We start from the raw sequence: 72,089 nt of genomic DNA on the forward strand, positions 1-72,089 counted from the left end.
AGGATAAGAAGGAAGAGTAGAAATAAGTTTACCTAATCTGTTTCTGAGACTAGATTTCTGTCCAGAATTCATGTCTCAAAATAATCCCATAGTACAAACTAGGAAATGTATTCCAATAGCTCCAAGTAGGGACCATGAAGTTTATATCTACCTTAAGTCTTTGGAATTGAAAATAGCAGAACCAAGACAAACTGAAACAATAGTCTACCTTACTACTTAGTATCTGATGTTTGAAAAGCTCCAAGTAAGAATATGTCCAAAAAAATTGCTATGGGATTAATGACATCATTTTTTTTCTCCCAGGAGCCAGGTAAAACCACTTGAACAAGGCCAAAGTAGCTATAATTTAAGAGAACACAAACATTGGAAAACCAAACATGATGACAAATAATAAAGTTTGCACTAAATTAAAAACAAAACAAAATGAAAATCTTGTTTCCCAAGGAAATTGAAGAATAAAGCAGAATGACATACATTTTATAAATAAAAACTATAGTATTTATATCATGAGAGGAATTAATTTAGAAGGTAACACACATGTACAGGAAAGCAATGTGAGTCAACTCCCTGTATAGCTATCCTTATCTCAACTAGCAAAAACCCTTGGAACTTCCTCATATTGCTTATACTCTCTCTTCAACAAGATTAGAGATAAGGGCAAAATAGTTTATGCCTGGTAGAGTAGGTAGGGGGTAGAGGGAGGGGGCAGGGTAGGTAAGGGAGGGGGCAGGGGGGTTGGGGGAGAAACGACCCAAACATTGCATGCACATATGAATAAAAAAAAGAACATAGAAAAAATTCTGGACATGGGTTGAGAAACCCATCAGGTTTTGAAAGCCCCTGGTGCTATGAGTGTTCATTTGATTACATTTGCTGATTTTCACAACTGGCTTTTAAAAGTTAATGAGTACATTGTGAAATAATATCCATAACTAGAATAATACATATATTAATGAAAATAAACTAGCTAAGAAGGCTTCTTAATTAAGCATCCACACACAATGAAAGGACTTTACAACTGTCTTTATGTGTCAGGTGTCATGTATTTATGTTTTCTGTCCCTGTATTTTTTATCATTTATTAAAGATAAAAAAATTTTAAAACATAAAATATATGATATAAGATAAAATAAAATTAAAATTAAAATGATAGTATTTATATCATGTCAAATACATCATTAACAGAAAAACTAATATCATAATATAAAATGATTAGTATAAAAGATACAAAAGTCCAAGGACTTTAGTCAATATCCAGTGAATTTTAAGCAGTAAGGTACCAAGATAATTAATGTGAAAAGGGCTAATACTTTAAGAAAATGTAAAAACAATATTTAGAATGTTTTGCCATAATACAAGAATTATTGATAGCTGAGAAAAAATGATAACATATTCTAAATTCAATTTAGGAGAAAAGAGGAAATGATAATTTAATTACCAAGTAGGGTGTTAAAATTTTATAAAGATCTAATGAAATATTTTTAAAATATACACAGCAGTAGTGAAAGAAAGATTGGAATTTTAAGGTGATCCTACTTTTCCTGGTTTTCATGTGTTTCTGTGATCCATTCTCTGAAGGAGGATTTTTCAAATGCAATGTCTTACCTTCTAATTAATAGAAGATAAAAATGGTGGAGGAACATTATATGTGTGTGATTTCATGATTATTGTTAACATGATTTTACAAATTATTTGTGCCTACCTCTTACTGATTGTGGGAAACAAGCCACAATGTTGGGTGACTTCATATGACAAGGGATCATGAGTTGCTTCCCAGAGCTGAGACAAAGTAGCTGAGAGTGACCTCTTTACAACACTTTTCAGTAGGCTTCAATTCCCAGGTAGGTCTATACCCAGAGGAACTTAAATTAACCAGTAAGCACTTGAGTGAAGAGGTAATCTTACCTCACTCAAGCTTTTAAATGAGAACTGAAGCCTGACAAAACCTTGACCACTTCTGTGTAAGGCCAAGATGGGCAGAACCTGAACTCTCACTCACAGAAACTTTCCAGCAATAAACATATATTGTTTTCAGACACTAAATGTATGAAAAATTTTACCCAGAAACTGAAATATATTGCTTCTAACAACAAAAAAGTTTCCATTAAGATACAGAATTCAATTGAACCAAATGCTGAAAAACCTAAGTGAGAGCCAAACATTTTTCCTCCTGCTTCTGAGTTATTGCCCAAAGAATGGGGTTATAAGCTGGGGAGTTGATTGGTTATACTAACAAGAGGATATTTAATTGATAAAGGAGTCTATATAGAATGTGAAAAATCCTTAAGTGTGCCTCTTATTACTCCCACGGTGTATGTTTGAGGTCAATGAAAAACTACAAAAATCTTATTTGGGCAGGAATGCTAATGGCTCATTAATCAGGCAATAAACTGGAGCAGATATGTATTTATTCAGAAAAAAGACAGTATGTAAAGAAAGTAGTTATAAATGCTATCTTTCCAAAAGTTTATCAGACAGAAGCTGAGAGTAGCATGTTGATTAATATAGGCTGGGAGAGAAAGGTGGGAAAATCTGATCTATAGAAGCATCACTAGGAGACATAGGTTCTAGTGTACCATGTGCAATATGAAGATTAACATGACATAGTGTGCTGCATTTCTCAAAAAAGAAATTGCTGGGGCGGTGGAGCACACCACTAATTCCAGCACTGGGGAGGCTGATGTGAGAGGATCTAGATTGCAGGCCAGCTTAGGCTTCACAATGAGAACCTGCACAAAAAAAGAAAATATAAAAGAAAATAAAAGCTACAGGAAAGGATTTTGAGTGTTTTCATTACAAAGAATTGAAAGAATTAATAAAAGGAGAGATAAATATGTGTATTCAGATTTGAATGCTACAAAATATATACACATAACCAATTTCACAAAGTACCCCATAAATATGTAAATTTTATGCACCAATTAAAATAAATGAAAAAGTACAAGAAATAAACATATAATTGTGAATAGATTATAATAGTTATGAACACTATCTTTGTTATGTTCAAAATCCAAAAGGGTGCACAATTTACATATGAAACAAATTGGAAAACAGAAAAGAAAATATAAAAATTAGGTAAATGAAAATTCATCATTTTATTAAAAAGCGCTAAGTTTCCCAGGTGTGATAGTTCACACCTGTAATCACAGCATTCAAGATGCTGAGGCAGGATGATTCTAAATTTGAAACCACTATCAACTACCCAGTAAGAACTTCTCTCCACCTTTCTTTTTTGGGCAGTGCTAGGATTTGAACTCAGGACTTCATGCTTACTAGGCAGGCATTCTACAGGAACTTTTCTCAGCAGCCAAAGAAAACTGGAAATTCTGCTCATAAAAGTAAGGAATCTGCTTACACCTGTAAGTAATGGAGTAACAACACTATAATTCAAATGCAGACATTCCTCCAAAAGTCTCTTTTATACATAAGTTAAATGAGCAACAGCCAATAATACACAAACTCATAGATTTTTAAAAGTCCATCTTTCTTATAAATACTTTCAAAATTTGAAGTGCTCAGAAATATTTGTCATTTTTTCCTAAAGTTGAAATAGTCTTGCTATCAAAAAAGGAGATCTGTAGAATACTAGAAAGAAAAAAGTTCAATCCAATCATATTTGTGAGGATCAACACAAAATAAAATATCAGCAAGTCAAACCCAACCACGTATTTTGAGAAAGAAGATAGCGTTATGTATCACCAAATAAAATGTATATCAGGGAATGCAAGAATAGATGCTAGTTTTTGACACACAGTGTATTTAAAGAAAAGTTGTTTGACACAACAAGGGGATTGGACTATGAGCACATGATAAAAGCGAGAGCACACAAGGAAGGGGTGAGGATAGACACCTAAAAAACTAGCTAGCATTTGTTGCCCTTAACACAGAGAAACTAAAGCAGATACCTTAAAGCAACTGAGGCCAATAGGAAAAGGGGAACAGGTACTAGAGAAAAGGTTAGATCAAAAAGAATTAACCTAGAAGGTAACACCCACGCACAGGAAATCAATCTGAGTCAATGCCCTGTATAGCTATCCTTATCTCAACCAGCAAAAACCCTTGTTCCTTCCTATTATTGCTTATACTCTCTCTACAACAAAATTAGAAATAAGGGCAAAATAGTTTCTGCTGGGTATTGAGGGGGGGAGAGGAAGGGGGGAGTGGGTGGTAAGGGAGGGGGTGGGGGCAGGGGGGAGAAATGAACCAAGCCTTGTATGCACATATGAATAATAAAAGAAAAATTAAAAAAAAATAAATAAGGAAAGAAAAGTTGTTTGATAATATAATAGACTTGGGAAAGTTATCTGGACTCTTTCTACATTTTTCTCAATAAAATTCTTGGTAAAATGGGAATACTAGGATAGTGACTTAATGTGATAAATGGTATGTACCAAAATACAGAAATAAAGTTTTTATTGAAGTGTGAAATTTTCCAGTGCAGGCGAAGGATTACTAGTATTCTTTTCTGCATTAAATTAGGAGCTCAAAGTGCTGTATTAAGTAAAAAATTCAGAGACCGATATTATAAAACAAAAATATAAAGCTATGTGGATGGAGGAATAACAAACCAGAGTTATGTTTCTTATGAAGATATAGATGGTACAACGTATAAAGATGATATATGGAAAGGGTAAATAACAGCAGTATAGCGTTCATTGTTGAGGTCAGGGACTGTGGAAACTAGAATCCATAATAATGTCAAAGACATTTTCAATGATAACTATAATACTTTAATTCTTAAACAACTAGAGATAATATAAATATTTGTTCAATATGACAAGCAAGTAAATATGTACTACATTTTTACAAATCAAACAATTGAGTGTGTACAGGTTTTTTGTATGTATTTTACATATACATATAAAAGAAAGAGACACAAAGACAGTTTGTGTTAGGTTGAGAAAACTGAGTTCACAATTTGCTCAGGATTTGACTGATAAAAGACACGCTTCACTCAATATATGAAATTTCACTTTGTATATAAAATTTCAACTCAGTAAAATAGAAATTATTATATAATCTAATTTATTTGACATGGACATGAATATAATGTCCTTCCTGGTGATTATTGGCCTTTGTTTTCTACAGATGACATGTACAGCAAAATTTAATAGCTTGATTTCAAAAGTTGGTCTACTTTCTTTCACTTGGTGAAAGTCTGGGGAACTATTCTAAATCGATGTGTATACAAAACATACATACCACCATGGAAATGGTAGGAAGGGATAAAATTCACAGATTTTTATTTGATGTGTCAATGAAACAGAAGAGGGAGTCTGGGAAAATTTTCTTCACTATTACTGCACAGAGTAACCAAGACATGATTGTTTTCAGATGGTTAGGGCATAATTATTTCATTCATCCTAAACAAATTATTATAGATTGATTTGCATCATAAAAACCCAACAAAAATAAAAGGAAATTATGAATGTAGAAACTGAACACACTTTTGTTACTGCAATCTATCCTTTTGTATATACTTTATGGCTGAAAATCCATATCCCTACATCTTAAAATCAATATAATGAAAATTGATGTGCATCAAACAGCTGTTTAGGGAATGAAGCAAGAAATTTAAATCCGATTTTATCATGCCATTTCAAAGCTGAACAGATTTGGTTTATTTTAATTGGCTATCAGCTTGCTTAATTAGAGCAGATCTCATTTTCTGAAAATTTCTTCTGTAAGAGCCATTTCTAACTTTCACATACCACGTATCCCAAGTAGATAGTCTCTTTTGTAATTTTAAGTTATTGGCAATATTCTCTTAAAAATTAGGTTACCTATACAATATTGTGTAAACAATTTGCTTCTTTACCATACTTCAACATCTTTCTATCCTTATTTCCATTTCATTGTTAAATTCTATATACTTATTTTTTATGCTGGTTTTAGACTCTAAAATTCTAAGGTTACATTTTCTAACATGTTTCAGAATTCATAACTTAGAGTTACTGTTCTTGATTTTCACACAGAATATTTTCTGTCAACTTCATTATCTAATAATGACCTATTTACCTCTAAAAAGTTTTACTTTAAAAAGTACCACAAATATTTTCAACCTTGGATAATACTTATTGTTACATATGATCAATAAAAGTTCACCTGTCACGTTGCTTTTCTTCACCCTAAATAAAACTCCATAATTTCATCAATGAATTTTTTGAATTATACAAACCAAAAAAAAACACGTAAGTCTTCACAAATAACATCTCAGCTACAAAAATATTCTTATATATCAAGTACTCTCTTATATTCTAATATATCTGTATATCATATATAGAGACAGATCTCTGTAGCTATAAAATATTCCAAATATTATAAGTGTCATTCTGTCTTGGTTGAAATTTTAATTGTTTCTAAGTTGGACTATTCTGAATAAAGCTTTTATAAATATTTTTGATCTAGTCATTTTATAGACATTAACACGCATGTATGTTATAGGAGCTTAGATTTCTGTGTCCATATGGAAAGTAAACCCTTAACTGTACCATACAAGACTAAAGAGTTTTCTAAACTCGATTGAATAATATTATAATTGCAGTATTAATGAATGAAATTCCAGTGACTGCAGATTCTCAGCAACATGTTAGATCTCAGGCTTATTTGATTGTTCTGTTTTGGTAGATATGTATTTAGGGCCCCTCTTGGTTTTAATTTGAAATGCTGAGCAACTATTTTAAATAATTATTGAAAAAATAGATATCATCTTCTTTAGGAATAATTATTTAAAATGAGTTTTAAAGTTTTCCTTTTTTCTTGTACAGTTTTATGATTAGACAAAATAAGTTACTTTCAAATGTGTTAAATTAACACATTGAACAAACTATGTGCTTCATATGTTTTTAAATAAACTTAAGTTTTGAAAACTTTTAAGTTCCAAATTTTCACATAATTTAGTCAATCTTCTACTTCACTTATCCTAATATCTTTTAAATACAACTTACTCTACAATATGTTGATTTATGAGGATGTTTTATCTGTTGGTTTTGTTTTTGTTTTGCTTTTGAGACAGTGTTTCACTGTGTACTTTGGGCCTGCATCTGATTAGAAATTCTCCTCCTAACTCTTCAAATGCTAGGATAAAAGGATTATTCCACACTTGGCAGTGTATTTATTTATGTTTTTAAGGAAATAATCACTACATTTTCTCTTATTCTTTGCTACCATAAAATAGCAGAAAGAGAACTTATCTTAGCTTCTATTTTGCATATTTAAAATAGTTGCCTTTGTTTTAGTCATTGATTTAGAAGCATCCTACAAAGTTTGCTGTCTTATTTTATAATTACTCAGTTCAAAAGCTTTTTCTTCATTTTCAGTTTCTCTGGTAATCATGAATTTTATTTAATTTCTAGACATTTGCTATTTCTGAGTTTTCTTTTTATTTGAAGTTTTTTTATTTTATTCTAGTCAGACAGTAGTTTTATTTTCATCTTTCATTGAAATTTGTTCTATAGCACAACATATGGTCTATTTGGGTACATTTTTCCTGTATATTTCATAATAATTCCTAATTCTGTTGCTGAGATTTTAATAAAAGCTAATTTCTATATAGTGGAGGAATAAAAATAATGCAATTGGTTGTAGCATTCAACATACCTAAAGCAGATACAGAAGATCACAACATATGTCTTAATGGGGTTAAGAAGAATTGATTAATTTTAGATATAGCATAAAATCCTATCATCCTGCACTGTTTCAAAAGTTAATTCAATGTACAGTTTCCTTAGCCCATATCCACAGGGATGGATTTAAATACATAACTCCAAAATGTTAGATAAATAATTACTACAAAAACTTACTGAATCTTGCTTTCTTTGGTTGTTTGCTTCTATGCTTCCCTCTCACCTCCTTCAGGCTCTTGTCACTGTTTTCAGTCATTGCTTATTACCACAATCATCTTATAACAACATCTATATGGGTTCTGCAATTGGATGACATTTTTCTGACATGTAGAGATTCGAGTGGAACAATTTACTCCATGCTTTCAAACTGCAGTGTCATTGCAATACAATATATTTATTTTATATTAAAAGCAAGAAACAAATGAAAGTTGTTTGCATTTTTTTGAAAAACTGAAAAGAAACAAAAACTATAAGTAATATTTTTCTCAGTATGATACAGAACTTATATGCAGATATGTTAAAATTTTATTTTAATATACTAATAACTGTATTTAAAATACCGTGATTGGGTGTATTTCCAAATGTTCACTTGCCATTGAGAGTTTAGAAAAGTGATTGGTATTTTGATGATATGGTTTGTTTTATAATTAGCTGTACTGTTAGTCATGTAAATATTTCCCATTATTATCCTAATGTGCAGATTTTCTCTTATATATTTATTGAATTACTTACTATATGCAAAGCATTATGATAGCTACAAAATCTATTAGCAACATTCTTAATCCACACCCCAGAGAACATAAGTTATATCCAAATAAATTGGTAACTGCTCTGCAAGCTAATTAGAAAAAAATCAGTGAAAATTTCATGAACTTCTTATTAGTAACCTAATATTATGTCACAGATTATCTCCAAATTTAGGATCATAGACAGACATTTCACAGTTTTTTTTAAGTATCAAAGTGTCAATAGCAGCTTTGATGATTGTTAAAGCTTAACATCACTCACAGATTACAATTAAGACATAATTGAGGGCTCTAGGTATCAGAGTGTCTGAATGAGCTGAACTATACATACTCAAGAGTAGCTTACTAACATGGTGGTTGTCTTCATTCCTACGTTTTTGCTGATCTTCAAAGAAGCCTTCATTTCCTCACTAAGTGGATTCAGCATATAGATGTGTGGGTTTCTTTATAGGATGGCAGCTGTGTTCACTTCAGTGAGACTTCTGAAAGAAAAGTAAATATCATTTAGAATGAAGTCATAGAAATAACACATCATCACTTTTGCCATATTCTCTTTCTCACATAAATTGACTATTGTCTAAAGGAGGAAGAGGAAAACAGAGCATGAATACAGAGATTAGCATCCTTGGTTAGTATCTTAGAAGCTATTTTTCTACAGACTTATCTTCTTAAATGTAAACATGACTTTCTACTTGTCCAAAGAATTCAAGGACTTCCCAAGATGAAATAATAAAATGTAAATTATTTTGTAAGATATAAAAAGTTATTCTTTATCTGGTCCATTTATAATGTGGTCTATTTTGTGTTCCATTGGTGATTACACAAGTCCACACTCCATCAATTTTTGAGTTTCTTATGTATGACTATTGAAGTGATGATTAGGATGATGATACTATTTTTCATGTCTTAATTCTGTATTATTTGTGATAGACACTTTACAGTGCATGTACTACTTTAATTCATTTAATGCTTAATAAAGCTTCATGTCATGCATACTAGCATTTCCATTTTTCTTTTTAAACAATTCATACCTAGGATCTAGGTTTATATGGTTATTAAGTTGTGAAAGCAAATGAAAGAAATTAGATAAGTTAATGACATTTCCATTCAGCTGGAGGCATACTCTGCTTAGCACAAAGCTCATATTATGCCAAGTATTCTCTATCTTTTTTAGAGGCCATTTCATGTATCTGGAATGATCACCTGAGTTTTGCACACTTGGAAAATTGGAACATATTTTAAATATCCTTCCCATTAATCAACCACATTTCAATTTAAATATTTGTCTCCATAATTCCCAAATGTACATATATATCATTCTACTTGCCATGCATATGTAATTATTTCAATATGTATTTTTTCTTTTACTGATAAGTTTAATCTACTTGAACATAAGGAATGATATGTGGTAAATAATTACAAGTTCTTTCTTCAATGATTGAAATTATCATTGAAGGAAGGAATAATGAGTTGGTCTATAAGATTGTTTTTTCATGAAAGGATTGAGATATAAAATAAAATACTTATGGAATGATAAAGGTATATATATTCATAGTACTTCCACTAATGGCTAAGACATTTTGAATGTGTAAAGGCAATAGACATAATTCACAGCACCTGTCAGATTTTATCATGTTTGCTTTTCCTATCATTTTATGGATTTTATAATACTTTGTCATTATTTTAAAAATTATGAATTTGAGACATAGATATAAAAAGTGATGACAAAGGATTTGGGTGAGCACTCTAATTTGAAGTCTGTATGTTTTGTCAAGTGGCCTATACTTCATTTCATAGATAAGAAGACATTATTCAGCATGGGCTTGACATTTTTAAAGGATATATTATGAAAACTGTTATTGTTGCTTTGAAGGATGAATTTAGGTAAGGTGTAAATTTAAGAAAAGAGAAATACAATTTGTAAGTCTTAAATTTCATTTATAGACAACACAAATGCATGTAATTTTATCATAATAAAGTGACATTTTGAATATATTCCTCAATGTACTTTTACTTCACAATTCTACTTATGAGTCAAGAAGTACACAACAAGGAAATGATAATAAATTGAATTAGAAAACAATAATTCATGGTCATATACTACAAAGAAATTAAGAAACTTGGGATCCACATCTTTCTTGAGTTTATATGATAAGATAAATTTGAAAATAAAGCATATATAAGCAAAATTTAGTTGCCTCTATTCTAGATTTATTTTTCCATTAAAACACAACCAATCCTTAGTCTACAATTTCTTGCTGCAACAAAATCATTGAACTTCTAGATATATAAAATATTGGACAAATTAAGATGAATTGGTATTGGGAAAGTTTCTCTTGTGAATATTTAATGCCATATCAATTTAGACAAAATTATTCAGAATGAAAAATAAACTGCTTTGTTGGGTTTGTATTTGTCGATGGTTCTCATTTCATCATGAATTCTCATTGTGAGTTTCTAATTTTAAAACTTATTTTAAAACTATTATCCCTATGTTGTCCATAGGTAGGAAGAAAATTTTGCATTTCATGTTTCAGTGGGAAAGAAATATCCTAATTCATCATGCTAAAATAGAAGAATATAAGGTGTTGGTTATCTTAACAATACTCTGTCACATATTTTACCAACCTATTTATAATATTCATTATTATATAATAATGAATCCAATGCAGGAAGTCAAATTCCAAGAGCAAAAAAAAAAAAGATTAAATCTGAATTCTCTTCTTTCAAGATTCAAAAATGGAAGTTATTGGTGACATTTGAACTCTTTCTTTACTGTCTCTCAATTCTAAATTATATGCTAGTAATGCTAAAAAAAATTCCTCTCCTCATTTTAGTCAGGTTTGCCAAAGGTCTGTCAATCTTATTTATTTTTTCAAAGAACCAGCTTTTTGTTTCATTGATTCTTTGTATGTTTTTTTTTTTTTGGTTTCTATTTCATTGATTTCAGCCCTCATCTTAATTATTTCTTTCCTTCTGCTTGTTTTAGGATTTGCTTGTTATTGTTTTTCTAGGAGTTTGTGTTGTAGAATTAGGTCATTGATTTGAGATCTTTCAGTTTTTTTAATATACGCACTCATGGCTGTAATCTTTCCTCTTAGGACTGCTTTTGCTATGTCCCATAGGTTCTGGTAGGTCGTGTTTTCATTTTCATTAGCTTCCAGGAACCTTTTAATTTCCACCTTTATTTCATCAATGACCCATTCATCATTGAGCAATGTGTTATTCAGCTTCCAATTCTTTACATATTTTTTACTGCTGTTTTTGTTGTTGATTTCTAGTTTTAATGCATTGTGGTCAGATAGAATGCATGGGATTATTTCTATTTTCTTATATTTACTGAGGCTTGCTTTGTGCCCTAAGATATGATCAATTTTTGACAAGGATCCATGGACTGCTGAGAAGAATGTGTATTGTGCAGAAGTTGGATGAAATATCCTGTAGACATCAGCTAGGTCCATTTGATCTATGGTGTGGTTTAGTTCTAGAAATTCTTTGTTGATTTTTTTGCTTGGATGACCTATATATTGGTCTCCCACTATCACTGTGTTGGAGTTTATATATATTATTAGGTCCTTCAGAGTATGTTTGATGAAATTGGGTGCATTGACAGGTGCATACAGGTTGATAAATGTTATTTCCTTTTGGTGTATTTCCCCTTTAATTAGTATAGAGTGTCTCCTTTATCAGACAAAGACACCTCCAAAAAGGAGAGTTATAGGCCAACTTCCTTAATGAATATTGATGCAAAAATCCTAATAAAATAATGGCAAACCAAATCCAACAACACATCAGAAAGATCATACACCATGACCAAGTCAGTTTCATCCCAGGGATGCAGGGATGGTTCAATATATGCAAATCTATAAATGTAGTACAGCACATCAATAGAAGCAAAGACAAAACCATTTGATTATCTCAATAAATGCAGAAAAATCATTCAACAAGATCCAACACCACTTCATAATAGAAGCTCTAAGACAACTAGGAATAGAAGGAATGTACCTCAACATTGTAAAGGCTATTTATGACAAACCTACAACCAACATCATACTTAACAGTGAAAAATTGAAAACATTCCCCCTAAAATCTGGAATGAGACAAGGGTGCCCACTGTCCCCACACTTATTCAACATAGTACTGGAATTCCTAGCCAGAGCAATTAGGCAAGAAGAAGAAATAAAAGGAATATAAATAGGTAAAGAAACTCAAAATATCCTTATTTGCAGATGATATGATTCTATACCTTAAAGACCCAGAAAACTCTACCCAAAAACTCTTAGACACCATAAACAGCTACAGTAAGGTGGCAGGATACAAAATCAACTTACAAAAATCGTTAGCTTTTCTATACACCAACAATGTACAAACTGAGAAGGAATATAAGACAACAATTCCATTCACAATAGCCTCAAAAAAAATCAAATACCTAGGAGTAAATTTAACAAAAGATGTGAATGAATTCTATAAGGAGAACTACAAACTCCTGAAGAAAGAGATTGAGGAAGATTACACAAGATGGAAAAATCTCCCATACTCATGGATCGGTAGAATCAACATAGTATAAATGGCTATACTACCAAAATCAATCTACATGTTTAATGCAATTCCCATCAAAATCCCAATGACTTTCATCATGGAGATTGAAAAATCTACTCTAAAGTTCATTTGGAAACACAAGAGACTGCAAATAGTGGAAGCAATACTCATCAAAAAAAAGCAATGCTGAAGGTATCACAATACCCAACTTCAAACTCTATTACAAAGGAATAGCAATAAAAACAGCATGGTACTCACTTAAAAATAGACCTGAAGACCAGTGGAAGAGAATAGAAGATCCAGCTATGAATCCACACAACTATACCACCTCATTTTTGACAAAGGTGCCAAAACATATGATGGAGAAAAGGCAGCCTCGTCAACAAATGTTGCTGGGAAAAGTGGTTATCCATATGCAAGAAACTGAAACTAGATCGATGTCTATCACCCTGTACTAGTATCAACTCCAAATGGATCAAGGACCTAAATATCAGACCTGAAACTCTGAAGTTACTAAAGGAAGGAGCAGGAAACACTCTGGAACTAATAGGTATAGGCAAGGACTTCCTCAATAGAACACCAGCAGCCAAGCAACTAAGAGAAAGTATGAGCAAATTGGACTTCATAAAATTAAACAGCTTCTGCACAACCAAAGAAATGTTCTCTAAACTGAAGAGACCACCCACAGTGTGGGAGAAAATATTTGCCACCTATGCATCAGACAAGGGACTGATAGCCAGAATATACAGGGAACTTAAGAAACTAATCTCTCCTAAAATTAATGAACCAATTAAAAAATGGAAACCTGAACTTAATAGAACTTTCTCAAAAGAAGAAATTCAAATGGCAAAAAAACACATGAAAAAATGCTCACCATCTCTAGACATAAAGGAAATGCAAATCAAAACCACACTATGATTCCACCTCACCTCGTTAGAATAGCCATTATCAAAAACACCACCAAGAACATGTGTTGGCAAGGATGTGGGGAAAAAGGAACCCTAATCCTCTGCTGGTGGGAATGCAAGCTTGTACAACCACTCTGGAAAAAAATTTGGAGACTCCTTAAAAACCTAAACACAGACCTGCCATATGATCCAGCAATCCCACTGCCGGGGCTATACCCAAAGAAATACAACACAGATTACTCCAGAGACAACTGCACACCCATGTTTATTGTGGCGCTATTCACAATTGCCAAGTTATGGAAACAAACAAGATGCCCCGCTACTGATGAATGGATCAAGAATATGTGGTACTTGTACACAATGGAATTCTATGCAGCCATGAAGAATAATGAAATCTTATCATTTGCAGGTAAATGGATGGTACTAGAGAACATCATTCTGAGTGAGGTCAGCCAAGCTCAGAATACCAAAAATTGTATGTTCTCCCTCATATGAGGACTTTAGATCTAGGGCAAATGCAGCAATGTGGTTGTACTTGGATCACATGGTAAGAGGAGAGCACATTTCAGTGATACAGAAATATGAAGAAAACCCAAAACATGAAAGCGTTTGATGTCCCACTCCAGAGGAACTAATACAGAAACCTTAAAGCAACAGAGGTTATCATGAGAAGGGGATCAGTAACCAGGGTAAAGATCAATTAGAGATGAATCAACATGGGTCATAACATGTGTACATGAAAGCAATGCTAGGAATATATCTGTAGAGCTATCCTCAACTCAACTAGCAAAAACACTTTGTCTTCCTTATTAGGCTTGTCTCTTTTCTTCAACAAAACTAGTGATAAAGGCAGAACACAACCTGCCTGGACCTGAGGGGGAAAGGAGGGAGAAGATGGAGGAGTGGGCAGGGCGGGGAGAAATTACCGAAATAATGTATGCACTTGTGAATAAAAAAATAAAAAAATAAAAATTTAAAAAAACTTATTGAACTACAAAAAAAATGTTATGTCATAACTGTAAGTCTTTTACAAGATTTATGGACTTTGCTGGCCCTGCTTTCACCTTTTAGACTCTTTAACATTTGCTTAATATAAACTGTGACACAAAATCATTATAGAATAACCTTGGTTCATGGAAATTGAATGGATGTACTCTGTTAAGTGTCCTTATATACCTGACAATATTATAATTGTCTCCATGGCTTGTTTCAACACTGAAGTCAAAGGTTGAATCTAGACAGAGATGCAATTCTATTATGGATCATTGAAGGTAAGTAAAATTCTGCTCACTGGAAGTAACATCTTCTTCATCAGAGCTCTCATAGTAATTTAACTATCTCTTATGGTGCTTCCCACTTTCTACTTTTTATTACATTAATACATGTGTATGTTTTCAGAAGAAACACTTGAAAACCTAATCTTTATTTACATTTACATCACCTGACAAACAGCATAGAAGAAAAAATATTAGTGGGCTAAATCATAACAGTACCAAAAACCTTCTAGTCCAAATCCTCAACCAAAGTTTATAAAAAGCAGCAAGTAAAATTACATTCCAAACTTTTACATTATAGAACTACAATGATCATTTCAGCATGTGAAGTAGTCCAAGTGCTGTAAAATACTTACGGTTTGAATCAGATAGGGTTCAACCAGAAAAAAAGCATCAGTAGAATACATATATTAAAAGGTATATTGAGTGGAATTACTACATGTGAGTGTAAGCATGGGCAAGAGAAGTCAAAAATTTGTAGGACAGGGTATTAGGAGGGTTAGGATGTACTGTCATGGACAAGCAGAAATTACTACTTGGTGGATTTTTTACTTCCTTAGGGGATTTCTCAGTTCTGCTATTAAAGCCTTCCATGTAAATCAATCGGCCCTGCCCAATTTATTCAGGATATCACATACATAGTTCTATAATAGTTTGCTATGGCAGTATTATAAGGCTAAAACTGTATGTGTGTGTGTGTATATAAGTGTATATATATATGCGTACACATATATACTCAAACATACATGTATATATATGTACACATATATATACTCAAACACACACAAAAACAAATATACACATATATATTAATATATGTGTATGTATAATGTATGTACACAAATGTGTATGGATTCACCTACATGGCAGTTTAATAGTAAATTATACTGGAATTATTTTATATAAATAATTTAGCATTTATATGTTTGGAACTAATATATATTACAATTTACATAAACCTTCTTTTGTTGCTATTCTTGTACATCTCATGTCCATTTTATTTCTGTTATTCTGAACCTTAAATGTTTCTGCAAATCCACTGTACCAAAAGATGAGTTGCCTCAAAACTCAGACACATAAACAGGTGCACAATGTATTTATTAATGAACTTCACCTTCAAGAAAAATCAAAGCCAATAGCAAACATCTTCTTCAAGTTTGAGCTGGGAGAAAAACAGAGTAAGATAAAGAAAAAAAGAGTCTTTACTTCTATAAGACATGGATTAGTTTAGTGTCCCATTGTTAAAAAATAAAAAACCCAGAACCCATAGTTTAAAATCTATTCAATTGGTCTAATTACAATTTTCACTTGGACCATGTATCACAAATTCTATTAATAAACACAATGATTCACTTTTAGAAGTGTGAAACTCGGCAACAATCTCACATCAGTAAGTGAACTTCTAAAAATTAAATGAACCTGAATTCTTCCAAGAGATTCACATTCCATACTGTTCCTTAACCTCACTCTGACAGCAATTTCTGGACACATGCTTTTCAAAATCTTACATTAAAATAGAAATAAAAGTTGTGAAGCTCTCAGTATTCATAAAGTTTCTCATTTCCCTCATATTCCAAAATGGACAACATAAAATGATAACATGGAAAATCCTTGCTAGTTTTGTGACCTCTTGGTCCTACTGACCAAACTGGGGTGACTGGGGAAGCAGAAAAGACAAAGTATAGAAGACAGACATGCAGAAATTTGGTATCAGGTATGCCTGGTGGTTGGATGGAGATGCCCAGCTGCCTCATTACTTCTTTTTCTCTGTTATCTCTTCTTTTGCTTTGGTTCTTTTCTCTATTCTTAAAAACATTTCTAATTTTTTCTATTCTTTAAAGCCTTACTACTTTTCTCTATTCTTTAAAGTCTCAGTCCTCTTACTCGCACTGTCCTATGTTTCCTCTAATCTTCCTCTAATCTCTCTTAAAGTTGGTGCTCAGACTTGCACAGCCCCATGTTTTCTTTAGCATACTCTCTGTTAAAATCTCAGTCCTTGGACTCTCAGACATACAGTGGCAGCTGCCCCCCTCACAGCATGCACAGTAGCCTTGCAAGCAGTCAACCAAACACCCAATTCCCTCACAAGCCACCCTGTCAGTAGCTTCTGCCCCTCTTAAGCAGCCAACCAATCATTCCAGTCCTTCTTCGGAGAGTCTTTTGTATACAGTTGTAAACAAGGAGGTGGAGCAACAGATCTTAGGGAGGGGTGTGACACTGTTACAGGAGAAACCTCCAATCTCACTGTCTGAATGTAAACATTTTAGGAAAAGCAGCTGTGCTTCATTGTGCCCTCGCACTCCTCTGCACCTGGGGCCATGCCAAACTCAGCCAGCTAAATATTGGACATAAATGAGCTAGCTCCATTCTGTGGCTGGGGCCATCCCAAATGCAGCCTGCAGATTATTTGACACAGCTGTACTTATGTTAAGTTCTCATAATCTGCTCCACACAGCAAATATTAAAAGAAAGCTGGTGTTTTGTTCAGAAATGAGAAAAAATGACCAGAAGTTTTGCATAGTGTTCATAATCAATTAGTAGCATAGATGGCATTTTTATTAAATTGTTTACTATTGGATATGCCTATGAAACTTTCAATCATTTCCCCAATAACATCAAAGAAGAACATTAATTGGTGTTCTAGTATGGTAAATTTTAGTGATCCTTGATAACGTTTCATTCCTAAATGGAAGTTAACTACATAAAACCACGTGTAACGCTGTATCTGCACTTTGCATCCATGAAAGCATCTACAGAAAATATTAATTTTTATTTCTCACAGGAATTTCTAAGCAAATATTTCTAAACATTGGGCCCTGGGATATAAGTTAGGGCTAGTAATTATATTATACCTGTTCTGAGTATAAAACTCCAGAGATTTATCTCTCTGGAACCTATGGTTATTTGTCAAAGGATCTATATGTAGCAGGTATGTAAAGTAGAAGACATTGTTTTTCTGTCTTCCTCTTGGAGAAATGTATCTACATGCAGAGAGATAAGAACTCAAGATCCTCATGTTTTGTGTTTCTAAGGAAAATGATCTTCTACTAGCCAGTAAAATCTCTCTCTCTCTCTCTCTCTCTCTCTCTCTCTCTCTCTGTCTCATACACAAACACATACACACACACACACACACACACACACACACACACACACACTTCTCCATTTCTATCCCAGTATCAGGAAGTGCAGGCAGCTATTGTAATTCTCTCTGACCAACCAATTGGAAATACATTTTTCAAAGTGTACTACCTAAGGCACACCTTCATATATATACATATACGTGTATATATATGATAAGATCTGGTTCTAGGCTATGACGGTGGCAATATAGGAAATATTATTTGATGTAAATAAATAATATGTTTAAGTACATACTAATTTGCTTTGTACCATAAAACTGTTTACATGTACAATAACATTATACATGCAAAACAATCTAAGTTCAAAATACATACTTATGTACATCCATAATTAAATATATTCCAAAGAGAGTCATAATGATTTCTGTGACTACTTACTTTACTTTTATATAATAAAACTTTACATTTCTGATCCAATTCCCTTGTTTGCATATCTTCTTATTTTTTATATGTGTTTGTAAACATATCAATGAACTTTTTTTCTTTGACATACAGATGTCAGCATCAAATTCTCTCTCAAGTTCCTGATATATAATATTTTCCCAGTTGAATCTGTGTCCTCAGATTCTTTAGCCATTGGGACAGTAAAACTTTATCTGATGCATCAGAGTAAGTTTTTTTTAAAACTGTCAGTGACAAATTTTGAAACAAACATTATTTAAACTTCCTATTTGGAAACAAAATGCCCTCTTTGAATTAAACTATCAGTTGCTGGATCTTTGTAAATGATCTTTCTCAGGTATGGACTTAATCACTTCAATTAAGTTAACTTTAGCTAGTTTTGAACAGGATCACATTACCCTACATCCTGCAATTCCTTTCCAGTGCAAATTCACTAGATCTAGCCTGGCAGGATTGTGAACAAGTGCAATCCCAGTATATGAGCGGCAGAATATCAAGAGTTCCATAGCCAATTGGGATAATACCAAGACCCTATTAAGGAAAATTGACTATCATATTCAGGGTGGAAAAAAAATCTAAAGGAAATTTAGAAAGAATGGTATTTCTTCTATTGTATCTAATGATAAGTTGTAAAAAATAGTCAGAGAATTTGTCAGTGTTTAGGCATCCCAGTAAAGAGTAAACTAATTTAGTAAATAGAAAAGCAATTAGGATGGTGAAGGCCATAAAAGTCAGATACAAACCCAAAACTTCAATTATCCATATGACGGCAGTCAAGTTTAATTCTGTGTCCTAATCTCTCTCTTTAGCATCAATGTACTTTTTAATGGACAACAAACTCAATATGTCACCTATTAGATTTCAATTACTTATGTTAATATCTCTATTGGATTAAATTGTACATCCCCACATCAATTAACTTTTTGGCAGTACTTGGGTTTAGAACTCACGGCCTCATGCTTGTTAGTCTGTCACTCTCTAACAGTTGAGACACTCTGCCAGTGCTAATTATCTCTTTGTTACAAACAAATAAAGAGGAAATGAAAAATCAAATTGAAAGCCTAATATTCTAAGACATGATGGTGAAGCTTATGTATTATGTTAATCAGTTCTTATGGTATTTAATATTTGAATCACATAACTTAAATTCTTCCTAAATATTTGGACATTTTGGGATCCCTGTTATTGCATAGGAATACTGTTCTTAAACAGTAAACTTTCTTGTAAATAAATAGGAAATTTTATTTTTTAGAAGACTCTTGAATTAGAAACATCTTATATAGAACATGTAAAAGTAGAATGAACCTAGCTGAAGCAGGAATGGGAGAATAAGAATAGTCTTTATGTCAAAGTCCCAACTTACTACTGATCAAAAATACAGGAAATTGTTGTGATTAAGAAAACAAGTCCTTCATAAATGTAGGCTAGAAATATCTTCTCATATTTCAGAATTCTTTCACATAATATTCAGCATTTTTAAAAATTTATTTATTTTTTTAAATTTTTATTATATAGATATGTGCATACAATGGGTCATTTTTCCCCTCTTCCCTCCACCACCTACCTTCACCCCCTCACTCCCACCCTTACCCCCCTTACACCTTTGCTACCAGGAAGAAACTATTCTGCCCTTATCTCTAATTTTTTTGAAGAGAGAATATGAGCAATAATAGGAGGAACCAAATGTTTTTGCTAGTTGACAAAAGGATAGCTATATAGGAAGTTGACATGCATTCATTTCCTGTACATGTGTGTTACCTTCTAAGTTAATTCTTCTTGAATTAACCTTTTCTCTAGTTCCTTGTCCCCCTCTTCTATTGGTCTTAGTTGCTTTAAGGTATCTCTTTTAGTTTCTCTGCATTGAGGGCAACAAATGCTATCTAGTTTTTTGGGTGTCTTACCTATCCTCATACCTTCCTTGTGTGTTCTCACTTTATCATGTGATCAAAGTAAATTCCCTTGTTCTGTTTGCTGTAGATCTAATGTCCGCATATGGGGGAGAACATACAATTTTTGGTCTTTTGGGCCAGGCTAACCTCACTCAGAATGATGTTCTCCAATTCCATCCATTTACATGCAAATGACAACATTTTGTTTTTCTTCATGGCTGTATAAAATTCCATCGTGTATAAATACCACATTTTCTTTTTTTTTCATTTTTCTTTCATTATTCATATGTGCATACAAGGCTTGGTTCATTTCTCCCCCCTGCCCCCACCCCCTCCCTTACCACCCACTCCGCCTCCTCCCTCTCCCCCCCAATACCCAGCAGAAATTATTTTGCCCTTATTTCTAACTTTGTTTTAGAGAGAGTATAAGCAATAATAGGAAGGAACAAGGGTTTTTGCTGGTTGAGATAAGGATACCTATACAGGGCATTGACTCACATTGATTTCCTGTGCATGGGTGTTACCTTCTAAGTTAATTCTTTTTGATCTAACCTTTTCTCTAGTACCTGTTCCCCTTTTCCTATTGGCCTCAGTTGCTTTAAGGTATCTGCTTTAGTTTCTCTGTGTTAAGGGCAACAAATGCTAGCTAGTTTTTTAGGTGTCTTACCTATCCTCACCCCTTCCTTGTGTGCTCTCGCTTTTATCATGTGCTCATAGTCCAATCCCCTTGAGTTTGCCCTTGATCTAATGCCCACATATAAGGGAGAACATACAATTTTTGGTCTTTTGGGCCAGGCTAACCTCACTCAGAATGATGTTCTCCAATTCCATCCATTTACCAGCTAATGATAACATTTCGTTCTTCTTCATGGCTGCATAGAATTCCATTGTGTATAGATACCACATTTTCTTAATCCATTCATCAGTGGTGGGGCATCTTGGCTGTTTCCATACCTTGGCTATTGTGAATAGTGCTGCAATAAACATTGGTGTGCAGGTGCCTCTGGAATAACCTGTGTCACATTCTTTTGGGTATATCCCCAAGAGTGGTATTGCTGGATCAAATGGTAGATCAATGTTTAGTTTTTAAGTAGCCTCCAAATTTTTTCCAGAATGGTAGAGTTTACATTCCCACCAGCAGTGTAAGAGGGTTCCTTTTTCCCCATATCCTCACCAACACCTGTTGTTAGTGGTGTGGCTAATGATGGCTATTCTAGAAGGGGTGAGGTGGAATCTTAGTGTGGTTTAAATTTGCATTTCCTTTATTGCTAAAGAGGGTGAGCATTTTTTCATGTGTTTTTTGGCTATTTGAATTTAATCTTTTGAGAAAGTTCTGTTTAGCTCACTTGCCCATTTCTTTATTGGTTCATTAATTTTGGGAGAATTTGTTTTTTGAGTTCCCTATATATTCTGGTTATCACTCCTTTGTCTGATGTGTAGCTGGTAAATATTTTCTCCCACTCTGTGGGTGGTCTCTTCCGTTTAGAGACCATTTCTTTTGTTGAGCAAAAGCTTTTTAGTTTTATGAAGTCCCCTTTATCTATGCTATCTCTTAGTTGCTAAACTGCTGGAGTTCCATTAAGAAAGTTCTTGCTTATATCTACTAATTCCAGAATATTTCCTACTCTTTCCTGTAACAACTTTAGAGATTGGGGTCTGATATTAAGATCCTTGATCCATTTTGAGTTAATATTGGTATAGGGTGATAAACATGGATCGAGTTTCCGATTTTTACAGACTGCTAACCAGTTTTCCCAGCAGTTTTTATTGAAGAGGCTGTCTTTTCCCCATCGTATATTTTTAGATCCTTTGTCAAAGACAAGTTGGTTATAGTTGTGTGGCTTCATATCTGTGTCTTCTATTCTGTTCCAATGGTCTTCATGTCTGTTTTTGTGCCAGTACCAGTCTGTTTTTATTGTTTTTGCTTTGTAATATAGTTTGAAGTCAGGTATCATGATGCCTCCAGCGTTGTTGTTTTTACTGAGTATTGCCTTGGCTATATGTGGCCTCTTGGGTTTCCATACAAATTTAACAGTAGATTTTTCAATCTCTTTAATGAATGTCATTGGGATTTGAAGGGAATTGCATTAAACATGTAGATCACTTTTGGGAGTATAGACATTTTTACTATGTTGATTCTACCAATCCATGTGCATGGGAGATCTCTTCACTTTCTGTAGTCTTCCTCAATCTCTCTCTTTAGAAGTTTATAGTTTTCCTGGTAGAGGTTGTTCACATCCTTTGTTTAGTTTACACCTAGGTATTTGGTTTTTTTTGAGGCTACTATAAATGGAATTGTTTTCATATATTCTTTCTCAGTTTGTTCATTATTAGTGTATAGAAATGCTAATGATTTTTCTATGTTGATTTTATATCCTGCTACCTTGCTATAGCTATTGATGGTATCTAGGAGCTTTTGAGTAGAGTTTTTTGGGTCTTTAAGGTGTAGGATCATATCATCTGCAAATAGGGATATTTTGACAGTTTCTTTACCTATTTGTATTCCTTTTATTCTTTCTTCTTGCTGAATTGCTCTGGCTAGGAATTCCAGTACTATGTTGAATAGGAGTGGAGATAGTGGGCAACCTTTCTAGTTCCTGAGTTTAGAGAGAATGGTTTCAGTTTTTAACCATTAAGTATAATGCTGGCTATAGGTTTGTCAAATATAGCTTTTATCATGAAATGCTGTTGGATCTTATCAAAGGCATTTTCTGCATGTATTGAGATGATCAAGTGGTTTTTGTCTTTGTTTCTGTTAATGTGGTTTATTATGTTTATTGATTTTCATATGTTGAACCACCCCTGCGTCCCTGGGATGAAGCCTAGTTGGTCGTGGTGAATGATCTTTTTGATGTGTTGTTGAATTTGGTTTGCCATTATTTTGTTGAGGATTTTTGCATCAATGTTCATTAAGGAGATTGGCTTATAGTTCTCCTTTTTAGAGGTGTCTTTGCCTGGTTTTGGGATAAGTGTAATACTGGCTTCATAAAATGTGTTAGGCACTTTTCCTTCCCTTTCCATTTTGTGGAACAGGTTAAGGGGGGTTGGTATAAGTTCTTCTTTAAAAATCTGATAGAATTCAGCAGAGAATCCATCAGGTCCTGGACTTTTCTTTTTAGGGATACTCTTGATTGCTGCTTCAATTTCATTTTGTATTATAGATTTATTCATTTGATTAATATCCTCTTAGTTAAGTTTTGGATGATCATATGTATCTAGAAATCTGTACATTTCTTTAAGATTTTTAAATTTATTCAAATATAGTTTCTTGAAATAGTGTCTGAAGATTTCCTGGACTTCCATGGTGTTTGTTGTTATCTCACCTTTTGCATTCCTGATTCTACCAATTTGGGTTTTTTCTCTCCTCATTTTAGTCAGGTTTGACAGGGGTCTGTTGATCTTGTTTTATTTTCAAAGAACCAACTTTTTGTTTCATTAATTCTTTTTTTTGTTTGTTTGTTTCTATTTCATTGATTTCAGCTCTTATTTTTATCATTTCTCTCCTATTTGTTTTGGGATTTGCTTGTTCTTGTTTTTCTAGGAGTTTGAGATATATCATTAGATCATTGATTTGGGATCTTTCAGTCTTTTTAATATATGCACTCATGGCTATAAACTTTCCTCTCAAGACTGCCTTAGCTGTGTCCCATAGGTTCTGGTAGGTTGTGTTTTCATTTTCATTGACTTCCAGGAACTTTTTAATTTCCTCTTTTATTTCATCGATGACCCATTTTTCATTAAGCAATGAGTTATTCAGTTTCCAACTGTTTGCTTGTTTTTTGTCTTTATTTTTGTTGTTGAGTTCTAGTTTTATTGCATTGTGATCAGAAAGAATGCATTGCAAATTTCTATTTTCTTATATTTGCTGAAGCTTCCTTTGTGCCCTAGAATATGATCTATTTTGGAGAAGGTTCCATGCACTGCTGAGAAGAATGTATATTGTGTAGTAGTTGGATGAAATGTTCTGTAGACATCAGCTAGGTCCATTTGATCTATGATATACTTTAGATCTAGGATTTCTTTATTGACTTTTTTTGTTCAGATGACCTATCTATTAATGATAATGGGGTGTTAATGTCTTCTACGACCACTTTTTGGAGTTAATATATGCTTTTAGGTCCTTCAGGGTGTGTTTGATGAAATTGGGTGCATTGACATTGGGTGCATATTGGTTGATAATTGTTATTTCCTTTTTGTCTATTTCCCCTTTAATTAGAATGGAATTCCTTTTTCATTTGATCAATGTAGCCTTGATGTCTACTTTGTCAGAGGTAAGTATTGCTACTTCTGCCTGTTTCAGGGGGCATTGGCTTGGTAAATCTTCTTCCAGCCTTTCATCCTAATCCTATGGTTAAATCTGTCAGTGAGATGGGTATCCTGTAAGCAACAAATTGTTGAATGTTCCTGTTTAATCCATTTGGTCAAATGGTTCCTATTGATGGGGGAAGTAAGTCCATTAACATTAAGTGTTAGTACTGATAGGTATATGGTGACTCCTGTCTTTTAGTTGTCTTAGTTATTTGAATGTTTGATTGTATGTACCAAAATTGAGGTTACTCTCTAATTTCTTGCTTTTTCTTTTCCTGTAGTTTGGTGCTCCCTGCCCTTTCATGGTTATGTTTGGTTTCCCTTTCTGTGAGCAGAATCCCTTGAAGAATCTTTTGTAGTGGTGACTTTGTGGTCACATATTGTTTTAGTTTCTGCTTATCATGAAAGAATTTTATTGCTCCATCTATTTTGAATGATAGTTTTGCTGGGTAGAGTATCCTATGGTTCAATATATTTTCAGTCAGTGACTGGAAGATCTCACCCCAAGCTCTTCTTGTTTTTAATGTTTCAGTTGAGAAGTCAGCTGTGATTTTGATAGGTTTACCTTTATATGTTATTTGTTTTTTCTCTCTTACAGCCTTCAATATTCTTTCTCAAATCTCTGTATTTGTTGTTTTAATGATAATATGCCGTGGGTGGTTCTATTTTGGTCTGGTCTGTTTGGTGTTCTGGAGTCTTCTGTCCTCTTGCATCTGTATGGGCATAGATTTCTCTAGATTTGGGAAATTTTTGTAATATTTTGTTGAATATATTATAAATTCCCTTTGCTTGCACCTCTTCTCCTTCTTCAATACCCATGATTTTCAGGTTTGGTCTTTTGATGGAGTCAGTGTGTTCTTGCATTTTCTTTTCACAGATCTTGAGTTATTTAGCTAATAGTTCTTTGGTTTTTCCTTTAATTACCATTTCATCTTCGAGTTCTGAGATTCTGTCTTCTGCTTGTTCTATGCTGGATTGCCCTTCCATTTTGTTTTGCATTTCTGTTCAGTTCTTTTTTCTGAGATTTTTCATATCTTGAGTCATTTCCTGTTTAATGTTGTCTGTTTTCATCCTGAGTTCATTTATCTCTTTATTAATCATGTTCCTTGATTCACTTTGGTGTTTATACAGTGTTTCTATGGTTTCTTTTATTTATTCTTGTGCTTTCTCAAATTCTCTATTTTTGTTGTCTTGGAAATTCTTCAGTGTCTCCTGTACATTTTGGTTGACCATATCCAGTATCATCTCTATAAATTTCTCATTGATTACTGGGAGGATTTCATCTTTCAGATTATTCTTGTGTTCTTCATTGGGTTCTTTGACATAGTTTATTTTTGTTTTGTTGGAGTCTGGATCTGAGTATCTGTTTTCTTCATTTCCCTCTGGTTCCTATACTAATTTTTTGCTGGGGGGAAACTGGTTTCCCTGTTTTTTCTGTCTTCTCATCATTGCCCATTGTATTGTTATTGTCCCTGTACTGTGTGCAATTAAGAATTTTCTAGCTTGTAATAATAACAATGGTGATATTAAGAATGGAAGGGTGAGAGGAGAGGGAAAGCAAAGGAGGTAAAGAAAAAGGGAAAAATAAACAAACAAGTAAAACAAAGCAAAACAAAAAAACAGTGTCAAAGCTATAAACAGGGAGAGATAGTGTACTAATTAACAGTAAGCTAAACAGACATTAGAGAGACAGAGAGAGGATACAAAAATCTCCATGTTCAAATGCAATAAGTTTCAGTCTTAATAATTTTCAGCCTCAAATCATGGAGATGGTGTCTCAAGAGTAGTTCCATCATTGTCTCATCAAAGGGGAAAAAAAATCAAAAATACAAAAACAAAAAAATCAAAATACAACAAAGTGTCCTAAGTTCAAATGCGGTACAGTTTCAGTAAGTTTTTCAGCATGCAGCTGTAATTTGGTTGTTGTCTCATCAAAGGAAGAGAAAAAAAAAGACTAGAAACAGCTTTGTGAATGTGTATCTGAGGCTGCGGCTCACCTGCCCACTGCTGTCAGCCAGCTGACAGCTTTATTGATTGCAGATCTCAGGAGTGAGCTTAACACTCACCTAGCCCCTCAGGCTTTGTTTATTTAGAGTTCTCCTGGGCACAACTACCACTGTTACAAGCTTTCCCCTTTCCAAGCACACTAGGAGAGGTGACACTACACATGCCTTCTCCAGCCAGCTTGTTTATTTACAGTTCATGTGTGAGGTGTCCCTTCACCCCTCTCCAGTGGAGTTTTCCTCACACCTCTGCTTTTATAAACTTTCCCATTCCTGTTTGCTGGGCAGGTGTTGCCACTCCTGCCTTCTCTGGCCAGCTTGTTTATTTATAGTTCTGTGAGGGACTGACCCTCCCCCCTTTTTCAGCACTCAGGGCACCCTGCCCTCTTTGTTACATATCTTTTCTATTGTCATTGTTTATTATTCAGTTTGGTTTTTTTCTCTTTTTTCCCTGGGTGGGGGTCTGATCTGGCTCAGGGTTGTCTCTAGGAGTACCGCATGCCGCTTAGGTCACCTGGTGGCCTAAGTCTTCCCAAGCAGTCTGGGAGCTGGTGTCTGGTGGCACAGAAGCCCTCTGGTTTTTCCATTTAATATGGAGAGGGGATGCTGTCCATGGGCTGGGGGTGTAGAGAAGTCAGGGTTTTGTCTCTTCCCATTGGTTTTTCCTGTAAGGTGTATCACCAGCAACTCTCCAAGATTTTATTTTAGGAAGCACACTTCTGCTTCCTCCCTCTAATCACCATCCTGGAATTTCTTCAGCCATTTTTGTCTTCCTGAAGTGTTGGGGACTCTTTGCTAGGTGACTAACCTCCTCACCCGGGCAACACGGAAGAGGGAGCTCATCTCACTTAGGTGTGTGGAGTCCTGTTCAGCATTTTAAAGCCTTTGTAGCTAAAGCAGTATTTTGGGATTTAGGATTTTTTGCAGAAAACCAAATTAAGACTCATCTCTTTTTAAAAAAATTGGAATATATTTCCCTATATTTGACATAATAAGAATGTAATTTTCATGGTACCAGAATATTTTCCCCAGCACCCACATAAAAAATCATTCATATCCAGAAATTTATATACTTTTATATAAAGGCAACAACAATGTAGACCAAATATGACCCAATTTCCAAAGGAATATCTATAGTTAAATCTCATGTTTTTCTCTTAAAATCAAAACAATGAGCATAACCATGAGTAAGAAGAAAGTTCATATTGTGTCACACTATCAATCTATCAGCTTCAGGATGAGAGCACTGAAATGCCTTAACACATAGACAGCCTGATCCCCCTTCCTTTGAGAATGATCTGTGGAGAAATCACTTTCTCCAAAATGTGATGAGCCCATACTTTATATTTAAAACAAACATTGGTCAAGCTAAGGGAATGACACATCCAAGAAAGGGAAGTTTAATAAGGAAGTTAAGAAGGTGAATATGGGTGATGTATCTTCTACACAATGAATATAGAATTTTAAAACTGTTGAAATCACCATAAGAAGGGGACTAAGGTAGAAAGGAGAAAAATAGTGGGAATAAACAATCAGATTATCATACTTATATGCATGGAAATGTCACAGTGAAGTACCCTGTATAGATATCTTAAACAATTTTTTAACCAAATGGAGAACAGGAAGGGAAAACAGGTCCTGTTTGGGTGTTGTTAACAGTGGGAGGGTAAGATATAAAGAAAGGGTGTAGGATGGTGGATAAGGTAGAAATAGTATGTACACATGTATGGAAATGGAAAAATGAGACCTGTGGAAATTGCTCCTGGAAAGGAGGGAGGAAGGATAAAAAAGAATGATGGAGGATGTGAATTCAACTATGATACATTGTAAGAACTTTTGCAAATGTCCAAATGTACTCCCTGTACAAAAATTAATTTTTAAATATTTTTTTAAATTAAGGCAAACAAAATTTAGAGTTCATAAATCCAGAGACAAAGCAAAATCCAAATAAAACAGTAAGCAAAATAGAAAAGAATAAAATCAAACATTAGAGACATGTAATAAAATGCTTCACAGTCCCTTATTGAAGCAAAGGGGGTTAGGGAGGGGGTGGAAGGTAGTGGGGAGAAGTGGCCCAAACAATGTATACACATATGAATAAATGAATAATAAAAAAGTTTTGCATAAAACACTTTTCATGCTCAGTCCAGTCATGATGGTGCACAAATATAATTGAAACTACTGGGAAGTTAGAGGTAGGAGCATCAAAATCCAAGGTCAAGCAGGCAAAAGCACCAGACTGTATCTGCAAGGCAAAAACAAAAAGAAATGAAACATGGCTCAAATGGTAGAGGAAAAGGCCCTGATTCAAACTTTAGTAAGGGCAAAAATGAATAAACAAATATAATAATTTTGTGCAAAATAATACAAAATAATCCAGAAATATTCTTATACACACATGTACTCATGCATATACACTCATATTACTTGTTTATACTATATACTTGAATATGAGTATATACATAGTGTGGACACTTAACAATATCTCTGACATACCCCACAAAATATAGTTTCAATGCTAAATGTGATCAATATTACATCTGAACAAAATCCTTGTCCAATGAACACATTAAATGGACAAAGGGAGTTAGTTTGCAAGGAATGTTAAATATATAATTATGAATCTGTGTGCTACTGTGTACCAGCCATATTCATGAATTAAATATAGCTAGAAATGCAAAGTTAATTAATACTATGCAGGAGAATTGAATGAGGGAGAAAACAAAAGTTCTATCTATTGGATATAGAGCAAACTTTAAATCCTAAATTGAGACTGTACATTAAATTGTGATGGACAAGTTAAAGCTTATTGTATGTTAATATGCTAAGAGAAAAAGTAAACAACATTGTTTGTTAACTTAAGATTAGAAATCTATTGTTGAAGAGAAATCAAATCCTTCAGGCACTGAATTTTTAAGTTATCCTTCTGATTTATTATCTGGTTAAATGGAAAAAAGAAAATCAGAAATAAGATTAAAGATTTAAATAAAAATATGTTTCATCATATAACATATCAAATAATATCAAACTGAACTTAGAGGGAAATTCCTAGCTTTGAATATTTTCAATATCTCATCACAAAGGAAAAAGTAAAGTAATCCCCTAAGCAAGAAGCAGGTGAAAGAAACACTCCATTTCCTCTTCTCTCAGAAACAAAGACAAAAATTAGTGTTTGATTTATGGAACAGTAGAATTTAACAGACATATTTTACAAAAGGACCTGGAAAATATAATGCATTTTTTAAAAAATGAGAATATAATTAAGATAAAGTTTATAATCAACCTAAAAGATGTTGATAAAATAACTGAAAATAGGCTCAATTTTATTAATACACTTGAAAATCTAGGAATGACCAATTTCCTGAAATTATGTAAGTATGTATGAATCCTGAATGAGGAGGAATTCTAATATGCTAAAAGAAAAATCTAAAACAGGTTCTGAATATTGGTGATTTAAATTCTTTCAAAAATCCAAATATCAGACACAAAAATTTTTAAATAGATTTTTACATTCAAATAGCAAATACTTTACATCCTAAAACAATGGAAATGTTCCAGAACACAGATAAAATTTAAAATATTTTTCACAAAACACCACAATTTCTTAAAATCAAACCTGTGCCAATGACACTCCAAATGAAAAATTACAGGCATTATTCTGATGAATGTATAAAAGTACAAACAATAAAACTATGGGAAAATCAAAATTGTACAAAGACACTCATGATCAGATGCAAATTTCCTTACAATGCAAGTATACTTCCGTAACAGGAAAACTAATTGTCTGATGCATCAGCAAAACAAAATTAGGCAATTAATGATCTTAACTGAAGGAAAAATAATTTCATAACATTCAACATCAATTCTTGATGGTTTAATAAAAATAATAGATTAATTGTTTAAACATGAAAGAGTATCTACCCTAAAATGCTAACCAATAATTCTATGGCAAGCATCAAAAAGCATTCCACAGTAAAGGTTAGATGTAAGCAAATGTGTTGGCAACATGTACAAATGACATTCAGGGTATTCAAATGAATACAGTGATATGTGAAACAGTTACCATATAGGACTGTACAAAAGCAATCCAGATCAAAAGTTATCTATAAAATGAAAACTACAAAACAATACAGAAACATAATAAGCTTGACCCAAGGAGATATCCTGTGTCCCAAAAAGACTGAGTATAGAACACATAAGAGTTTCCCAAACAGGCTTAATTACATTGACAACTAAAAGTTTAAAATGTAGTATATGAATGTAGTTGGCACTCTTAAGTACGTTACACTCATCATCTCATTTAACCACATGTGTTCTATGAGATCATTACACCCATTTAATTAACGGAGCTGTCAAGGTTCCGAGATTTGAACCGTGGTCACACAGTGAAGGAGGAAGGACTAGAGAAGAAAGATGTCAAGCAAATATGCTGAACTAATACATTATTTTTAAACAGAGGGGAAAAAATGGAAGAATGAAGACAGGAAGGAATTTTTATCAGAAGAGGTAAGTTACTGCCATCAAAAATTTAAACATGTAGCAAAGCTATCATCAATTAAATTTCATGTTATTGTCAATAGCAGTTTAAAAAATGCTAGACAAAATCAGATTAAACTGAATTTCCTAATGGCTGTTATTGTAAGGACTGCCCTTGATCTCACTGTGGTACACAGGCTGCCTTGATTTCAGGGGCTCACCCTGAATACCTGATTTCACGCTGTGGTACCAGCAGACTGTCAAGGAAGAAATGATGTTACATGGAGGCCCAGTCACCTGTTGATCTGACATCACTTGTTCCCTGGCCAACAGGGTACATTAAACCATGGCAATGAAGATTTTTTGAAATTACCCTGAGTCACCGTGTTTCCTGGTGTTCATTAAGCATTAAGTATTGGTGCTGCTGAAAGGTACTTTACTTAAATGAAAGCCCAGAAATTAACTTACACCAGAGTACTTAATATTCATGGAACTTAGCCACCCTGTGTGTGTGCTTGTGTGTGGGGGTGCTTGTGTGGTTGTAAAATATTTCCAGTATCTGTGTCTGTTAGATACTCTGTTCCAAATAATGCAAGTCAGCAATGCTTCCTAGAAGTTACTAATTTCGGGTTTGGCTAAATGTTGCTATTCTGAAGATCAGCTGTGACAAATTGTCTGGTGAGGAAATTTTCAGCATTCATTGAATATGTCCAGTGTATGTCAGGGTATCTTGATACATGTGTCAATGTGCATCATTGGCTTGCTAGAAATGATTTTAATTCCAGTGATGGCTTCAGGCACAGACTCTGGTGGATTAGGGTTTACTTCTTCATTGGCATAAAGGTGGTAGCATGTCTTCTTTCCAATAACATTGGTGGAAATGATGTCACTTCACGTGTTTTGCTAAGATTAATGTTTTTTTAAGTATTGAAAGTTTCTGTACAGTAGGGTAACGCTGGGATTTCAGCTATTGCAGTTAACTTTCCACTCACATCAAACATAGCATATTTCATATTTGTGTGTGTGTGTGTGTATGTAATACCCATAGTGTCATAGTGTATTAATTTCTTTGTTCTCTGTAATAAATAAAAATATTACACACCATTTCACAATCATTGAGTGTATCAACTGTTTATGCATGCATAAGACTCTTTGAGTCAAAATCTCTCTTTAACAGTGTGCGAATTGATGGGATGCAGCAGTGTGTTCTGGTGGCCAGTAACTTCTGGTCTTGTTCAACATGGCTATTCAGTAGATAGAAGTAAAGAAATTCATTTACTAGATACCAATTAGGATATCATCACTTTTGGTGTGTGTGTTTGTCTGTATGTGCATGTGTGTGATATTTCTTGTTCAATTTGCTCTTTACTGATTTGTGGAAATTTAGTTGAATCCCCAAACTCACTTTGAGGAACAGCCTTGAATTGCTCCAACTCTGTTTTCACTTCCATGCAGGAAAGGTATACTGTTTTGTCCCTCAGAGAATCTTTGCAGAAATGAAAGTTCCACAGTTTCTGGTGTTCCTGAAATCTGCAGTTCACTGGAGAGATGGTAACAATTTCTCTGAGTAGGGAATACTAAGCATTCAATGAGTATGCCCTGTGTGTGCCACTGTACTTCTCAATCAAAGTGAATGAATTTCTTTGTTGACATGAAGTGAATTCATGTGGTCACTTTGAGGCTCTTGCCAGCCAGTGTCTAAGTTTGCATGCTTTTTTTTTTTTTCGTTTTTCTTTTATTATTCATATGTGCATACAAGGCTTGGTTTATTTCTCCCCCCTGCCCCCACCCCCTCCCTTACCACCCACTCCACCCCCTCCCACTCCCCCCTTCAATACCCAGCAGAAACTATTTTGCCCTTATCTCTAATTTTGTTGTAGAGAGAGTATAAGCAATAATAGGAAGGAACAAGGGGTTTTGCTGGTTGAGATGAGGATAGCTATACAGGGCATTGACTCACATTGATTTCCTGTGCGTGGGTGTTACCTTCTAGGTTAATTCTTTTTAATCTAACCTTTTCTCTAGTTCCTGGTCCCCTTTTCCTATTGGCCTCAGTTGCTTTAAGGTATCTGCTTTAGTTTCTCTGCATTAAGGGCAACAAATGCTAGCTAGTTTTTTAGGTGTCTTACCTATCCTCACCCCTCCCTTGTGTGCTCTCGCTTTTATCATGTGCTCATAGTCCAATCCCCTTGTTGTGTTTGCCCTTGATCTAATGTCCACATATGAGGGAGAACATACGATTTTTGGTCTTTTGAGCCAGGCTAACCTCACTCAGAATGATGTTCTCCAATTCCATCCATTCACCAGCGAATGATAACATTTCGTTCTTCTTCATGGCTGCATAAAATTCCATTGTGTATAGATACCACATTTTCTTAATCCATTCGTCAGTGCTGGGGCATCTTGGCTGTTTCCATAACTTGGCTATTGTGAATAGTGCCGCAATAAACATGGAGGTGCAGGTGCCTCTGGAGTAACAGTCTTTTGGGTATATCCCCAAGAGTGGTATTGCTGGATCAATTGGTAGATCGATGTCCAGCTTTTTAAGTAGCCTCCAAATTTTTTTCCAGAGTGGTTGTACTAGTCTACATTCCCACCAACAGTGTAAGAGGGTTCCTTTTTCCCCGCATCCTCGCCAACACCTGTTGTTGGTGGTGTTGCTGATGATGGCTATTCTAACAGGGGTGAGGTGGAATCTTAGTGTGGTTTTAATTTGCATTTCCTTTATTGCTAGAGATGGTGAGCATTTTTTCATGTGTTTTCTGGCCATTTGAATTTCTTCTTTTGAGAAAGTTCTGTTTAGTTCACCTGCCCATTTCTTTATTGGTTCATTAGTTTTGGGAGAATTTAGTTTTTTAAGTTCCCTGTATATTCTGGTTATCAGTCCTTTGTCTGATGTATAGTTGGCAAATATTTTCTCCCACTCTGTGGGTGTTCTCTTCAGTTTAGAAACCATTTCTTTTGATGAACAGAAGCTTTTTAGTTTTATGAGGTCCCATTTATCTATGCTATCTCTTAGTTGCTGTGCTGCTGGGGTTTCATTGAGAAAGTTCTTACCTATACCTACTAACTCCAGAGTATTTCCTACTCTTTCTTGTATCAACTTAAGAGTTTGGGGTCTGATATTAAGATCCTTGATCCATTTTGAGTTAATCTTGGTATAGGGTGATATACATGGATCTAGTTTCAGTTTTTTGCAGACTGCTAACCAGTTTTCCCAGCAGTTTTTGTTGAAGAGGCTGCTATTTCTCCATCGTATATTTTTAGCTCCTTTGTCAAAGATAAGTTGCTTATAGTTGTGTGGCTTCATATCTGGATCCTCTATTCTGTTCCAATGGTCTTCATGTCTGTTTTTGTGCCAGTACCATGCTGTTTTTATTATTATTGCTTTGTAATATAGTTTGAAGTCAGGTATTGTGATACCTCCTGCATTGTTCTTTTGACTGAGTATTGCCTTGGCTATTCGTGGCCTCTTGTGTTTCCATATAAATTTAACAGTAGATTTTTCAATCTCTATGATGAATGTCATTGGAATTTTGATGGGAATTGCATAAAACATGTAGATTACTTTTGGGAGTATAGACATTTTTACTATGTTGATTCTACCAATCCATGAGCATGGGAGATCTCTCCACTTTCTATAGTCTTCCTCAATCTCTTTCTTCAGAAGTGTATAGTTTTCCTTGTAGAGGTCTTTCACATCTTTTGTTAGGTTTACACCTAGGTATTTGATTTTTTTTGAGGCTATTGTAAATGGAATTGTTTTCATACATTCTTTTTCCGTTTGCTCATTGTTAGTGTATAGAAATGCTAATGATTTTTCTATGTTGATTTTATATCCTGCTACCTTGCTATAGCTATTGATGATGTCTAGAAGCTTCTGAGTAGAGTTTTTTGGGTCTTTAAGGTATAGGATCATGTCATCTGCAAATAGGGATATTTTGACAGTTTCTTTACCTATTTGTATTCCTTTTATTCCTTCTTCTTGCCTAATTGCTCTGGCTAGGAATTCCAGTACTATGTTGAATAGGAGTGGAGATAGTGGGCATCCTTGTCTGGTTCGTGATTTTAGAGGGAATGGTTTTAATTTTTCTCCGTTAAGTATAATGCTGGCTGTAGGTTTGTCATATATAGCTTTTATAATGTTGAGGAACTTTCCTTCTATTCCTAGTTTTCTTAGAGCTTTTATCATGAAATGATGTTGGATCTTATCAAAGGCTTTTTCTGCATCTATTGAGATGATCAAGTGGTTTTTGTCTTTGCTTCTGTTAATGTGGTTTATTACGTTTATTGATTTTCGTATGTTGAACCACCCCTGCATCCCTGGGATGAAGCCTACCTGGTCGTGGTGAATAATCTTTTTGATGTGTTGCTGAATTCGATTTGCCATTATTTTGTTGAGGATTTTTGCATCAATGTTCATTAAGGAGATTGGCCTATAGTTCTCCTTTTTGGAGGTGTCTTTGCCTGGTTTTGGGATAAGTGTAATAGTGGCTTCATACAATGTGTTTGGCAGTTTTCCTTCCCTTTCTATTTCATGGAACAGTTTAAGGAGGGTTGGTATCAGTTCTTCTTTAAAGGTCTGATAGAATTCAGCAGAGAATCCATCAGGTCCTGGAGTTTTCTTTTTGGGGAGACTCTTGATTGCTGCTTCAATTTCATTTTGTGTTATAGGTCTATTCAGGTGATTAATTTCCTCTTGGTTCAGTTTTGGATGATCATATGTATCTAGAAATCTGTCCATTTCTTTTAGATTTTCAAATTTATTTGAATATAGGTTCTCAAAGTAGTCTCTGATGATTTCCTGGACTTCCATGGTGTTTGTTGTTATCTCCCCTTTTGCATTCCTGATTCTACTAATTTGGGTTTTTTCTCTCCTCATTTTAGTCAGGTTTGCCAGGGGTCTATCGATCTTGTTTATTTTTTCAAAGAACCAACTTTTTGTTTCATTAATTCTTTGTATGGTTTTTTTGGTTTCTATTTCGTTGATTTCAGCTCTTATTTTTATTATTTCTCTCCTTCTATTTGTTTTGGGATTTGCTTGTTCTTGTTTTTGTAGGAGTTTGAGATGTATCATTAGGTCATTGATTTGGGATCTTTCAATCTTTTTAATATATGCACTCATGGCTATAAACTTTCCTCTCAAGACTGCCTTAGCTGTGTCCCATAGGTTCTGGTAGGTTGTGTTTTCATTTTCATTGACTTCTAGGAACTTTTTAATTTCCTCTTTTATTGCATCGATGATCCATTCTTCATTAAGTAATGAGTTATTTAGTTTCCAGCTGTTTGCATGTTTTTTGTCTTTACTTTTGTTGTTGAGTTCTACTTTTACTGCATTGTGGTCAGATAGTATGCATGGTATTATTTCTATTTTCTTATATTTGCTGAGGCTTGCTTTGTGCCCTAGGATATGATCTATTTTGGAGAAGGTTCCATGGGCTGCTGAGAAGAATGTATATTGTGTAGAGGTTGGATGAAATGTTCTGTAGACATCTACTAGGTCCACTTGATCTATTGCATATTTTAGATCTTGGATTTCTTTATTGAGTTTTTGTTTGGATGACCTATCTATTGATGATAATGGAGTGTTAAAGTCTCCCACAACCACTGTGTTGGCGTTTATATATGCTTTTAGGTCTTTCAGGGTATGTTTGATGAAATTGGGTGCGTTGACATTGGGTGCGTACAGATTGATGATTATTATTTCCTTTTGGTCTATTTCCCCTTTTATTAGTATGGAATGTCCTTCTTTAACTCGTTTGATCAATGTAGGTTTGAAGTCTACTTTGTCAGAGATAAGTATTGCTACTCCTGCTTGTTTTCGGGGGCCATTGGCTTGGTAAATCTTCTTCCAGCCTTTCATCCTAAGCATATGCTTATTTCTGTCGGTGAGATGAGTCTCCTGTAAGCAACAAATTGTTGGATCTTCTTTTTTAATCCATTTTGTCAAACGGTGTCTTTTGATGGGTGAATTAAGTTCATTAACATTAAGTGTTAGTACTGATAGGTATGTGGTGATTCCTGCCATTTAGTTATCTTAGTTGTTTGAAGGTTTGATTGTGTGTACCTAACTTGATGTTACTCTCTACTGTCTTGCTTTTTCTTATCCTGTGGTTTGGTGCTGCCTGCCTTTTCATGGTTAAGTTGGGTGTCACTTTCTGTGTGCAGGATCCCTTGCAGAATCTTTTGTAATGGTGGCTTTGTGGTCACATATTGTTTTAGTTTCTGCTTATCATGGAAGACTTTTATTGCTCCATCTATTTTGAATGATAGCTTTGCTGGGTAGAGTATCCTGGGGTTGAAGTTATTTTCATTCAGTGCCCGGAAGATCTCACCCCACGCTCTTCTTGCTTTTAATGTTTCTGTTGAGAAGTCTGCTGTGATTTTGATGGGTTTACCTTTGTATGTTACTTGTTTTTTCTCTCTTGCAGCCTTCAATATTCTTTCCTTAGTTTCTCAACTTGTTGTTTTAATGATGATATGTCATGGAGTAGTTCTATTTTGATCTGGTCTGTTTGGTGTCCTGGAGGCCTCTTGCATTTGTATGGGAATATCTTTCTCTAGATTTGGGAAATTTTCCGTTATTATTTTGTTGAATATATTACGCATTCCCTTCGCTTGCACCTCTTCTCCTTCTTCGATGCCCATGATTCTCAAGTTTGGTCTTTTGATGGAGTCAGTGAGTTCTTGCATTTTCTTTTCACAGATCTTGAGTTGTTTAATTAGTAGTTCTTCAGTTTTTCCTTTAATTACCATTTCATCTTCAAGTTCTGAGATTCTGTCTTCTGTTTGTTCTATTCTGCTGGATTGGCCTTCCGTTTTGTTTTGCAGTTCTGTTTCGTTCTTTTTTCTGAGGTTTTCCATATCCTGGCTGTTTTCTTCTTTATTGTTGTCTATTTTTGTCCTGAGTTCATTTATCCATTTATTCATTGTGTTCTCTCTTTCACTTTGGTGTTTATACAGTGCTTCTATGGTTTCCTTTATTTCTTCTTTTGCTTTTTCAAATTCTCTATTTTTATTGTCTTGGAATTTCTTGAGTGTCTCCTGTACATTTTGGTTAACCCTATCCAGTATCATCTCTATAAAATTCTCATTGAGTACTTGTAGTATGTCTTCTTTTAAATTATTCTTGTAGGCTTCATTGGGTCCTTTGGCATAGTTTATCTTCATTTTGTTGGAGTCTGGCTCTGAGTTTCTGTTCTCTTCATTCCCCTCTGGTTCCTGTACTAATTTTTTGCTGTGGGGAAACTGGTTTCCTTGTTTTTTCTGTCTTCCTGTCATTGTCCTTGGTGTTGTTACTGTCCCTGTACTGTGTGTAATTAAGTATTTTCTAGCTTGTAATAATAACAATGGTAATATTGAAATGGAAGAGTGAGCTGAGATGGAAAGCAAGAAGTTAAAGAAAAGGGGAAAACAAATATACAGACAAGAGGGAGAAAGCAGAACAAGGTATCAGACAAGAGAGTTTCAAAGGTATAAACAGGGAGTGTTAGTGTACTAATCGACAGTAAGCTGAACAGACAATAGAGTGACAGAGAGAGGATTGAAAATCAAAGATAAGAAAAATAAAAAATAAGTATATGAAAGTAATATCTATCTATAAAAATGAATTAAAATAAAATGGAAAATAGAAAATTAAAAAAAACAAAAAAAAAAACAAAAAACCAAAAAACTTCCAAGTTTATATGCAATGCAATTTCAGTCTTAATAATTTGGATGTCCGTCTCAATCTCCAGTCCTGGAGTTGGTGCCTCAGATGTTGTTCTGTAGTTGTCTCATCAAAGGGGATGCATAAAGTAGAACAAAACTGCACTCACACACACACAGAAGAAAAAAAAAAAGCCCCACCAAGTGTCCCCAGTTCAAATGCAATACAGTTTCAGTAAGTTTTTTGGCTTGCAGGTGTAATTCGGTTGTTCTCTCATCAAAGGTAGGGAGAAAAAGAAAAAAAAAAGCGTCTGGAGGCAGTTCTGAGAGTGGTATCTGCAACTGTGGCTTGCCTGCCTGCTGCTCTCAGCCTGTAGCTGGCGGCGTTATTTATGCAGATCTCTGGGGTGAGCTTAGCACTCACCTGGTCCCACAGGCTTTGTTTGCTCAGAGTTCTCCTGTGCGGGGGAGGGGGGCCTCTGCTACAGGCTTTTCCCTTTCCAAGCACTGGGAAAGGCGACACTGCCCCGCGTTGTCAGGCCTGCGTGTTTATTTACAGTTCACGTGGGAAGTGGGTCTTCCCTCCTCTCACAAACGTCCCGCTCCTGGTTGCTGGCGCACCCCGCTCCCGCCAGAGGCTCTCCGGCCCGCCTGGCTCGTTTATTTACAGTCCCGGGAAGGGTTCCCTTCCCCCAATCTTCAGCGCTCAGGGCGCCCCACCCTCTTTCCAGCGTGTCTTAACTGTTCTTATTGCTTAGTACTCAGTTTCTCTTTTTTTCCCGGGTGGAGGTCAGTCTGTCCAGGGGGCTATGCTGCTCTGGCCCAGGCTTGTCTGTGGGGGAACCACGGTACCGCGAAGCTCACCTGGTCCGCGTCTTCCCAAGCCGTATGGGCGCCGGCCACTGGCGGCCCGGGGGCCTCCTCGGTTCTCCGTTTAACGTGAAGTGGAGATTCTCTGCGCCGGCTGGAGATGTGGAGGGGTCAAAGTTATGCCTTTTCTCGGTGATTATGCCTGCAAAGTGTGTCTCCAGCGTCTCTCCAAGATTTCACTATAGGAGGGTCGCTTTCTGCTTCCTACCTCTAGCCGCCATCTTGGAATCACCCAGTTTGCATGCTTTGATGAACTCAGAAACACAAAAGCCTGGAAACACAACCCCCTGGTTCCCAGTGTGCTATGTTTTGCAGCCACACAAGGCAATATCCTCCCACATGATGGGAAATGTAACTCTGGGTGGGAAATGGCCTAATCCAAGGTTAAGGGAGTTTTCCTGGCATCGATGGGACAGCAAAGGGCTTGAGGTGTTTGTAATCACCACTAGAAACACTTCCTGTCCTCCAAAATGTGGGTTCCAGATTGGGAGTTGTATGGAACAACCCAGAAATATTATTCTGGTTGAACCTTGAACAAACTCAAGAAGGAAACTGGAGGAGAAGAGTGATCCTCAAATCAGAAGATCGTGAAAGGAAACTGGAACACGAGTGGTTGGCACCTGGAGGTGGAGGGGTCATAGAGGGAGGGCTTACACAGTCTGATCAATCAGGAAAGACTTGGTGGTGATTTCAGAGTGGGCTCACCGCCCCTGGAACTTGGAGAGTCCAGAGGCAGCTCATACCTGGCCTGTTGCTATGGTAACCCAGCCAGCCAAGCAGGAAGATTCTGGAGTAAGGTGCCCCTGTCTTCTGTGGAAGATTTCTCAGTGAAGCAGGGCCTAGGGAAATGGGTCAGGCATAGCAGAAGCACATGGGTGACCTGAGCACGTCAGGATTAGTGGATTCCATTCTTCACTGCTAGGCTGAGCTACAATGCCCCTGGTTTGGAATGTCCACAGGACCTTGTGCCCTTGGGCCTGGATCTCACCAAGCAGAACAGACCACCCTGGATCTGACTGTGGTACACAGGCTGCCTTGATTTCAGGGGCTCACAATGAACATCCAATCTCACAGTGTGGTACTAGCAGACTGGCAAGGGAGGAATGATGTTACATGGAGGCCCAGTCACCTGTTGAGCTGACATCACTTGTTCTCTGGCCAACAGGGTACATTAAACCATGGCGATGAATGTTTGATGAAATTACCCTGAGTACCCGTGTTTCCTGTTGTTCATTAAGTATTGGTGCTGTTGAAAGGTACTTTATTAGAAGAAAGCCCAGAAATTCACTTACACCAGAATACTCAATATTCATGGAACTTAGCCACCTTGTGGGTGGGTTTCTGTGTGTTAGCACTTGTGTGGCTCGAAAATAGTTCCTGTATCTGCATATGGTAGACACTCTGTTCCAAATAATGCAAGTCAGCAATGCTTCCTAGAAGTTACTAATTTTGGGTTTGGCTAAACATTGCTATTCTGAAGATCAGCTGTGACAAATTGTCTGGTGAGGAAATTTTCAGCATTCATTGAATATGTCCAGTGTATGTACAGGTATCTTGATACATGTGTCAATGTGCATCATTGGCTTGCTAGAAATGATTTCAATTCCAGTGATGGCTTCAGGCATAGACTCTGGTGGATTAGGGTTTACTTCTTCACTGGCATAAATGTAGTAGTATATCTTCTTTCTAAGAACATTCATTGGTGGAAATGACGTCACGTCAAGTGTTTTGCTAAGATTGATGCTTTTTTAAGTATTGAAAGTTTCTGCACAGTAGGGTAATGCTGGGATTTCAGCTATTGTGGGTAACTTTCCACATACATTGGACATAGGCATTTTCATATTTGTGTGTGTGTTTCTGAATGTGTGTGTCTGTAATATCCATAGGGTCATAGTGCATTAATTTCTTTGCTCTTTCTAATAAATTCTCATACTACACACTATTTCACACTTATTGGGTGTATCCACTGTTTAGGCATGCATGAGACTCCTTGAATCAAAATCTCTCTTTAACACTGTGGGAATTGATGGGATGCACGAGTGTGTCTTGTTGGTCAGTGATTTCTGGACTTGTTCAACGTGGCTATTCAGTAGATAGTAGTTAAGAAACTCATTTACTAGAAAACAAGTAGGATCTCATCACTTTTTGTATGTGCCTGTGTGTGCATGTGTGTGTGTGTGATATTTATTGTTCAATTTGTCATTCACTGATTTGTAGAAATTGAGTTGAATCCCCAAACTCACTTTGAGGAAAAGGCTTGATTCGCTCCAACTGTATGTGTTCAGTTCCATGTAGGAAAGGTGTGCTGTTTTGTCCCTCAGAGATTTTTTGCTGAAATGAATGTCCTTCCTAAGTGCTTTATGGTGTTCTGCAGTTTCTGGTGTTCCTGAAATCTGCAGTTCACTGGAGAGATGGTAACAATTTCTCTGAGTAGGGAATACTAAGCATTCAATGAGTATGCCCTGTGTGTGCCACTGTACTTCTCAATCAAAGTGAATGAATTTCTTTGTTGACATGAAGTGAATTCATGTGGTCACTTTGAGGCTCTTGCCAGCCAGTGTCTAAGTTTGCATGCTTTGATGAACTCAGAAACACAAAAGCCTGGAAACACAACCCCCTGGTTCCCAGTGTGCTGTATTTTGTAGCCACATAAGGGAATATCCTCCCACATGTTGGAAGAAGTAGTTCTGGGAGGGAAATTGCCTCATCCAATGTTAGGGAGTTTCCTCGCTGATGGCAGTGCAAAAGGTTTGAAGTGTTTTGCTACTCACCACTAGGAACAATTCCTGTCCACCCCAATGCGGGTTCCAGATGGGGAGTTGTATGGAACAGGACAGAAACGTCATCCCACTTGAATCTTGGACACCTAACGAGGGAAACTGGAGGAGAAGAGCGATCCTTAGATCAGAAGATATTGCCAGGTGACTGGCACACAAGTGGCTGGCGCCTGGAGTTGGAGAGGCCTTAGAGGGAGTGCAGTCAGACCAATCAGGAAAGACTTGGTGGTGATGTCACAGTGAGCTCATCATCCTTGGAATATGGAGAGTACTTAGGCAGCTCCTGCCTGGCCTGTTGCTATGGCAGCCCAGCCAGCCAAGCAGGAAGAAGTTGAAGGAAGGTGCCCCTCTCTTGTGTGGAAGACCTGTCAGTGAAGTGGGGCATAGGGAAATGGGGCAGGGACAGCAGGAGCACATGGGTGACCTGAGCATGTCAGGATTGGGGGATTCCATTCTTCACTGCCAAGCTAAGCTACAATGCTCTACAGTTTGGAGTGTCCACAGGTCTTTTTACCCTTAAGGACTGGATCTCACTGAGAAAATAGGCCACCCTGGATCTGACTGTGGTACAAAGGCTGCCTTGATTTCAGGGGCTCACCCTGAACACTCTTTCTCATGTTGTGGTACATGAGATGTGTGACATCATAAGTAGTCTGGCCAGCAGGGTATATTAAACCATGCAATGAATGTTTGATGAAATTACCCTGAGTCACCCCTGTCTCCTGGTGTTCATTAAGTATTGGAGTTGCTGAAAAGTACTTTACTTAGATGAAAGCCCAGAAAATTCACTTACACCAAAATATTTAATAATCATGGGGCTCTGTGGGTGGTTGTAAAATATTTCCTATATTAGTGTCTGTTAGGTATTCTGTTCCAAATAATGCAAGTCATCAATGCTTCCTGGAAGTCACTAACTTCAGGAGTGGTTCAACATTGCTATTCCATAGATCAACCATAACATATTGTTATATGTTATAACATATTGAAATATTCAGCATTCATTGAACATGTCCAGTGTATGTCCAGGTATCATAATATATATGTCCACTTGCATAATTGACTTGTAGAAATGATTTCAATTCCAGTGATTGCTTCAGGCATAGACTGTTGGAATAGGGTTTCCTTCCTCATTGGCATAAAAGTGGTAGTAAGTCTTCTTTCCAAGAACATTGGTGGAAATGATATCGTTGAAGTCATGAAAGAGTACACAAAGTAGGGTATGATGGGATTTCAGGTATTGTGGGTAAGTATCCACATGCATTGTATATAGGGAAGGGGTGTGGGTATGTGTGATACTCATAGTGTCATATGTATTAATTTCTTTGTACTTTCTAATAAATTCTCATGCTATGCATTATTTCACAGGCATTGAGTATATTCACTCTTTAGGCATGCATAAGACTGGAATCAAAATATCTCTTTAACACTGTGTGAAAGAATGGGATGCACCAGGGTGTTGTGGTTTTAAGTGACTTCTTGTCTTGTTCAACATGACTATTGAGTAAATACAAGTTAAGAAATTAATTTACTAGGGAACAATTAGGATATCATCACTTTCTGTGTGTGTGTGCTCCCCCGTGCATGCTTGCTCGTGCATGATATTTCTTGTTCAGTTTGCCTCACTGCTGTGTAGAAGCTAGGTTAATTCCCGAAGTCACTGTAAGGAACAGCCTTGAGTCAGTCTGACTTTTTGTGTTCAGATCCATGAAGGAAAGGTGTACTGTTTCGTCCATGAGACAATGTCTGCAGAAATGAATGTCCTTCCCGAGTGCTTCATGGTATTCCATAGTTTCTGATATTCCTGAAGGCTGCTGTTCACTGGAGGGATGGTAACAATTTCACTGACTAGGGACTACTACTAAGCTTTCCTTGACTATACGCTGTGTGTGCCAGTGTATTTCTCAGATTAAAGTGAATAGATTTCTTTGTCAAAATGAATTGAATTCTCGAGGTCGCTATGAGGCTCTTGCCAGCCGTGGTGTGTGTCTGCATGTTTTGATGAAGTTAGGAACACATAAGCCTGGAAACACAACCCCCTGGTTCCCAGTGTGCTGTATTTTGCATCACATAAGAGAATATCCTCCAACATGATGGGAGATATAGTTCTGGGAGGGAAATTGCCTCATCCAATGTAAAGGGAGTTTTCCTGGCTGATGGAACTGCAAAACCCTTGAAGTGTTTTTGTACTCATTACCAGAAACACTTCCTACCCTCCAAAATGGAGGTTCCAGATTGGGAGTTCTTTGGAACAGGACAGAAATGACATCCCATTTGAACCTTGAACAAGCTGATGAGGGAAGCTGGAGGAGAAAAGTGATCTTCAGACCAGGAAACTGCCACACAAGTGGCTGGAGACTGGAAGAGAGGGGCCTTAGAAGGAGTGCTTACAGAGTCCGACCAATCAGGAAAATCTTAGTGGTGATGTCACAGTGGGCTAAAACCCCCTGGAACTTGGAGGGCCCTGAGGCAGCTCCTGTCTGGCTTGTTGCTATGGCAGCCCAGCCAGCCAAGCAGGAAGAAGCTGGATGAAGGTGCCCCTCTCTTCTGTGGAAGACTTGTCATTGAAGTGGGGTCTGGGGAAACGGGGCAGGGACAACAGGAGCACATAGGTGATCTTAGCACGTCAGGGTTGGGGGATTCCAAGCTTCACCTGCTAGCCTATGCCACCATGCCCCAGGGTTTGAAGTTCACACACACCTTTGTGCCCTTTGGGCCTGTATCCCACCAAGCAGAACAGGCCGTCCTGGATCTCACTGTTGTACACAGGCAGCCTAGATTTCAGTGGCCCACCCTGAATACCTGATCTCATGGTGTTTTGCTGTAGGACTGGCAAGGGAGGAAGGAGGTTACAAGGAGGCCCAGGCACCTGTTGCTCCAACATGACTTCTTCTCTGGCCTGCAGGGTACATTACACCATGGCAATGAATGTTTGAAGAAATTTCTCTGATTCAGCAGATTTTCCTGGTATTTGTGAAGTTCTGGTGCTGCTGAAAGGTAGTTTACTTTGATGAAAGACCAGAATTTCACTTACACCAGAACACTTAATAATCATGGGTCATAGCCACTCCGTGGGTGTGTTTGTGTGAGTGTGAGCACGTGTGTGGTTGTAAAATATTTCCTGTATCAGTGTCTGTTAGGTACTCTTCCAAGTAATGCAAGCCAGCAATGCTTCCTGGAAGTTACTAACTTTGGGATTGACTCAACGCTTCTGTTCCCTACATCAACTGTAACATATTGTCCAAGCAGGAAATATTCAGCATTCATTGAATATGTCCAGTGACTATCCAGGTATCATAATGCATGTGTCCATGTACATCATTGGCTTGCTAGAAACTATTTCAATTCCAGTGATCACTTCAGGCATAAACTCTGGTGGATTAGGGTTTCATCCTCATTGGCATAAATGAAGTAGTAGGTCTTCTTTCAAAGAACATTGGTGGAAATGATGCCACTTCATGTGTTTTTATAAGTTTGATGTCTTTGAAGTCATGAAAGTGTCCGCAAAGTAGAGGGATGTCGGGGTTTCAGCTGTTGGGGGTAACATTCCACATGCATTGTATATAGGCAGGATAAATGATGAGGGAAGCGGGAGGAGAAAAGTGATCTTCAGACCAGGAAACTGCCACACAAGTGGCTGGAGACTGGAAGAGAGGGGCCTTAGAAGGAGTGCTTACAGAGTCCGACCAATCAGGAAAAACTTAGTGGTGATGTCACAGTGGGCTGAAATCCCTGGAACTTGGAGGGCCCTGAGGCAGCTCCTGTCTGGCTTGTTGCTATGGCAGCCCAGCCAGCCAAGCAGGAAGAAGCTGGATGAAGGTGCTCCTCTCTTCTGTGGAAGACTTGTCATTGAATTGAGGTCTGGGGAAACGGGGCAGGGACAACAGGAGCACATAGGTGATCTTAGCACGTCAGGGTTGGGGGATTCCAAGCTTCACCTGCTAGCCTATGCCACCATGCCCCAGGGTTTGAAGTTCACACACACCTTTGTGCCCTTTGGGCCTGTATCCCACCAAGCAGAACAGGCCGTCCTGGATCTCACTGTTGTACACAGGCAGCCTAGATTTCAGTGGCCCACCCTGAATACCTGATCTCATGGTGTTTTGCTGTAGGACTGGCAAGGGAGGAAGGAGGTTACAAGGAGGCCCAGGCACCTGTTGCTCCAACATGACTTCTTCTCTGGCCTGCAGGGTACATTACACCATGGCAATGAATGTTTGAAGAAATTTCTCTGATTCAGCAGATTTTCCTGGTATTTGTGAAGTTCTGGTGCTGCTGAAAGGTAGTTTACTTTGATGAAAGACCAGAATTTCACTTACACCAGAACACTTAATAATCATGGGTCATAGCCACTCCGTGGGTGTGTTTGTGTGAGTGTGAGCACGTGTGTGGTTGTAAAATATTTCCTGTATCAGTGTCTGTTAGGTACTCTTCCAAGTAATGCAAGCCAGCAATGCTTCCTGGAAGTTACTAACTTTGGGATTGACTCAACGCTTCTGTTCCCTACATCAACTGTAACATATTGTCCAAGCAGGAAATATTCAGCATTCATTGAATATGTCCAGTGACTATCCAGGTATCATAATGCATGTGTCCATGTACATCATTGGCTTGCTAGAAACTATTTCAATTCCAGTGATCACTTCAGGCATAAACTCTGGTGGATTAGGGTTTCATCCTCATTGGCATAAATGAAGTAGTAGGTCTTCTTTCAAAGAACATTGGTGGAAATGATGCCACTTCATGTGTTTTTATAAGTTTGATGTCTTTGAAGTCATGAAAGTGTCCGCAAAGTAGAGGGATGTCGGGGTTTCAGCTGTTGGGGGTAACATTCCACATGCATTGTATATAGGCAGGATAAATGATGAGGGAAGCGGGAGGAGAAAAGTGATCTTCAGACCAGGAAACTGCCACACAAGTGGCTGGAGACTGGAAGAGAGGGGCCTTAGAAGGAGTGCTTACAGAGTCCGACCAATCAGGAAAAACTTAGTGGTGATGTCACAGTGGGCTGAAATCCCTGGAACTTGGAGGGCCCTGAGGCAGCTCCTGTCTGGCTTGTTGCTATGGCAGCCCAGCCAGCCAAGCAGGAAGAAGCTGGATGAAGGTGCTCCTCTCTTCTGTGGAAGACTTGTCATTGAATTGAGGTCTGGGGAAACGGGGCAGGGACAACAGGAGCACATAGGTGATCTTAGCACGTCAGGGTTGGGGGATTCCAAGCTTCACCTGCTAGCCTATGCCACCATGCCCCAGGGTTTGAAGTTTGCACACACCTTTGTGCCCTTTGGACCTGTATCTCACCAAGAAGAACAGGCCGCCCTGGATCTCACTGTGGTACACAGGCAGCCTAGACTTCAGTGGCCCACCCCGAATACCCAATGTCACAGTGTTTTACTGTCAGACTGGCAAGGGAGGAAGGAGGTTACAAGGAGGCCCCAGGAACTGTTGCTCCAACATGACTTCTTCTCTGGCCTGCAGGGTACATTATACCATGGGAAAGAATGTTTGACAAAATTGCTCTGATTCAGCAGATTTTCCTGGTATTTGTGAAGTTCTGGTGCTGCTGAAAGGTAGTTTACTATGATGAAAGCCCAGAATTTCACTTACACCAGAATACTTAATAATCATGGGAATAGCCACTCTGTGGGTGTGTTTGTGTGTGTGTGTGTGAGCACGTGGGTGGTGGTAAAATATTTCCTGTATCAGTGTCTGTTAGGTACTCTGTCCCAAATAATGCAAGTCAGCAATGCTTCCTGGAAGTGACTAACTGTGGGATTAGCTCAACGTTTCTATTCCCTACATCAAACATAACATATTTTCCAAGGAAATATTCAGCATTCATTGAATATGTCCAGTGAATGTCCAGGTATCATAATACATGTGTCCACATGCATCACTGGCTTGCTAGAAACTATTTCAATTCCAGTGATCACTTCAGGCATAAACTCTGGTGGATTAGGGTTTCATTCTCATTGGGAAAAGGAAGTAGTTGGTCTTCTTTCAAAGAACATTGGTGGGAATGATGCCACTTCATTTGTTTTCTAAGTTTGATGTCTTTGAAGTCATGAAAGTGTCTACGAAGTAGGGTAACGCCAGGATTTCAGCTATTTGGGGTAACTTTCCCACACATTGTATATAGACAGGTTACGTGTGTGTGTGTGTGTGTGTGTGTGTGTGTGTGTGTCTTACTCATAGTGTCATATGTATTAACTTCTTTGTCTTTTTCATATGTTCTCATGCTACACACTATTTCACACTCATTGAGTATATCCACTCTTTATGCATGCAAAAGACTCTTGAATCAAAATCTCTCTTTAACACTGTATGAAAGAATGGAATGCACCAGTGTGTCCTGATTTTGAGTGACTTCTGGTCTTGTTCCACGTGACTATTGACTAGATACAAGAAAAAGAAATTAGTTTACTGGGTAACTATTAGGATATCATCACTTTTGGTGTGTGTGTGTGTGTTCTCTCCCGCATGTCATATTTCTTTTTCAGTTTGCATCACTGATGTGTAGAAGCAAGGTTAATTCCCAAAGTCACTTTGAGGAACAGTCTTGACTCAGTCTGACTTTTTGTGTTCAGATCCATGAAGGAAAGGTGTACTCTTTTGTCCTTGAGAGAATGTTTGTAGAAATGAATATCCTTCTGAGTGCTTCATGGTATTCCATAATTCCTGATGTTCCTGAAGGCTGACATTCACTGCAGGGGTGGTAACAACTTCACTGACTAGGGACTACTAAGCATTCCTTGACTATATGCTGCGTGTGCCACTGTATTTCTTGGATCAAAGTGAATAGATCTTTTTTGTCTACATGAAGTGAATTATTGTAGTCACTTTGAGGCACTTGCCAGCCAGTGTGTGAGTTTTTGTGTTTTGATGAAGTTAGGAACACATAAACCTGGAAACACAACCCCCTGGTTCCCAGTGTGCTATATTTTGCATCACATAAGGGAATATCCTCTACATGATGGCAAATGTAGTTCTGGGAGGGAAATTGCCTCATCCAATGTAAAGGGAGTTTTCCTGGCTGATGGAACTGCAAAGGCCTTGATGTGTTTTTTACTCACAACCAGAAACACTTCCCATCCTCCAAAACGGAGGTTCCAGATTGAGAGTTCTTTGAAACAGGACAGAAAAATCATCCCATTTGAACCTTGAACAAGCTGATGAGGGAAGCTGGAGGAGAAAAGTGATCTTCAGATCAGAAGATCTGGCCAGGAAACTGCCACACAAGTGGCTGGAGCCTGGAGGGGAGGGGCCTTAGAGGGAGTGCTTACAGAGTCGGACCAATCAGGAAAAACTTAGTGGTGATATCACAGTGGGCTCACAGACCCTGGAACTTGGAGAGTCTTGAGGCAGCTCCTGTCTGGCTTGTTGCTATGGCTGCCCAGCCAGCCAAGTGGAAGAAGCTAGAGGAAGGTACCCCTGTCTTGTGTGGAAGTCTTTTTAGTGAAGTGGGGCCTAGGGAATCAGGGCAGGTGAGCAGGAGCACATGGGTTTCCTGAGCACATCAGGATTGGTGGATTCTATTCTTTATGGTTAACCTAAACTACCTTGTACCACGGTTTTTAGTATCCACAGGCCTTTGTGCCATTTGGGCCTGGATCTCACTGAGCAGAACAGGCTGCCCTGGACCTCACTTTGGTATGCATTCTGCCTTGATTTCTGCTACTCACCCTGACTATCTGATCTCAGGGTGTGATACTAGCAGACTAGCATGGGAGGGATGAAGTTACAGGTTACATGGAGGCACAAGTACCTGTTCATTTGACATTACTTCTTCTCTGGCCTGCAGGGTACATTACACCATGGCAACTAATGTTTGAAGAAATTGCTCTGATTCACCAGTGTTTCCTGGTATTCGTGATGTTCTGGTGCTACAGAAAGGTAGTTTACTTTGATGAAAGCCCAGAATTTGACTTACACCAGAATACTTAATAATCATTGAGCTTAGCCACTCTGTGGTTGTGTTTATGTGTGTGTGAGCGTGTGGGTGGTTGCTAAATATTTCCTGTATTGGTGTCTGTTCCAAATAATGCAAGTCAGCAATGTTTCCTGGAAGTCACTAACTGCAGAATTAGCTCAACGCCTCTGTTCCCTACATCAACCATAACAAATTGTCCAAGAAGGAAACATTCAGCATACATTGAATATGTCCAGTGTATGTCCAGGTATCATAATACATGTGTCCATGTGCATCATTGGCTTGTTAAAAATGATTTCAATTCCAGTGATTGCTTCAGGCATAAACTCTGGTGGATTAGGGTTTCATCCTCATCGGCATAAAAGAAGTAGTAGGTCTTCTTTCGAAGAACATTGGTGGGAATGATGCCACTTTCTGTGTTCCTGTGTTTTCTAAGTTTGATGTCTTTGAATTCATGAAAGTGTCTGCAAAGTAGTGTGATGCCGGGATTTCAGCTATTGGGGGTAACTTTCCACATGTATTGTATATAGGCAGGATACGTGCGTGTGTGTGTGTGTGTGTGTGTGTGTGTGTGTGTGTCATACTTGTATTGTCATATGTATTAACTTCTTTCCTCTTTCTCATGAGTTCTCATGCTACACACTATTTCATGCTCATTGATATATCCACTCTTTATGCATGCATAAAGCTCTTGAATCAAAATCTCTCTTTCACACTCTGTAAAAGAATGGGATGCCCCAGGGAGTCCTAGTTTTGAGTAACTTCTGGTCTTTTTCCACGTGGCAATTCAGTAGATAGTAGTGAAGAAATTCATTTACTAGATAACAATTGGGATATCATCACTTTGTGTGTGTTTGTGTGTGCGTGTGTGTGCACACCTGTGAAAGATATTTCTTGTTCAGTTTGCCCTCACTGATTTTTAGAAGCTGGTTAATTCACGAAATCATTTTGAGGAACAGCCTTGAGTCACTCTGACTTTGTGTGTTCACTTCCATGAATGAAAGGTGTACTGTTTTGTCCCTGAGAGAATGTTTGCAGAAATGAATGTCCTTCCCGAGTGCTTCGTGGTATTCCAAAGTTTCTAATGTTCCTGAAGGCTGACGTTCACTGGAGGGATGGTAACAATTTCACTCACTATGGACTACCAAGCATTCCTTGATTATACCTTGTGTTTGCTGGTGTATTTCTTGGATCAAAGTGAATTAATTTCTTTGCCGATATGAAGTGAAATTTCCTGGTCACTTTGAGGCACTTGCCAGCCAGTGTGTGCCTTTGCCTGTTTGATGACGTTAGGAATGTAGAAGCCTGGAAACAGAATCCCCCTGGTTTTCAGTGTGCTATTTTTTATATCACATAAGGGAATGATGGCAGATGTAGTTCTGGGAGGCAAATTGCTTCATCCAATGTAAAGGGAGTTTTCCTGGCTGATGGAACTGCAAAGGTCTTGAGGTGTTTTTTACTCACAACCAGAAACACTTCCCATCCTCCAAAACGGAGGTTCCAGATTGGGAGTTCTTTGGAACAAGACAGAAATGCTATCCCATTTGAACTTTGAACAAACTGACGAGGGAAGCTGGAGGAGAAAAGCAATCCTCAGATCAGAAGATCTGGTCAGGAAACTGCCACACAAGTGGCTGGAGCCTGGAGGGGCAGGGCCTTAGAGGGAGTGCTTATAGGGTCTGACCAATCAGGAAAAACTTAGTGGTGATGTCACAGTGGTCTCATGGATCCTGGAACTTGAAGAGCTCTGAGGCAGCTCCTATCTGGCTTGTTGCTATGGCAGCCCAGCCAGCCAAGCAGAAGAAGCTAGAGGAAGATGCCCCTGTCTTGTGTGGAAGTCTTTTCAGTGAAGTGGGGCCTAGGGAAACAAGGCAGGGGAGCAGGAGCAAATGGATGACCTGAGCACATCAGGATTGGGGTATTCCATTCTTCACAATTAGCCTAAGTTACCTTGTCCCACGGTTTTTAGTGTCCACAAGTCTTTGTGCCATTTGGGCCTGGATCTCACTGAGCAGAAGAGGCTGCCCTGGACCTCACTGTGGTATACAGGCTGCCTTTGATTTCTGCTTCTTATCCTGAGTATCTGATATAAGGGTATGGTACTAGCAGACTGGCATGGGAGGGATGTGCTTACATGGAGGCACAAGTACCTGTTCATCTGACATTACTTCTTCTCTGGCCTGCAGGGTGCATTAAAGCATGGGCAATGAAGGTTTGAAGAAATAAACCTCATTCACCAGTGTTTCCTGCCATTCATTAAGTATTGGTATTGCTGAAAGGTACTTTTCTTAAATGAAAGACCAGAAATTCACTTACTCCAAAATAGTTAAGGTTCATGGAACACAGCCAGTCTGTGAGTGCCTTTGTGTCTGGGGGTACATGGGTGGTAGTAAAATGTTTCCTGGATCATTGTTTTTTAGATACTCTGTTCTAAATCACGCAAGTCAGGAATGCTTCCTGGAAGTCAGCAATTTCAGGATTTGCTCAATGTTGCTATTCCTTAGGTCAAGTGTAATAAATTGTCTGAGGAGGAAATATTCAGCTTTCATTGAAAATGCCCAGTGTATGTCTGCGTATCATGATACATGTGTCCATGTGCATCAATGGCTGGCTAGAAATGATTTCAATTCCAGTGATCTCTTCAGGCATAGACTCTGGTGGATTAGGATTTCCTTCCTGATTGGCATAAAGGTGCTAGTATGTTTTCTTTCCAAGAACATTGGTGGAAATGATGTCATGTCCCATTTTTTTCCATGTTTGATGCTTTTTGAAGTCATGAAAGTGTCCCTACAGTAGGGTATCACTGGTATTTCAGCTATTACAGTTAACTTTCCACATGCATTGAAATTAGGCATGTTTTGTGTTTTTGTGTGTGTAATACTCATAGTGTCATAACGTATTAATTTCTTTGCTCTTTCTAATAAATTCTCATACTTTGTGGCCTGTTCTCACTGTTGTTGTTGATTTCTAGTTTTAATGCATTGTGATCAAATAGAATGCATGGAATCATTTCCATTTTGTTATGTCTGTTGAAGCTTGCTTTTTGTCTACGATATGATCAAATTTGGAGAAGCCTCAATGTGCTGCTGAGAAGTTGGTTGAAATATTCTGTAGACATTAGCTAGGTCCATTTGATGTATGGTATGAATTAGGTGTAGAAATTCTTTATTCATTTTTTGTTTGGATGACCTATGTAGTGGTGATGTAGGGGTATTAAAGTCTCCCACTACCACTGTGTTGGAGTTTACATATGTCTTTAGGTCTCTCAGAGCATGTTTGATGAAATTGGGTGCATTTATGTTGGGTGTATATAGGTTAACAATTGTTGTTTCCTTTTGGTGTATTTCCCCTTTTATTGGTATGGACTCTCTTCTTTATCTCGTTTGACCAATGTAAGTTTGAGGTCTACTTTGTCTGAGATAAGTATTGCTATCTCTGCCTGTTTTCAGGGGCCATGGTCTTGATAAATCTTCTTCCAGCCTTTAACCCTCAGCCAGTGCTTGTTTCTGTCCATGCGATGGATCTCCTGTAGGCAGCAGATTGTTGGATCTTCCTTTTTGATCCAGTTTGCCAAGTGGTGTCTTTTGATGGCGGAATTAATTCCATTAATATTCACTGTTAGTATTCATATGTATTTGGCGATTCCTGTCATTTAGGTTTCTTTATTTTTAACGATTTGATTGTGTGCAGCTGAATCAATGTTACTCTACTTTCTTGCCTTTTCTTCTTCTGTGGTTTGATAAGGTGTGCCTTTTCATGGTTTTGTTTGTTTTCATTTTCTGTGTGCAGAATTCCTTGAAGAATCTTTTGTAATAGTGGCTTTTGGGTTATATATTGTGTTGGTTTCTGGATGTCATGGAAGACTTTAATTATTCCGTCTATTTTGAATGATAGTTTTGCTGGGTAGAGTATCCTAGTGTTGAAGTTATTTTCATTGAGTGCCTGGAAGACTTCGCTCCATGCTCTTCTCACTTTTAAGGTTTCCATTGAGAAATATGTTGTGATTTTGATGGTTTTATCTTTGTTCTTTAATTGCATTTTCTCTCTTACAACCTTCCATACTCTTTTTTTATTCTCTGTGCTTGTTGTTTGAATGATAATATGATGTGGAGTAGTTCTATTTTGGTCAAGGCTTCTTGGTGTCCTGAAGGCTTCCTGCATCTGAATGGACACAATTTTCTCTAGATTTGAGAAATTTTCTGTTATTATTTTGTTGAATATATTCCTAATTCCTTTGCTTGTACCTCTTCTTCTTCAATGCCCATGATTCTCAGGTTTGGTCTTTTGATGGGGTCGTGTTTTCTTGTATATTCCTTTCACATGACTTGAGTTGTTTGACTAATAATTCTTCAGTTTTTCCTTTATTTACCATTCCATCTTCAAGTTCTAAGATTCTGTCTTCTGCTTATTCTAGTCTGCTGGAATGGGCTTCCATTTTTTTTTTTGTATTTCTGTTTCATTCCTTTTTCTGAGGTTTTCCATATCATGTGTCACTTCCTCTTTAGTCTCAATCTTCATCCTTAATTCATTTATCTGCCTATTTATGGTGTTGTCTGTTTCACTTTGATGTTTATTTAGGGATCCTATGATTTCATTTATTTGTTTTTGTGTTTTCTCATATTCTTTATTTTTGTTGTCTTGGAATTTCTTGAGTGCTTACTCTATATTTTGGTTGACCATGTCTACTAACATCTCTGTGAAATTCTCATTGATTACTTGCAGAATTTCTTCTTTCAGGTTTTTCTTGTATGCTTCATGGGGTTCCTTGGTATAGTTTTTCTTTGTTTTGTTGGACTCTGATTCTGGCTATCTGTTTTCTTCATTTCCCTCTGAATCCTGTGCTTATTTATTTTGGGGGGAGAATAGTTTCCATCCCATTTCATCTTCCCATCATCCCAGTTGGTACTGTTTCTGTCTCTGTTCTATGTGTAATTCAGTATTGGCTAACTTACAACAGTAAAATTAACAAAATCCACATGGAGAGATGGTGGATAATCAAACTGTAAGCAAGATAAACACTTAAAGAAAAGACAAAAGAAAAAGAAGTAAAAATAATATCCCTTGTTCAGGAACAGTAGTATTTCAGTTTCAGTACTTCTGGTGTTACTCCATTAGCATCCTGTCCTGTTTATCTGTGTCTCCTAGGCAGGTTTGGGGCTGGAGTGTAGTGGTGCTAGAGCCCTCCAGCAGAATGGTGGACCAGTGGGCCTGTGGGGCATCAGTCTGGTGGGCTGGCAAGCAGTGGCCTGGCTGGCCTGTGGGTGGGGCCCTGCTAGTCCAACAGGCAGTGATTTGGTGGGACTGGGGAGGCCTGCAGGGCAGGTAGGCGGGTGGCAGCCCACCTGTTCTTTCAGTGTATCATGACGTAGAGAAGCCTTCCACAAGCCAGGGGTTCAGGGTGGTGCAGTTTCAGCTCTCCCTGCCACTTTATGTCAACCAAGTGTGTCTCCTGCATCTCAGCAAGGTCCCTGATTCCTGGTGCTCATGAAGTGTGTCTGTTTCCCAGTCACCATTTTGGATCCTCTCCAAAGAGTACTTTCTGTCAGTGTTTTCAAGTGGGAGATTCATTCACTTTACAGAAAAATGGCCTCTGCTTCAGGTCTAGCTTTCTTTGCATCCTGGTGTCCACCAAAGGCTCCTGCAGTCACAGCAAGCAACAATGTGTGGACACCACACCACTAGGTTTCTCTAGCATGGGATGTGATGACCAAACATCATCGTTTAATTTTTGAAATCTATTATCAATACTTTAGCCCATGCAAGCATAAAATTGTGATTTTCCTGACTGGCTCGTAAGCCCCTGGAATTACAGGAGTGTGTCACCATTCCTGAGTCAAACACAGTATTTTAACCAGTCTGTATGCTCCTTCATATGTGTGCCTTTGGTCACAGGATTTCTCAGAGCACTATTGAGCCCTTTACCTCATGTAAGAGGAGTGATTGTGATGATCCAACAATGTCCCAAGGCACCTGTGACTCAATAACTGTAGAGGGAACATAGAGACAAAAAAAAGAGTTTTGGTGGAATCAGATGGGGGAAGAGAGGCACAGCCTGAGTAGACAGGGGAGTTGAGTTGGAGACAAGAAGGGTGAAGGGGCTTTGAGGACAGAAGCTCTGTCCTAGAAAGGTGGTATCATCATGTTCCAGCTTCCATCATCACTGTAAAACCAGATACCCTCCTATCACAAATTAAAATACCACTTGACTTTGGGACAGAGACCCCTTACTGGGCACAGCAGAACCAGAGGCCAGATGACTTCAGTCTTGCTACATGTATAAGAGAAGCACTCCCCACATGCAAATTATTATTCAGTCTCTAGATTAAATACCCTCTCAGGCTGTGGGAGCTCACAGTACTCTTCTCAAAAAAGGCTGAGGTCTCTGGGGAGAGCAGGGCTGGTCTAGAAGATGAGAATTTTTGAGTCTTCTCCTGTGCCTGGTGACAGCTTCCAAATATGAGTATCTGCAATATCAAATGTGGAGCTATGGGGAAGTTGAGATTACAAATGAATAACAGATGATTCCTCTTATTACCAGGTGTTGTCTGTCAGATACAGCTGCTGGAGTCAGGACCTGCCCTGCTGAAGCTCACAAAGACCCTGTCCTTTACCTGTGCTCTCTGGATTGTCCATCACAACCAGTGTTTACTGCTTGGGGTGGATCTGGAAACCCAAAGGGAAAGGACTGGTGTGAATGGGGAGATATGTTATGTTGGAAGCACTTAGTACAGCCTGTCCCTTAAGATCCACAAGTTGATCTCCAGAGACATATCCAAGAACCAGTCTTTCCTGCTGCTGAACTTTGTGACTACAGAGGACACACCTGTGTGTTACTGTGCATGAAACACAGTGATGGGACTTCGGTGTAATTCCTGACACAAACCTCCATGCAGGGGCACTCAGGACCAGCATGGGGCACTTAACTCACAACTAGCAAAGCATCAGCTCCAGTGGGAGGTACAGACTCACAGAAGAACTTTTGTTCTTGAAGCACTGTCTCCTACCCAGTCATCTACCAGACAATACCATGGAGCTCTCTCCTGTCTCAGAAAACATTAATCTGTCTCTTCTCTCTTATTTTCTGGTGGTAGTGTTTTTTGAAGTCAGAGCCATTTGCTTCCTTTGCATTTGTTCTGCCCCTTCATCTACACATCCAGATCCTCTTTCTTCAGATATGTTTTTTCAGATACAATCCCATCATTTTGCTATCTGTGAGTCTTGCACTGTGATCCTCCTCCTCACCCCTCCAATGGAGGTTACAAAACTGGAGCATGCCACCATTCCTACCTTATTTGTTGAAATGTGATATCATCATTATAAGTGGTAACATTTTACTTTTATGTTTATTTCCTGTTTGTCCTCCTACTACAAATACCAACATTTTGCCCATTGTTTTATCTGCCTGGTTTTCAAATAATTATTAATAGCTGTAGGTCCTGTAATACTTCATTATTGATAAATAGTGATAAAACAAACAAACATTGAGGATATTCTTTCTTTTTTGTGTGCTTCTGGGGCTTGATTTCAGTGTGTACATCTTGAGCCAGTCCACCAGCTTTTTTTTTGTGAAGGGGTTTTTCAAGATATGGTCTCCTAAACTATTTTCCCAGGCTGGCACCCAACTGCAGTCCTTCTGATTAGCTAGTATTACAAGCATGAGCCACCGATGCCAGGTTGAAGGTTTTCTTCCTAGACTATTTTTTCCTTTGCCTAATTGAAAATCTTTTCAGAATTTGTGCCAGCAGATGATACTGTCATTCATGATGATCAATGGTTGCCTGAATCACTTGTCATGAGTGTGACAGAGTTCATTTGAAAATTGTTTTATTTTAATACTTGAGGGGGCTGCTGTGATTATAATAAACTTCTTTTCTTAATGAAATTAGACTTTTCAAGTTTGAACACTGAATTAAGGGTACTCGGTTATATTTTAAACATAATTGTGATCACATTACACATTACTTAAAACGTGGGAATATCTATGTAGATGCACAAATTTGCAATTAATATAAATTCATTAATTTACATTATTTAAAAATTTATTAGTACTGTGGTTTTTTACAGAAAGTCTCACTTATGTTAGGGAAGCACTATGTCACAGTGCTGTTCAGTTTTTTCATGTGCTGTGCCAGTGAGCTAACCCTGCAGCCTCATCACTTAATTTTTTAAATTGACACAAAATATTTAACAGATAATGTACATTATTTATGCATGCACACAATGTGTAATGCTAAAACTAGAAATGTAACACATCCATATCCTCAAATAATGCTAAAACTAGAAATGTAACACATCCATATCCTCAAACATTTATCAGTTGTTTTCTCTGGAAACCTACATACAGTTCCTGTTTATTGTGAAATATGAAACCTATTGTAATCATAGTGAGCCCACCATGAATACTAGAATTATTTCCTCCTTGTGGTGTTTGGAAACTATTTCTCCTCACACCTCTCTGCTGCAGTTTGGGTTTTGCATTGTGATCTTCCTACCTACAACTCCAATGGAGCTGAAGCCACTGGCATACACCGTGCCCAGCTTTGAGATTGGGTCTCATTAATAATAAGTAATGTTATAATAATAAATGGTGCCATCTTTCTTTTAACTATAATTTCTGTCTGTTCTCCTGCTATATATAACAATACTTTGTCCTTTCCTTTATGTATCCCAGTTTCAAAAACCTTATTAAAATTTTTAGATCTTATAATGAATTACTATTGGTAAACAGTGACAATATAGACGAATGAGTGTTTCCTGGCAAGATCAATTTTGATTTCCCCTCCGTCACTGAATATCACTTCAGAATTTGTGCTGGCAGACCTGTTAATCTCATTCCTGATACTCAATGGATGCTATCAATTGTTTGCCATCATATGCGTCACTACTCATTTGCAGAGAGATTTATTTGCTTACTTAAGAACTTTTAGTGATTATAATACAATCACATTCTCATATAAAATAGACTTTTAAGATTTGAATTTTGAATATATTTTACATTATCTGAATGAATAGCAATCTGTAGTATTAGGTTACATAAAAATAACTGGACTTAAATTACAAACGTTCCTTAGAATGTGGGAATATCTCTAACAGACACACAAGTTTGCAAATTAATTAATTAAAATTAATTTAATTTTAAATTTTTGGTAGCACTGAATGTGGAACACAAATTCTCACTTTTACTAGGCAAATGCTGTTTCCCAGTGCTATTTATTTTATTTTTGTTGTATATTTTGAACACAAATCCCATGAATGCTCATCACATCTTTGTATCTACATTTTCATTATTTTAAACAGTAACACATAATAACCAACAAACAGAATATAATATTTGATACACAGAAAGTATAAAGATGAAATGTGAAAAATAACATCCATCAATTAAGCAAGTATCATTTATTTTCAATTGCAGGAATGCTTACACTCCTCTCCTGTTATTTTGAAGTATTCAAAATAATGTTTTAAACTTGTTTCCCCACTGTGCTATAGATCACTAGAACTGTTTCCTCCTAACTGTATTTGGTAACCATTCCTCCTCACTTCATCCCCTCCTCCAATCTTTCCAGTCTCTAGTGACCACTGTCCCTCTCTCTTTTTCAATGAGATCTAATATTATCTTCTGTGCACCAGTGAGATCATGTGGCATTTCTCTTTGTCAACATGGAGTATTTCAGCTATGATCTAGTCCTTTAATTATATAATCATTACAAAAGTGCCATTCTTTTTTGACTAAATAATGTTTCATTGTCTACACATTACACAATTTTGGTCTATCTATCCACTGGAAGTACCCAGTGGATTATGAATAATAGTTGAGTAAGCAAATGATTATAGGTGTCTCTTTCATACACAGATTACACGTTTTTTGTATTTTTACTTACAAATGGCATGGCTGGATCATATGATTGATCTATTATTAATTTTGAAGTAAATTTCAATACAGTTTTCAAAAACAGCTGCATTAGATGCGGGGAAAGAGCAGACTTGGAATTCTCTGTTTGACTGTGAGAAAATTCAGGATAACAAAGAAGAAAGAGTGGAAGAACACTAGGAAACTTGAATGTGGACAGAACAGTAGGGAAAATGGGGAGACATAAATACCACAATCAAATTAGGAAACCAACATAAGGTACAGGCACAGTTCAGCCCATAAGAAGGGGACAGAAACAAAGCCACTTTCACAAGGATCACTAAGTGACTTTGGTGACATTGTAGCAGATCTGATTGTGAAACAGCTCATTTCCCTCAACCTTAAGTCAAGTGTTGGAGTTTAGTGTGACAAAGACTTCTCCCTGATGACAAGCTAGTCTTTGAAATCTCTTAACTGACAGACAGCTGAATGTTCTAGACTGAGCTACACTGGGAACTTGAGAACTAGAAAAACATATCCCTACTCAGGGAATCTTGGAACCCCTTTTTCAGTGTCTGCATGTGAGATGGCCATGAGAGGTGCTATGGAGAGTGAAAAATTCTGACATTATACAAGTGAGATCTTTAAATAGCAAGGAGTTCCAGCAGTGAAGGGTGAGGTAGTAGGTGACCACACCAGTCTTGGCAAGTAGCAAGCCCCATCATCTAGGGATCACTGTGAAATACAGCAACCAACTCTGGCCTGCAGCCAGACTGGCTTCCAGGATCTGTTTCCCAACTGCAGGTGTTTGCTGTCAGGTGCACCAAGAGCTCTGAAAACAGGCCCTTAGAACTTCAAGATATCCTCCACCCTCTCTCTTACAAATATTGGATAATTGTTGAGTGGGGTCTGAAGGCACTGAGACTGGGCTCCAGGAGCTGCCTGCAACTGTGTGTGCTTGCGGCTAGGCTGACCAAAGCTCCAAGTGCAAGTTCTGTGAACCACATGTTCCACTCCTCCTCCCACCCAAATGCAATGGACTGCTGTATGGAATCTGAAAGCTCTTAGACCAGCTCTTAAACACTGAGTCCTTCAGTTCTGTTGCAGATGTACAGAACTCAGGCTGTTTTGCACCTCAACTGCCCAAACATTTCTGTGAAAATCTCTAGGCTTGGAATCTGTGGGGCAAATAGATCAGTGAGATCCTGCCTGGTCCACAGGCTGCATACCTCCTTGCACAAAGGATTGGTCCAGGTTCCAAAAGAAAAGAAGCTTTTTAAGTGTCAGCAGCACAGAAGTGGACAACTGACCCTGACCTGCCCTGACCTAACCAAACATGCAACTGCAACTTGAACACTAAAAACTACAGCTAATTTTCTTGCATCTCTATGATGCTGGGCATACACTCCAAGACACTGAGCAAGTGGGTGAATATTTGCTACTGAGCTACAGATTCAGGCTAGTGTTGAGGAACACGACATCAACTTTCCATTACAAACTCCTGCCAGATCATGAAGAACACTTGACCTGAAAGGCTAAATGTGACTAAAACTCCCAACCAAAACCTTGCTTTTATATGTGGACATTGCAACAGAGAGACACAAAACATGAAAAAAAAAAAGAACAAGTCAACATACCTACCCCGAAAGGTAACAACTCCTAAGTATTATCTCAAATGAAGATGAAGTGCATTAAATCTCAGAGAAAATTCAAAAGAATATATATGAGAATGAATAATGAAATTAATAATGACCTGTATAAATACCTGAATGAATTCTAAGAGAAAACATATAAAGATTCTCAAGTTGAAAGCCCAGTCCTGACAGAGAAGCCAATGTCTCCTCACAGGAGTTCTCGGGATTCTCCTCTTCCTGCTAGCACGTCCATACTGTGAGTGTTTTAAGGTTCCCAGGAGACAGACATGGACACGGGGTTTCTGGTGTGTGCCTGATCAAGATGTACTTTATGTCCAGATCTCCTGTCAAAATTGCAGCTGCAGAAGTTAGCACCAAACCTGGTGAAGCATTCAGAGACCCTGTCCCTCCCCTGTATTGTCTATATTACAAGTGATTACTGTTCTACCCAGATCTGCCAGCACTTAGCAAAGGGGCTAGAGTGAATGGGCACATATATTCTTCTGGAAGCGAATGGGCAAATATATTCTTCTGGAAGCACTGACTACAGCACATCCCTCAAGAGCTTCATCCCCATGTCCAGAGACATGTATAAGAACCAGTTCTCCCTGCAGTTGAGCTCTGTGACCATGGATGTAAAAGCCATGCATTAATGTGAGAGATATACAATGAGAGAACTTTCATGGGAGCCCTGACAGAAATCTCACTGCAGAGGACAGGATGCATGTTCTGCAGAAGGCAAACAAGGTTCACCCAGCTCTGGATTTCAGTACAGAAGGAGGGACTGTCAAAAAGAGTCAAGGAATCCCTGTTAGGCTCAGTGGTTTTCTATCCTCTCCAACATCTCATATACCACCAGAGATGTTTCTTTCCCCATTTTGCCATCTGTTCTCTCACATTATCACTAAAGGAGGAAGTAATCTTTTCTATTTAAGGATTCCTTGGGAACTGTCACTAGAAAATTTTCTTCACCTAATCCCAGATGACCTTCTTTTTATTCTTGATGTAAAAAATACCACAAAGGTCCTCATCATTCCTCAGTTAATAGTTTAGACAGAAATGTGTCCCTCAAAATTACATAAAGAAGCCTAGGTGACAATGTAAACCAATTTGAACTTCAATCTCCAAGAAATGTAAATGAATAATTCTGCTAAGAAAGCCAGGAAGTGTAATCCAATTCTGTGGGTGACAGTGTTAAATATAATCGGGAAAGATTTCCCCTCAACACCAGAGCAGCTCAAAAAATATTAATTGTAGCTGTCCACTTTTTTCAGACAGGAGAACATCTGTTTCAGGTGGGCATCCACAGACCTACAAACGTCTGCCCCTCAGGTGCCTGGATTCCCTGAGTTGTTGAGCATCCTGGTCCATTTGCACACTTGTGATTCTTGATGGTCAGGGTTTCCCCATCTCTATTATTTTCTCCTGGATGGATAAGGAGGACACTAGGTAAGCAGAGAATACAACTCATAGGTTGCTCATGAGGGAAGTAGGAGGACAAGCTTGGAAATATAAATCATTGTCATCACTGCTGGACCATGTTCTGGGTGAGGCTCTGAAAGAAGCTCTGGGAACTGTGTCATTAGATGGGTCATTCAGCTTCGACATTATCAATTGAGATTGATAGAGGGATAATGAGAATGAGATTCCTGGAGCCCTGCATGCTTCCTGCTCTCTGTCTTGGGTACACCAAAGAACTTTCCTCCATCATATGACTTACCTTTTAACAAGTGAATTCAAATGAAATCTGTCCTCAGACTATGAGGACCATGGACCAGCATTCTTCTCCCTTCCTCCCCACTTTCTCTCATCTCAAGGTACTAAAGGTGGTTCAATATAAATTAAGCCATCAATATACTATGCCCACACATTTCCTAAGATCCATCTCATGTGTCCATCCTTCCATGGTCACTCTGTGTTGGTGATTCACACCCTGTTGGGCTTGAATTTCATGCACATACATGATTTCTGGCCTCCAAGGCAGACAACTGCATTTATGTCTCATCTTGAATTACAATCACAAGTAGGGAAAATCAGAGTCAGCCCTGAATTTTCTCATCACAGCTTTGTCTAAGTTGATGAAATGTTTGCTTGCTGAGCAATATATGTATTTATGAGGTAAGATAAAATGTGTTTATATTGCCATACATTGTTTAATGATTTTTAGGCTAATTAACATGTTCTTCACATTAACTACCTTATCATGTTTATGAATAGAGTACCAAATATATTTTGTGTTAGCTAATTTCAAATATACACTACATCATTTCCAAATTGTATCAGCACTATGCAATACATTATTGAAATGTGTGTCAAAATGAAACACTGCACCGTGATCCTAGTATCTCCATTTCCTGACCCAACACAGCCTCTGCAAATCACCATTTCATTCTCTACTTTTATGAATTCCAACTTTTTATATTCACATATAAGTAAGACCATGCAGTCTTGTCTTTCTGTACCCAGATTACTCCAAGTAAGATTATACCATCTGGTTCATCCACATTGTCAAAAGTGACAGTAATTCCTTCATTTTAGTCTGAAAATATCCTGTTTTGCAAAAGCACCACATTATCATTACCTATTCCTTGTTTCAAGAACACTTCTGTTCCTATGAACTGTTCCTAGGAACAGTTATGTTCTTATGAATAACTCTGTCATTATTGTATATGTGTGTGCAGACAAGACTTTGACAAGATTGCTTTCTATCCCTTGGACATGTGCTCATTAGTGGATGTGTGGGAAATATAGTGATAGTTTTTTTCTTTTGCAAACATTTAATTAGCATATATGAGTTCTACATTGTATTTTATTGTGGTACAATGTATTGTGGTTAGGTTCATCAATATCATCATTCTCTCCTCTCCTCCCTTTACTTAAAATGATTGCCACATGTTCATTGCCCCCTTTTTATGCAACTATATAAACTGTCTCAACTATATTAGCCCTACTTTTGCCTCTACATTCACCCTTGCCTTTTCCTAGTACTCAGCCCCATAAAGACCTGTTTTACATTTCTGTTCTATATTTCTACTTGCATATTCATTGTTAAAAAGGCTATTTCATCTCTGAATATCTTGTATTGTAATGAGATTAACTCCTCTATTACTCTTTTTTACCCCATCCACCCTATGTATCCTCAGTGAGTTTTATTCTAACTTCACAAACATGGGTGTAATGTATTTTGAAATATCACTGTGATTTTAATTTGCAATTCCCTCATGGTTAAAGAATTTGAAGATTGTTCATGTGTGGATTACACAAGTGAATGGGAAACATCCATTTAAATCTGTTAAATAGGTTTTTAATTTATTTAATTTTGTTTCCTTGCTCTTAAATAGTTGAGAGTTTTTGATATATTTGGACAGAAAGTCCTAATGGGGAAAATATCTTTCAATAATTTCCTCACAATGTGTGGGTGGTCTTCACTTTGTAATCCATCCCTGTATTGTAAAATAAGTCGGTAAAATAATGAAATCTCATTTGCCTGTTTTCTCTTTGGTTCCTGTGCATTTGGGGTTGTGACATTTCTTGCCAGTGTTGAAGGCTAGAAAATCTCAGAAAGAGAGCGAGCAGAGAGACTTTCACAGAAAGTTCCCAGGTTCCTGTCACTAGCAAAGAAGTCAGAGATTACACAAAATGAGAAAGTATGGGGCAGTTTCATCACAGAAGACAGTACACCCTTGCAAGGAAATGAGGGCTTCTAAAGGGAGAGTCACATGTTATGGACTTTGCTTCGTGGGATTTTATTTTAAGATGGGTGATGTGGTACAATGTTATATAGGTTATGTTATGACTAACACAATAGGAAAAGAATTATTTCTTTGACATTTCAGAGTTTGTGTTAGAAAGACAGACAAGAGGTTTACAGATGAAACTGTTTTCAAATTGAATAAGTTCTACAAATCTAGGAATTCAGAATAGTCTGCATGGGGGGGTGTGAGTGTCTCTGTGTGACTGATATAGATGTGTTGAGTGCACATATCTATCCAGGATCAGCATCTTCAGCACATTTATTTCCTGGCAAATGAAGACCCTGGGGATGATGAAGCTGACAGGAAAAGGCTAGCCTCCCTGAGAGATCAGCCAGCAGCCTCCTCCCATGGGATCCAGATGACAGGGATTTGGCCATCCTTCTTATATACTCACATGTAGTATACATCCGACATGCAAATACCCAATTCATCATCAGATGAAGCTGCACATTTACTTAAATTCAGGCTCTTCTAAACATGGGTATATTCTCTTGGAGTCACAGACATTATCCATAAGAACATGGAACACATGTAGATCTTTTTTCCTGCTGGCAGCTCCCAGATGTGAGTGTCTCAGGTATTGTGAAGGATGGCATAGCAATGCTACTTTTGAGCTCATGACTTACTGTTTTACTCTGTCTCCAAATGTCTTTTCCCAGGTGCAGCTGCAGGAGACAGGACCTAGCCTGATAAACCCTTCAAAGACCCTGCCCTCACCTGTACTGTCTCAGGTTACTCCATTAACAGTGGTTACTACTGGACTTTGTTCCACCAGCCCCCAAGGAAGGGCCTGGAATTGATGAGGCAAATAGAATATTATGGTAACACTTAGTACAGTCTGTCCCTCAAGAGCCACATTTCCATCTACAGAGGCACATCCAAGAACCAATTATCCCTGCATCTGAGCTCTGTGACCACAGAGGACACAGCCATGTATTACTGTGCTGAACACAGTGAGGGGACTTCAGTGTGAACCCAGACACAAACTTGCCTTCAGGGGCACTCAGGACCAGCAGGGTATGTTCATGACATGCAGGGAACAATAGGCACAGACAGAGCACATATTTAGCCTCAAGAGCAGGAGCAGTTTCTTTATCATGATTATGAATGTATATCAGTATTGTCGTCACCTAGTTTTTTGGAGAACACTGATGCTGTCAAACATTCCACAGAAGACAGCAACAAGGAATTGCATGATCCCAGACATGAATAGCCCTAGGCTAAGACACTCTGGAATAAAACCTAAAATTGATGAAAAACCATAGAAATGTATATTTCAGAATTGTGATCTATGTGAGCTGTATTATACAAACACTCAAACACAAACCTCCATATACATACTCACAAACACATACTCTTACACACATACACTCATACATGCACCATTAGACACACAACCATTCAGGCACACACACTTCTTACATACACACAGATAGACACATATCACACTCACACACATTCACTCACACATGCATGCTCTCACACATTCTTACTCACATTCCTTCCTACATACATTCATACAATCTCACACACAAACACATTCTCTCCTTCTCTCTCTCACAAACCCTACCCCTAACCCCACCCTAACACTAAATGTAGTCTGAGCCCAAGCCCTGGCCATAACCCTAACCCAAAACCTAACTCTAACCCACACTCTAACCATACATTAACTCTGGACATAACTCTAACCTTAATCCTACCAATAGCCATAGCCAAAGCGCGTCCTAGCCTTAACTTTAGCTCTAGACATAGCCCTCACTCTAACCCTAATGGAAGCCCTAGTCTTAGCCCAAGCCATAGCCCTAGGCCAATCCCTAACCCTAAGCTTAACCCTAACCTAACCTTAACCAAAATCCTATTTGTAATCATTACCCTAACCCTAAAGATAACACTAACCTAATCTAAACCTGAACATAACTCAAGCCCTATTCATAGCAGTAACTCTAGCCATACCGCTAGCCCTAGCCCTAGTCCTAACTCTAGCCTCAGGTCTACCTGAACCCTAATTAAACCTAACCCTAGCCCTAGACCAACCCCAATCCTAACCATAACCTTAACGCAAACCCTAACTTTAACCTTTATCTTAACCCTCCCATTCCCTAAATATAACAAATAGACTAACCCTAACTTTAACTGCAAACATAATCCCAGCCCTAGCCCTAGCCCAAGTTATAACCTAATCATAACACAAACCCTAACCCTTACATTAAACTTACCCAAACCTAAACATATCCCTGACCTCAACCCTTACATTAACCCTAACTTTGTCCTAAACATAACCCTAACTCTAAACCTATACCTAACCTTAGCCATAGCCCTAGCCCTAACCCTTACTCAAACAGAAACCCTAACCATAACCCTTACCCTAATCCTTCCCAAATCCTCAATATAATCCTAATCCTAACCATTACCCTAAACATAGCCCTATCCCTAAACCTAACCCTAACACTAATCCTAGTCTTGGCCCTAATCTTATCTTTAACCCTAACACTAATCATAACTGTAGCCATAGCCCTAGACCTAACACCAACCCTAAAAGAAAACAAAAATAATAATAATAAAAATCCAACATTCCTTCATGATAAAAGCTCTGAAGAATCTAGGAGCAGAAGGAAGGTCCCTCAACATAATAAAGGCTATGTATGACAAAACTAGAGCCAACATCATACTAAATGGAGAGCAAATGAAACCATTACCCTTAAAGTGAGGAACACGTCAGGGCAGCCTGCTTTCTCCACTCCCATTCGATATAGTTTTGAAATTCCTAGCCAGTTCAATAAGAAACAAGGAAGAAATAAAATGGATCCAAATAGGGAAGGAAGATCCAAATAGATCCCTATTTGCAGATGATGTGATCCTCTTCCTAAGAGACCCCAAAAACTGTACCAAAAAAGATCTACTAGAAATCATAAACTCTTTTGGTAAAGTAGCAGAATACAAAATTAACATACAGAAGCTTTTCCATATACCAAAAATGCAGAGACCGAGAAAGAAATCAGAGAAAAAAACCTCATCTACCATAGCTTCACAAACAATACAGTACCTAGGAATAAATTTAACGAAAGAAATCAAAGACCTATTTAATGAAAACAATAAACTGCTGAAGAAAGAAATTGAAGAGGACATCAAAAGATGGAAAGACATTCCACACTTGTGGATTGGTAGAATCAACATTGTGGAAAAGGTCATATTACCAAAAGTAATCTACATGTTCAGTGCAATCACTATAAACATTTTAATGATATTTTGCAGAGAAATAGAAAATTTAATCATGAAATCCATATGGAAACACAAAAGACCTCGAATAGCAAAAACAATTCTGAGAAAAATGTCCAATGCTGGAGGCATCACAATACCTGACTTCATCCTATACTACAGACCCATAACAATAAAAACAGCATGGTATTGGACACAAAAACTGATAGGAATACCAATGGATCACAATTGACGATCCAGACATAAACCCTCCCATCTATAGCAAAGGAGCACAAAACACATGATGGAGATAACACAGCTCTTCAACAAATGCTGCTGGGAAAACTGGATATCCACATGCAGAAGACTGAGACTATATCCCTGTCTTTCACCCTGTACCAAAATGAACTCAAAGCAGATCAAAGACCTTAAAATAAGACCTGAAACTTTGAAACAACTCCAAGAAGCAGCAGAACATACACTGGAAAAGATAGCTGTAGGGAACCACTTCCTCAAATGAACTCAATAGGCTTAGCATGTAAGAGAAACAATGAACAAATGGGACTGCATCAAACGGAAGAATTTCTGCACATCAAAGAAAACAGTCACTAGACTCAAGTGACAGCCTGCACAATGAGAGAAAAATCTTTGCCCAAATATCATACAAGGGACTAATATCCAGAATCTACAGGGAACTCAAAAAACTCAGCCCCCAAAGAATCAACACCCCAATGAAGAAATGGGCACATGACTTACACAAGGAATTCTCAAAGGAAGGGGTACAAATGACCAGCAAATATACGAAGAAGTGTTTAAGTTCCTTGGTTGTAAAAGAGATGAAAATCAAAACAACACTTACATTTCCTCTCACTCAAGTTAGAATGGCCATGAACTAACAATAAGAATGCTGGCAAGGATGTGGAGAAATAGGAATGTTTTTACACTGCAGTGGGAATGCAAACTAGCACAACGACTACAGAAAACTGTATGCAGATTCTTCAAAGAAGTAGAGCTGGAACTGACATACAATGCCATGGTACAGCTCCAGGGCACACAACCAAAAAAACATAAAACAGGATATAGCAAAGTCACCTGTACACTCGTGTTCATTGCAGCACTATTTACAATAGCCAAGCTCTGGAAACAAACCTAATGCCCTACAACTGATGAATGGATCATGCAATACTATATATAAACACTGGAGTATTACTCAAACACAAGTGATGATGACATGGGATATGAAGGTACATGGATACAATTGGAGCTCATCATATTAAGTGAAGTTAGCGAGGAACAGAAACACAAAAGACACATGTTTTCTCTCATACACAGAAGATAGGTCCAAAGACCTATATGTTTACAAAACAAACATGATCATATACAAACTCAATTGTAGAACGTTTTTGTAACAGTGGAATTTGAGGAGAGAAAGGAAAAGAAAATAATAGAACATTAGTATTATTGTAAAGCATGTGATATGAAGGTAGGGGAGCAAAGATATGTATTGAAAGCTACTGAAAAGTGAGGGTGGGGGTAAAGGTGTAAGGGAGAGTATTTGAAGGGATTGAACAGGCCTAAGTTAACCACACCTATAGTGTGTATACATATATACATTCTTTTGAACATCAACTCAAATATTAAGTATGAAAACCAGGATGGTAAAATAGGCACAGTCTGAGTGGCTGGTGTGGGGGGATATGTGCTAATGGTAGGGTGGTGGATGAAGGAATGAGATTAAGTTGATGATACGTGATTGATAGACTTCATATACCTATATGAAACAGAACTAAAAAAAACCTCCTGCAATTGCTTCAATTGGGGCAAGAGGTGGGATGCGAGGGAGATATGATGGGGGCAATGAAAATAATATGCAATATAAGGCTAATAAGAAGAGTCACTATGAATCCCTCCTGTATAATGAAAATATCTGAATAAAGAAAGAATTAGAATTATAAAAATCCATACTATGGATTTCTAAGTCATATATGGGCTAAATTCAAGTTACAATTCATGTTGAGGCAAGTTTCCTCAAGCCATTGACACAGAAAATTATGTAAAATAACTACTTACAAAATACAATGTTGGCAGTTACATCAAGTATTCATTCCCTCTCCTAACATGGGAAATGATAGAGAGAAATTGGGTACCTGGTTCAAGAAAGTGCAAGATTAGACAGTATAAGCAATATGAAAACATAAAATTGAGTATGATACCCACTGACTCAAGGTCTCAAGTACACTGGGCAGGAGTGTGGCCCAAGGGCTCAGGCATCCCAGTTCTTTGGCTTTTCTGGAGCCAGCCCATGCTGAGCTCAAACAGGTTGGAGTCCCATACTTGTTGCTCTTCCAGGCAGGCTATGCACACTGACAGACTGACATTTTTCTGGGGTCTTCTGAAAGGCCTTGCTCCCTTGGCTCCACAAGATGCCGAGTCTTAGTGTTGGCTATTCGTGGCATCCATTGTAGTCTTGGTGAAGGAACACATTCCTCTATAGCTCTTTCACTTGCTGTCCTTGCAGAATTAGAACCATGTGGATTCTGGAAATGTTGGCCACTTTCCTCTTACAGAACAGTGAGTCAAGCTTCACATGCACTGGTTTTCGTATTATCTTGAGAGCAGACAAATGCTGATACATACACAGAGAGCAGAGACTGGCATCAGAGCTGGATAATGAAGACTAAGGATTCAGGGGCTTTCTGGCCTTCTCGCTCAAGGTTTTTTGTCTAGAGGATCATAGCACCCTAAGCCTGTGATGGGAAGGACAACTTTGCCCATCTCCAAAATTCATTTTGCCTCACTCTTCCATTGACACTAGTACCTGGCTTTCTTTTTTGATGCAAGTCTCTCCCTCAAGTCATTGCTTGGAGACACTCTTAGTTCCTCTTGACTTCATTCTCTAGAATGAGCGACCAATAGAAAAGAAGTTGATGAACGAAGATTCTGCCAATTGTCTACAGAAGGCTTGCACTTTAGTGTTTTACAGTACATTGTTCTAGGAAGAAATATAATCAGTAAATCAAAACTCAATTCTGTTGTGAGGATGCTGTGGCATCTATGATACTATTTGTGCCTCCTATCAATGGCTATTTAAAGACTCTTTTCCTTACTATCAAAAGAACTTTAGG

Source organism: Castor canadensis, chromosome 9 (assembly GCF_047511655.1).
Source record: "Castor canadensis chromosome 9, mCasCan1.hap1v2, whole genome shotgun sequence".
NCBI lineage: Eukaryota > Metazoa > Chordata > Mammalia > Rodentia > Castoridae > Castor > Castor canadensis.